At 47.7% G+C, this 60,948-nt stretch overlaps 1 protein-coding gene across 2 annotated transcripts; it reads right to left on the minus strand.

The window, feature by feature from the left end:
• Positions 1–24,384: 24,384 nt before the first annotated feature.
• On the minus strand, positions 24,385–47,229 carry WNT5A (Wnt family member 5A). 2 transcript variants are annotated; one of them, XM_043587664.1, is made up of 5 exons: positions 45,805–47,229; positions 39,681–39,814; positions 38,206–38,456; positions 33,518–33,810; positions 24,385–29,263 (listed from the first exon to the last, which is right to left on the minus strand). In XM_043587664.1, exons 1-5 carry the CDS (start codon positions 45,808–45,810, stop codon positions 28,805–28,807), a joined length of 1,143 nt encoding a protein of 380 aa, XP_043443599.1. In that variant the 5' UTR covers positions 45,811–47,229; the 3' UTR covers positions 24,385–28,804. The 2 variants fall into 2 exon arrangements, with proteins under 2 accessions (XP_043443599.1, XP_043443598.1); XM_043587663.1 differs by lacking the exon at positions 45,805–47,229 and adding an exon at positions 40,226–40,539.
• Between the last annotated feature and the right edge of the window lie 13,719 nt (positions 47,230–60,948).

Below are 60,948 nucleotides of genomic sequence, written 5' to 3' on the forward strand. Positions count from 1 at the left end.
GGAGGCTAGTGGGAAGAGGGGAGGGTGGGGTGGAATCACTCCGATCACACAGAAACAGGGCTAGAAGCAGAGGGGGCCTGACTCCCCCAGGTGCCCAGGAAAGGAATGAAAGTGGCTCAGACCAGAGTGGTGGAGTAGAAATGCCGGTTCTGGAGAGAGTCAAAGCACATGTTGGAGGTGGAGCCCACAAACCTTAGCGATGGACCGGATGTAGGCAAAGGGCAAGGGCAAGGGCAAGGGCAAGGGCAGGGCTGGACATCCTGCTTACACTGGGCAGCAGGGGGCACCATTGCTAAGATGGGCCAGGGAGTTACAGCGAGCATAGGAGTTGGAGGGGAAACTGAGGACTTGTCTTTAAAATGCTTGAGGAAAGATGTCAAATGGAGGCTGGATCTAAGGATCTGGAGCTCCGGGAAGAGGCTGGCGATGGGGACGGGAAATCTGACAAACCCATCCTCTGAGGCTGTGTGTTTATTAAAAAGACTCACCCTGGAGATCCTACTCATGAATTGGCCACTTCCCTGCCCACAGGCCATGGGGTTTCTGTGGCTACCAGCAGCCAGATGCTCTAAGTACGCCCTCCCTTCCAACCAGAGGAATGCTCCATGTACATCCATTTCACCATCTGACAAACATTTATGAGCATCTTTTTAGTCCCATTACCTCCTCAAGTCACACATATCAGTCACTGCCTACAGTCCCCTGGCATGAAGCGGGATTCCTGGAAGCAGGGTGAGTCTTCTTTACAAGAGGCCACCACACCTCATTGTACAGGGCTCATGAAAAATGTATCCTGCTCAACTTGAAGCAACTCTAGGCCTGTGAAAACTTACCTCCTGTTTTCAGCAGAAGAGCTCAGCTTGGAAATGCCTGGGCAGTTAGGTAGACAGGCTCTGGACTTCTGTGAGCATGTGGACTTGTTTGGGTCACTGAAAAAACTATTAGCAAGGTCACCTCTCAAGCAACACTGGCACTGGTTCCCCATCTCCTTGGCAAGCCCCATCTTGTAAGTATGCAAGCATAAAATTACCCAATTTGTACCCTAGAGATCCCCTCTGCATTCTTTCAGGCTGTGAGGACCTCCCCAACTCAGTTTTATAGAAGTGTTTACCAGCTCCCAAGGTCCAGGGCAGATCGAAAGCATTAAATCCCCACCCCCAACTCCACAGCATTCAGTGAAGACATTCCAAGTACCAGTAAAACCTTCAAGTGGTGGTCCTGACAAAATTCAAGGTTCTATTGACTGCCGTGGAAACACCAACTGGCTCAAAATGAGAAGCTGGGGTTCTTGTCTTGCTTCTTCTATCAGCTGGCCATTTGGGTACAGAGTGGCCTTTCTCAGGCACCTCACTCATGTGTAACAGAAAGGAACGTATTCCCTACTTCAGAGACACTTGATGAGCATCTGGACCTGGGGATACAGACATCAGCAGGCAGGTGTCTGCCCTCAAGGAGACTAGAGCTTAAGTCGCATCCTTGCTCAAGGTGGCATGGGCACAAAAATCACAGCCATGGACAGCAGTTTGCATGGCACGCTTGGTACTCTCGGTGCTAAGTATTACACGACTGACCTCGTTTCACTCAGCAATCCTATGAAGGAGGCATTCCACCACCCCGTTTTAACAGATGGGAATCTGTGGGCTGGAGAGTGAACGACTTGTTGACCAAGGTCACATACACAGCAAGTAAGAGGTAAAGCCGGGACTCAGTCCCAAGCAGGCAAATTCCGGTGAGCTTGCCCTTTGACACCTGAAAGTCTCCTTGGTCAGGTACAGCTTCCCAGAGGGGGTTCACCCTGGTATTCTGGCGCCTACCCCAGAGGGTAGGATAGGATGAGCATCCCCTCTGGTGGGTGAAGAATTTGCCCATAACAACAGTTAAGCCCTGTAACTGCATCTATAACTCACCGGATCCCTACAATAATCATATCAGGCAGATACTAGTATTGCTTCTGTTACAGGAATGATTGAACTAAGTCACAGAGAGGTCGAGTAACCGATCCCAGGTCCCACAGGTAGTTTGGGGCCCAGGCCAACAGGCTCCAAGCAGTGCAGCCTAAGGTAGTCCAAAAAGATAAACTGACCGACCCACAAGATACAGAACCACGGCTCAGGACCCAGCCTGTGATGTTAACAACACAGCACGCTGGGTTTAGTGCTCAGAGTCAACTGATCTGATGGACACACTGTACCGGAGGGTAAACGCTTTCCCAATCTCCCCAGCTTTTCCTACAGCACCCTTCTCATTCCCACTAAAGTGCCTCTTGCCTCCAGACCTGTGAGCCTCCCTGTCCTTAAGCCTGGTACACACATACCTTCCCCTGTGCCCGGATCACCCCTACTTACCCTGAGACTGAACTGAACCTTCCCTGAACGCTTGACTTTCCACATCTGACTTTCATGCACACATATCAAGCCCAACTCCTTCCCCCATCTCTGAAAGTATCCCAGTAATGTAGGTGGGGATAGGCATATGCTGTCCCCTTCCAGACTGCCAGCTACAAGAGGGAAGAGATAACTCAGCACTCGGCATGTCACAGCACTTCAGTTGTCAGTGACAAGGATTTAAGAGGGAGTTGGAACTTGTCGCTGTCCCACTATACCCTAGGCAGGGGATTCATGCAGTCTTCTTTCATCTCCTCTAGGGTACCATGCTCTCCCTCACCACCGGACCTTTGCACATGCTTTGCCTAGGTCTCAAATATTCTCTGATGTCCTCCTTTTTTTATCCAGTCTCCTGTCCCTTATCTTAGGTCAGGTTGACTTGTTTTAAGCTCCCCTAGCCCCATGTACATTTCCTTTCAAGAAGTACTTCCCCAATTGTGATCACTGGACCCCTGGGAGGTCCCCAAGACCCTTTCAGGGAGTCTGTGAGATCAAAGCTATTTTTGTAAATCACTAATCATTAAGAAACACAGTACCACTGAAACTATTATGCTACATGTCAATTATATCTTAATTAGAAAAGCAAATACAAAGCAAATCACAGCAGGTGCTCAATAAATATTCAGAAAATGAGCAAACCAAAGCCCTACTAAAGGGTCCGAGCGTCAAAGTGCGTGCCTGAGACAAAACCCACCATGCCAACGACAGTTCTAAAGGCCACATTTGGGAAGCGGCTGTGGAAGGCCCTTCTGGAGGGAGATAGGAGAGGACAAGGAATACAGGCGGCCCCTCCCCTGGAACAGGGGGCCCAATGGTCAAAATCTTCAGGCACAACACGATGCTATAAATGTGTAACCTCCCACTTGGCTCTGCGTTTTTCCCATCTTTTGCAAATGCATCTGGAACATATTAGAAAGGGGTCAGACTGGTTTGGAAAATGTTTGGGTAACTCTGGACATGGGAGGGGGGGCTGGAACCTGTAGGGAAGAACATGACCCCTAGACAGAGTTTACGGTTATGGCCACAGAGCTGCTAGCCTGCCAGTCCAGGACAAGCGCCCTGGGCCTCCCCGACTCTTGCCCTGCCCTTCTAGAGGCCTCTGGCTCCACCCCCTCAAAGACCCCATTTCCTACTTGCTTTGGTAAGGAGACATCCCTCCACACCCCCTACCACTATCCTTCTCCTCTTGCCTCTCCTGACCCAAACCACAAACTCAACCCAGGCCCTGCTCCATGAATAATAATGGCAATGACAGTAACAGTAACCCACAAATTATTTCCAATCTACTGAGCCCTCGTGTCCCAGGTAAAGAGCTTTACACACATTCTTTCATTTTATCCTTTGAAGAAACTCTCAAATCATATGTATTCCCATTCCTACTTCACAGATGAACTGAGGGGCAGAAAGGTGACCCAACTCTCCCGTGGTCATAAAGCTTAAAATCAAACCCAGAATTATCCAGCACCAAAGCTTGTTTTGTAACACACACAACATCCACAGCACAGCGAAATTCCAGGAGCATAAGGGAATAGTGTAGAAGCCGATTCCTTTTCTTCCAAATCAAGGAGATGCAGAGCAGCTAAGAGAAGGAGCCGGAAAGCACAGGCGAAGTTCCCATCCTTGGCACCTGCCACCTGTACCAACGAGCTCCTGCCTTAAATTCACTCTCCTCTACCCTCAGCTGTAGCTCCCAAATCAATCTACTGGCCGAATTAAATGCCCAGCACTGTCCTCACGAGCTAGCACAACGTGAGCAGCTACAATCGACTCAGAAACCCCCTTGCTCAGCAATGCCCCGCCCACCTTCACTCCTCGGAAGACAGGATTATTCAGAACAGAGAGAAGTTAATTTCTTTTTTTTTTTATTTTCAACATATTTTTATATTAAATATAATTTATTGTCAAATTGGTTTCCATACAACACCCAGCGCTCATCCCAACAGGTGCCTCCTCCATGCCATCACCGACTTTTCCCTCTCCCCTACCCCCATCAATCCTGTTTGTTCTCAGTATTAAAGTCTCTTGTGGTCTTATGGGAGTCTCTGTAACTCCCTCCCCCCTTCCCCTCCACCATGGTCTTCTGTTAAGTTTCTCAGGATCCACATAAGTGAAAACATATGGTAACTGTCTTTCTCTGCCTGACTTACTTCACTTTAGCCTAATACCCTCCAGTTCCATCCGCATTGCTACAAATGGCCACATTTCATCCTTTCTCGTTGCCAAGTAGTATTCCATTGTATATATAAACCACATCTTCTTGATGCACAGGGGCACTTGCACCCCAATGTTTATAGCAGCACTTTCAACAATAGCCAAATTATGGAAAAAGCCTAAACGTCCATCAACTGACAAATGGATAGAGAAGTTAATTTCCTAAAACACTTCTTTCATTCGCTCGGGCTATCCCTGAGAAATCCAGGGTTAATGTTTAATTCCGGGCTTGCAGTGGAGACCAGCCCCCAGGCTCAGCAGAGCATAGAGGAAGGAGGCCAGCCAGGGCACTTCCCCTGCCCACGGCTCACCGTCAAAGGACCCCACTGCCCTCCAGTTGGTGGCCACCCCTCCAGTGGCAGTTGAAAAGGGAACAGAATGGAAACCTGGGGAAAAGACACAACTGCAATCAACTTCACACAAACCTGTTCCAGGTCCAGAGTTTCACTGTCCCATAGAAGCCACCTGACAAGGAAATCAAGACTTCCTGCGTGGGATACACTCTGGACTTAGCACAAACGCAAACTGTCTCAACAATGTTCATAATGACTTCGCGTGAAAATGACCAATAGTTTTGATATATTGGGTTAAATATATTATCAGAATTAATTCCATTTCCTTCCTTCTGTTTTTATCAGGCTATTAGTCAATCTTAAATGACACAGGTGGTTGGCATTACATTCTGTTTGACAGCAATGCCCTGGACAGAGGCCCTGGATACAACTGTTCCTGCTGCTTCTTCCTCTCCCTCCCACCATGATGGCTCAGTCACCAGCTGGACCTTCCTCCCCTTTAAGCCTGCCCCTCCCTTGCTTCAGCGCTCCCCAGGGCTCCCCATTACAGGTCACATCAACCCTCAGCCACTCTCCCCAGCCCTCCAAGCAGCCCTGGTGCATTCACTGGCCCTGTGCTGACCTTAGCTAGTGACCCTGGAAGCCATCTCCACCCTCCTTCATCTCTTCTGCCCTCCTGGCATGCTGTCTGAGCAGGGTAAAGAACAACCCCCTCCTGCCCCCACTCCTCACGGTCTTTTACCTTCAGAAGTTTGCACATAATTACTCCTTCCCCTCCTCTTTAATGAGCTCCTGGCTCCCGGGGTGCAGGAACATGGGCCCAGACTTGCCCTTCTTCTGGGGCTGGTTGCTGCCTGGCCACACCCACCTCACCCTATTGCTAATGCCCAGCAGGTGGGGGCCCCTGGAGCTCAGCCTCTCTCGCCTGAGCTGCACACCTGTCAGGCACTGACACCCAGGCGGGATGACCCTGCTCCCACAGCTTCTCCTCAGGAGCTCCTTTACTGGCGACCATCTCCCCACCTGCCATTCCTTCAAGTGTTCAGGCTCTTACTCTGCCAGGAGCCCTCTCCCCAGGCTTTCAGCTCAGCAACGCCCACACTTCCACTCTCAGCAACTCCTAAAGCACCCACCCCTGGAGCAGAAAGAAACCCCCACTGTCTTCCCTCAGATATTCACCAAGCACCCTCACCTATAGCATTTAATCCTTGCTGCTATCCCATGTGACAACAATCATGCCCATTTAATAGACGAGTAAATTGAGGCTTGGAGTGACAATTTGCTCAGGATCAGGCTGAGCCACACTCTGAAGGAAATTGCTCAGGATCAGGCTGAGCCACACTATGAAGACAAGTCAGTCTGTAAACTTCAGCGCTCACTAGTGTTGTCAGGAGAGCACAGGTGGACCAAGGTTTGAACCCCAACAATATCACTTTTCAGGGCTGCAGTTTTATGCAAGCTTCTTAGTCCCTCTCTGCCTCTGTTTCCTCGAGCAGGGATTGCATTTAAAACAATACCTAGATGGGGCACCTGGGTGGCTCAGTCAGTTAAGCATCTGACTCTTTGTTTAGGCTCAGGTCATGATCTCATGGTTTGTGAGTTCGAGCCCCACATAGGGCTCTGTGCTGACAGCGAGGAGCCTGCTTGGGATTCTCTGTCTCCCTCTCTATCTGCCCCTCCCCGACTCATGCTGTCTCTGTCTCTCTCAAAAGCAAAATAAATGAAGTTTAAAAATAAATAAATAAAACAGAACAATGCCTAGAAAAGGGTCAGCGGCAGTGCAAGCAAGGTCAAAGTGACATCCTTGCCGAAAGAGGAGGTGAGCCAAGGAACACAGACTACCCGTAGAAGTGGAAGGAGAAGGAAGGGATTCTCCCCGAGAGCCCCAGAAGGGATGCAACCCTACCACCTTCGACTTGAGCCCATGAGACCCACTGACAGAATTCTGTTCTGCAGAACTGTAAGAGAATACAGTTCGAGTTGTTTTAAAACAGTGCCTACAAGTGCCATGTAGTAAGGGCTCAATAAGCTTCAGCTGTTGGTCCTAGCGAGCCTCCAGTCTTGTTCTGCACTCGGCTGGGAGCTCCGGGTGTATGTGAGATGTGCCCTGGGCCACTCTTGGCCTCCCTGCCCTAGTCTACAGTGAGGGTCTTGAGGGTACCATGATGATGAGGGTGAGACGGAGGGGGCCAGGGGAACACAGGTGTTGTGGACTGAATGTTTGTTCCCTCCATCCTTATGTTGAAACCTTAACCCCCAACGTGATTGGATTAGATGGGGGCATGCAGCTGGGGCCCTCTTGATGGGATTAGTGGGTCTCCAGTTCCCTTCCCCCTCCCCCTCCACCCTGTCAGGTGAGGACACAGTGAGAAGGTGGCCCTCTGCAAGTCAGGAAGAGAGCCCTCACCAGAACCTGACCGTCCGACACCCTGATCTCACACTTCCAGCCTCCAGAATGATGAGAAAATAAACTTCTGTGGTTCAAGCCACCAGTCTCTGGTATTTCACTGTGGCAGCCTGAGCAGGCTGAGACAGGAGGTCAGTCTTGTCTAGAAAAGCCCAGAAAACAAGGAATGAACGGCACAGCCCAACCTCACAGGAATCTCCAGACCTCAGTGCTCCTTGGCACAGAGGCCCTAATAGCTAGCACAGGAAGACAGTCTCCACACCTCACGGACCTTGTAACCAACATAATAATCGAGTTGGAGCAGGCTGTGTGTGAAAAACAAGCCCAGGGGCCCTCATCTAGACACCAACCCGGTGGGACTTCACATCCTGGGGTCCAGACCACACTTTAAAAATCCACCACCACCACACTATTCCTTTTCCTGATTCCAAAAGGAGGAGGGCACACTGAAGAAATGTTTTTAAGAATAAAAAAGAAAATGCATGTCAATCCTACCATCCAGAGAAAACATGCTGTTAATATTTTGTGCATTTCCCTCAGTTTTTTAAAAATATTTTGTAATGTTTTTATTTATTTTTGAGAGAGAGAAAGTGTGAGCGAGGGAGGGGCAGAGAGAGAAGGAGACACAGAATCTGAAGTGGGATCCAGGCTCTGAGCTGTCAGCACAGAGCCCAACGCAGGTCTTGAACCCAGGAACCGTGAGATCATGACCTGTCCTGAAGGTGGACTCTTAACTGACGGAGCCACTCAGGCGCCCCTCCCCCATCTTTTTAGAAATAGAAAGACTTCTAAGATTCTTCCATAGCTGAGCTCAGGCTAGATACTCCTCCATTGCCTGCCTTTCCCCTTCAAGATTCTATCACAACAACTTTTCCCTGTCACTAACGTTTCTTTGTAAACCACATTTTAAGAGTAAAATAACATTTCATCATCTGGTTGTCCCATAATTTAACCATTTCCCTTATTGTTAAACATTAAGGTGGTTTCTAATAGCACACTGCCATAAATAATGCCACGAGGAATGTGATGCTACATAAATTTTTATTCACCTACCTACCCCTGATCATCTCCTTATGATGGATTGCTGGATTCAGGATTACTGTGATTGCCTACATGCTGTTTTATGACTCATGACCCTCACAGAGCGGCACAGGTATGACAGCATCTGTCTCACGACATCCTCACCAGCATTGACTATTATTTCTTTTCAGTATTTTGATAATGTATTATAATATTTGTTTGCATATTTCTTTAAATGTTTATGAGAAAGAATTGGCACAGGTTTTGATAATTTGGCTCTGGAAAAAAAAAACAGGTCAGAGAAATATTCCACTGAATTTGACACCAGCTGAAATTAGACATTTGTTTTCAAGAAATGCAGTATTATTATATTTAAGTCAGCTGAACTTTGTGATTCTAACTTGTGGGCAGCAAAATAAATAATGCAGAGGTTTGAACAGCTTAGCTTTGGGAACAAACACATAAGCAAAAGAGGAGGCAAGTATCAATATTTATTGAGTGGTTCCCAGTAACCTGTTCTTAACAGGCAAAGCCATATTAAATCTTAAATTCTGTAAGATAAAGTTATTTCTAGCTCTATGGAGAGGGAGAGACTGAGATCCAGAGAGCATCTGTAAGGGACCCAGATGACTCGAGCAGGAGCTGTGCACTGGGATTCCAGCACAAGTCTGTCTGCCCCAGAGAGCACGTTCTTTCTACTCCCTAACTCAGGCTGCAGTGCAACCAGTGGGTGGAAATAAAGGTGGCCTAGTCTGAAGGTGGGCTCTCGTATAGGATGAAATACCCCATGCCATCTGCTATGTTCCTAGATTCTTCAGCAAACTGTGTCCCATAGACTAGAAGGGAAAACCTCATCCATCAGTCACCTAATTTATCATCTACTGAAAACAGCAATGAATCACAAACAACCTTATACATTTGCACGTGTCGCATTCCTCAAAATGTATATGAAAGTTAAATGTTAAAAAAAAAAGGTTCCACAAAGAAGGAATATGTCTTACCAAGGAATTATATTCACACAGAGCTAAAAACAAAACAAAACCCCGTAGTTTCGGGTTGTTAGTGGCTTATGAAATCTCTGGTTGCTCTAGGACACGGGCGTGATTATTTATAAGACACCAACACATACGAAACACTAGCTCACAGGAAATAAAAATTCATTTCTCTGAAATAATTAGGTACTGCACGTCTGAGTTCGCTCGAGCGTTTCGCAGTTGCACTCAGAGATGGAAAGCTGTGATTCTAGCATCAGGAAGAGGGGCTTGTTGGTAGTTTCCTACGAGGGGCCAGTGCAGACCCCAGTGAAGACCGGAACGGAGTCTGCTGGCACTAATTTAATGCTTTTTACCCACTCTTTTGAAAAGAATTGGTTATCCATCTTTCTCCCCTTGATAAAGTGAGCTTTCTCAAGCTATGTCCCTTTTAAGAATACCAGTCAGGGAGCTTAGATATATTCCTGGCTGCAAACTGTTAGCTGGGGCAGGGAGACTTTGAAAGCACGTACCTTGTGTTTCAGGCTGGGTCTTGCCTTTTCCTTGTGAACCAGGCCTGTTTGTCTATCTGACTTTTCTCCTTCCTTCCTTCTCTCCTCCCTTCAACTTCTCTACTATAAATTACAAAGAGAAATTCAGCATTTTGGTAGAAAGGTCCAAATCTTCAACACAATATACAAATTCTTCATGAGCCTCCAACTGACCTTCCCAGCTCAGCTGGCCACCATCGATCACCTCATTTGTGGCCATGTAGTCATATGGGCCATCTTTGAGGTTCTCAGAGATGCTATTGTACCACAGGGCTTTTGCATGTGCATTTTCTTGTTCCTGGAATGCTCTCCCCTGACTCCACTCCTCTCATCCCTGCCTTTGCCAAGGTACCTCCTACTTACCAAGCCTCAGTTGAGCCTTAAGCTCAATTTCCATTTCTTTGAAGGAAACCTTCTCTTGTTCCCCAGATTGGGTTGAGCTCGATGTTATAAACTCTCAGAGAGGCATGAGTGTGCTGTGTGTCAGTCACCAACTGCACTTCCACATTTGTGTGATGGTTTGATGGTCTGTTTTCCCAATTATCTGGTTAACCCCACAAGACAGAGTCTACACTGGCTCATCCCTGATTCCTCCGTATCTAGCTCTGAGCTTGGCTATGTAAATTTTGCGAGTACAAGGAATGGATAAATAATTGTAACTTTATATTCAGGAAAACCTCCATTCAAGATTGATGGTCAAAATGAAGACATTTTCAATAAAACAAAAACTGAGGCAATTCTCAGCAACTCACTTAAGGAACTTCTAAAGGCTGTACTTGAGTCAGTGAGGAAAATGAGTTCAGATCACAGAAGGTCTAAGTGACAAGATGTTAGCAAATATGTTAGAAAATACACACACACATTTACTGTGTAAAATAATAACTTTGACGTCTACTTTCGGGTACTAAACAACCAATATACTGGTCAAATAAGAGCATATACATTGGGAGAAAGGCAAGTGGAAATAAAATAATCCAAGAACCTCTTACTTTTTTGAGAAGAGGATGGATGTACTGATTAATATTAGGCTCTACTAAGTATAAATGTTTAGGTATCTAGGGTATCCACATTGAAAAATCAGATGGAAAATAGAGCTTCTAAAACAAAAAGGAGGAAAAATGGAACGAGGAAAAGGAAGCAAAAATCGTCCAAAAGAACAGAAAGGAAGATAAAAGAAACAAAAAGTAGGGCAAACACAAAGTTCAAAACATATCAACGATCAGAAGCAATATAATGAATGAAACTTTCCAGTTAAAAGATCAAGATTTAAAAAGATTAAAACAATTGGGGCGCCTGGGTGGCGCAGTCGGTTAAGCGTCCGACTTCAGCCAGGTCACCATCTCGCGGTCCCTGAGTTCGAGCCCCGCGTCGGGCTCTGGGCTGATGGCTCAGAGCCTGGAGCCTGTTTCCGATTCTGTGTCTCCCTCTCTCTCTGCCCCTCCCCCATTCATGCTCTGTCTCTCTCTGTCCCAAAAATAAATAAACGTTGAAAAAAAAAAATTTTTTTTAAAACAATTAAAGACGAGGGGTGCCTGGGTGGCTCAGTTGGTTAAACGTCCTACTCTCGATTTCTGCTCAGGTCATGATCTCACTGTTCACGGGTTCAAGCCCTGTGTTGGGTTTGTGTGGACAGTGCAGAGCCTGTTTGGGATTCTCTCTCCTTCTCTCTCTCCTCCTCCCTCACTCTTGCAAGCTGTCCCTTTCTCAAAATAAATCAATAAACTTAAAAAAAGTAAAGACAAAAAAATCCAACTCTGGATATTTAAAAGAAACTCTTATGACCTAAAGACAGAGTAGTTGCATAGAAGCACTGAAAGAGACAAATACCAACCGAAAAAAGACAACAGCAACCATATTAGTGCCCAACCAATAGACATGAGGTGCAAAGCATTGCTAGCTTTAAAGTTACTGTATAATAGTAGAAGCTTCCTTTAAGCCAGAAAGATATCAAGTGAAGAAATGGGTATGAGGCCACCAACTCATTTACATCTTCAAGTCATTAGGAAAACATACTCATAGAAAGGGAGCACCCTGTCAAAACCAAGGGAGAACTCACCCATCGGCTGAGCATGCATCACCTTGCTGGGGACATGCGAAGGCCCTCTACCACCTGCCTCAAGCAGAGACACCTCCCCAAGCTCAGCATGGCTTTATCTCCCTCCACTGCTGGCCACATAGTCTGACTTCTGCTACCGTCTGGCACAGTTCCTCGAGTGCCCCGCTCAATGCCACATAACTTGCTTACATGTCAGTGGTCCCTTGTTCTTCCGGACCCAGGTCAGACACTCAACAGGACTTAAATGCTCTGTGTCATATAACTCCCCTCTTCCCCAAACCTTACTGCATAAGTCCAAGTTAAATTCTTTCTTCTTTCATTCACTCATCCGACACTTTTGCAGAGGTACCAGGTGCCGGGCACCATCTGGGGTACACAGGAAAAACTCCTTGAGAGTCCCCAGTCTGACTCAGTAGCTAGCCTGGAAAATCCTGCTCCTGTCACCTCCTGGGGAGGGTGGTACGTGATACCAACTGCGAAACTGCGGGGCAGCGTTCCCTCGGAAACCACAACCCTCCCAGCTTCAAGCGCATGTTACCCCCCGCCCCCCGCCCCGCGCCGATATCCTTTGCCACAGTTCACTAGAGGTCATTCCAAACATGTTGCCCATCCTTGCTTCACTTACCCATTTTTATATTTAAAAGCGACGTCAATTATTGCCAAAAATTAATGTTCATCACAGAAAAATTAGAACCTAAAGATTAATACATTTTAAATCCCGATTCTGCCACTTAGAGATAATGACTATGAATTATCTTTCGTGTACTCTATTCACACTGTTTTCACACACACACACACACACACACACACGCACACACACACAAATATTTTTGCCCACTTATTTCCATTTTGAAGGAATATTTTGTCTGAGGGCAAAAAGGGGGTGAAGCCCCTTGCGGGTCAGCAAGCCAGGCACTTGGAGCACTGCTCACAAATCACACATCCCCAGGATCGAGTACAAGTTTTCCAGTGACAATTTGCAAAACCAACAGCACACCAAACAGTAAGAGAAATACCTTTAAGTAGTCTCCCCCACAAAAAGAAAATCTAGTCCTTTGTATTAGTTTTCTATAAACCCATGACAGTGAGCTTACCGCCCGCTAGGCACCACAAGATAAAGCACTGAAAATGGCATTGCCCTTGTAGCACGTGTGTCTGTGCTCTCCGAACACCTCATCAAAATTCTCTCCTCTCTTTTTGAAAACTGTGGAAAGAACACTTAACGTGAGATTTGCCCTCTTAACAATTTTTTGAGTGCACGGTGCGGTATTGTTAACTACGGGCACAACGTTCTACAACAGAGCTCTAGAATGTATTCCTCCTGCACGACTGAAACTTTACACTGGTTGAACAGCCCCCCACCTCCCCCTCCCTCCATCCTCTGGCAACCACTCTTCAACTCTTTGTTCCTATGAATCTGACCATTCTGGATACCGCGTGTAAGTAAAATCGCACGGTATCCGTCCTTCTGTGACTGGCTTATTCCACTTAGTATAATACCCTCCATTTTCACCCTTATTTGTCACAAATGGCAAGATTTCCTTTTTTAAAGGCTGAATAATATTCCATTATAGGTATTTGCCACATTTTCCTTATCCATTCTTCTGTGGATGGACACTTAGGTTGTTTCCCTGTCTTGGCTCTTATGAATAAAAGCCGTAAACAGGGGAGTGCAGATATCTCTTGAGATCTCAATTGTGTTAGATACACACCCAGAAATAGGTTTGCTGGATCATACGGCAATTCTAGGAACCCTGCGAGTCAGGCTTGCGTGAGGCAGTCGAACAACGGGCTGACAGGTGGGCCGATCAGATCTTTTGGCTCCAAACCCAGCATCCAATCTGACAGCCGGGTTACTAGCAAGACAGATCTGGAGAGCTGGTTTCCAGCTGGCTTCTCAGTGTCACTTGAGGCACCTAGAAAAATACAGCTTCCCAGGACTCACCCCAAGCATAATGAATCTGATATCCAAGGGCGGACCCTAGAACCTGTTATGAATATCCTAGCTGATGCTGGAGCTATGTCACATTTGAAAAGCATAGCAGAAAGCAAATTCACAACTCTTTGATCACCCTGATGGCTCAACTCTTTCTTAAGATAGCAGGAGACACCACAACACCTTCCAACAAGTTTCTGTTGTGGTGTTGGATTCTGCGATTACACTATTCTAACTGACACAGTCCGGAAGCCTTGGCACTCTTAGCACCTGCCACATTACAGCCCTCCATCCTGCCTTTTGCATCTACGTCTCTATGGCGTATGTACCCACAGGGGCGCATCGACCCATTTGGGCATTATACATACAAGAATAAAGGTCCACAGAACAAGGTGGCTGACCTGTGAGTTACAAACTCTAAATTCTAGGGAAACTGTTCTCTGTAGGGTAATTTGTCTGATTTAAATCAATTCCCTGTTGGCCGCAGGTGCCTGTGCTATAGTGAAAGACTGTGGAGGCCACTCTGTCTCCTGTAGGGCCATCCTGAGCCTCTGGTGGGTACAGGCATGGTTCTGGGCCAGTGCTTCTAGAAGAACTTTCCTCCATAGGGGGAGGGGAAGGGAAGTCCCACAGCTGCACTGTCATCTTGGGTATGTGGCTACTGAGCACTTCAAATGTGGCTAGTGCAACTGAGGAACTGGATAATTTTACTTGAATTAATTTAAACTTAAATAGCCATAGGCAGCTAACAGCTCCTGTATTATTGGGCAGTGAGTGCACATCATGCAAGGCAGGAAACACCAGCTTAGTTTTACAGATTGATATTCAGAGAAGGAAAATGACATGCCTGAGGTCACCGAGTGAGGCAGGGCAAGGATTCAAACCCAAATTCACTCCATGATACGTTAACTGCTTCACACACACACACACACACACACACACACACACCAGATTCACTCCACGATACGTTAACTGCTTGCCACACACACGATGTGTGTAAAACGTTGATAGGGGATCAAATAAAACTGAACATCCCATTTCTGAGATATCAACTCTGTTTTAGTTACAAAGCCAAAACAGAAAGGAAAGCCATGAAGCAGGACACGCACTATCAATTCTGCCTCACCATGTAGACAGCCCGGCCAAGGGACTTGGCTTCCTCCTCCGACAGTCCTGGCTCGAGAGGGGCCTTGTGGTCGAGCGTGTTTTATTGCATGCCCAAAACTCCAAGATAGCTCGGCCTCCGAGAACAAAAGTGATTGCGGGGTGAAGAGGGAAGGGGGCCAAGAGGCTGTCCCCGCATCTCCCAGGGTGGACATGACGTCTGGCCAGTCACATTCGGGCCACCGCACTGATGGGGACAGGGCCCCAGCGCCCTGGGAAGCGTCCCCGGCTGCCTCCTCGGCTCACCGCGTCCCGGGAAAACTCGGTTCTAGCAGTTACGGTCAGCCATTTAAATCGCATTACCCTGTAAGTGGATATACAAATTGTCAGCCCTAATGAAATTTAGGAGGAAGCGGTGGGAGAGGTGAAAACACTCAGAACTGGTTTCTTGGTTTTCGGGCCCCGGATTCAAGTGGTTTACCCTGCTCGCTGAGAACGTGCTTGAAGTGTGGTTTTTCTGCCAGCTCTTGCAGGCTCCCCGGGGAAGGCACGGTCGAGGCTTCTTCCCGCCGCTCACCCTGAGACTGGCCCGTGGCGCAGACCCCGGGGCAGACAGGGCGCTGCTCCGGCAAGACAGGGTCGTTTCTGCACCCCACCAAAGGCCTGGCGCTCGGAGGCATCCGGGAAATGCGGGATGAAAGAGTCAAAGCAGACAGCCCCCATGCACGGGTGAGTCGCGAAAGTCTGAGAGGCCCTAGGACAGGAAATCCACGGGCGACGCCAGAAATCCCTCCGCAGAGACTGCGGGGGCGGGAGGGTGGGGAGGTGGCCCCCTCTCCGGGTCTTTGCTCGGAAAACTCCGACTCCTGAGACCCCGCGCTGATGGCGCGGCGGATTAACTATCGCGTCATTTGCCACTAAATAATTGATCAGGCTTCTCTCTCTCTCTCCAGGGCACACGGAAGGGCTTGCGGATTAAGTTAATAATCTAATGGCTTCCGTTTATTGAGTGGTCACCATTGCCTGTCACCGTGCCCTTTGCCCCGTAGCCCTCCTCCCCAACCCCCCCCCCCCCCCCAGTGGATATGGTTTGCCCCTTTACAGACAAGGAAATGAAAGCTCTAGAGGTCAAGAAACCTGCCTCCGACTGTGCAGGTGTTTCTGATTCCAAAGCTCAGGGTTTTCTTAGCCTCGCAGCACGCCATGCAGGGTGAGGCGCCCACCTGGTGGTGGTGGATGTGTGGGTGTGTGGCGGAGGAGGAAGTGCCAAAGAGATGCTTTCCCTACATCACAGTACGGCTGGGCCCAGCAGCCAAGGCCAGCTTTCATTTGCATTCCCTTTAGTCCCAAATTATCAAGCCTTGAAGTGCTGCTCTCCGTCTTGGTAAAGCATCCACTTCCTGGGACATGCTACTGCTCCGCAGGAACACGAACTCACTCACGTGACCCCAGCCAAAGCACTGTGCACCTGCCAGGGAGTGAGGCCCAGAGGCGGAAAGGAATGTGCCCAAAGTCACATAGCAAAGTGGTGGCTAGGGTGGGACTGGAGCCCAGACCATGAAAAGTCCTGTTGGGACCCTTCATAAAGCTGGGGTCCAGGATGCTCCCAGCCCTGGTTCACGTGCAGAGGGAAACTTTGCCTAACACACACTGGGGCAGTCTGAGAGCACAAGAATGAGAACTTCGAGGTGGCCTCAACTTGAAAACTAGCACAAGTGACTCTGGGTCAGGAATGACATGTTGGGTATCTAGCATTAGGAGCTTTCCATCTTTTTGTGCCCAGCAACCCCGAGACCCTACCGTCTAGTGGATAAAGACGAGGGCTGTATAGTCAGAGGGACCTGGCTCTGCTTCCTACCGGCTCTGTAGTTTAGGAAACATACTTAATCTTCTGAGGCTTCTCTTGCTTCTGTAAAATAGAGACAGTAACTCTTCTTCTTGTCAGATGCTGTGAGATCAGACAAAATAATATAAGTAAAAATACCTTTAAAAAACCATATGTGTGCTTAATAAATGGGAGCAGTTGCTAGTAAATCTGTGCCATGAATTACACAAATCTTATTTCCACTTTGTGGACAAGAAGACCGAGGCGCGGAGGAACCTTAGTGGCTTTTTCAAGGGGGTACAGTTTGCTACCCCCAGGAAGCAAAGTGGGGCACGGGAAGGGTGTGCCTAGGATTCAGGAGTCCGGGCTGGTCTTCCCAGCCTCAGAATCTTGCTCCGTAAAGACGAGGTAAGTCCCCACCCTGATCATGTCATGGGTCTCTCCTCAGACATGGGAACGCATTCTGCAGAGTTTCCCATGGATGGGGGAGGACTCGGCATGTCTGAGCTGAGGCTGAGCCCATCCTCTGTCTCCCCACCCTCCGCTTCCCCAGCCCGAACCTGATCAAGAACCTTCAGGAGCCCCCTCCCAGTGCCTTGAAGGGAGCGCCCTGCAATTTGCTGAATCAGGGAGCTCATGAGTCATGGAAAGCCAGCGATGGAATGCAGGTGGTTTCTCCCCATGCCAGTGAGCACCACGTCTGCCGTCATCATCCCTACCACTGCTTGAGTGCCTTCTTGGGGCCAGGCTCTTTACTTACATGGTTGGCTATTTTGGCCAACACTGTGTAACATCACCATACCTTCATGTTACACATATGAATCCTGACTGAAGCTCAGGGAGGTAAGTAGTGGCTAAAGGGCACGCAGTTAATAAAAGCAAACCTTGGGGCCAGGCTTTCTTAACTCTACCTTCTTTGTCCTCTCCTCTGCACCATGCTGCTGCTGGGTTTCTAGGGCTGAGAGAAGGGTACCTGTCCCACTGCAGGTGCTGTCACAGGAGAGAGGGGAGGTAGACCCACACTCAGACACTCTGGAATCTTGACCCGTGGAAGAGATTGTTTGCAAAGCTGCTGTAGCAACTTCTCCCACCCTGTATGGATCCCCTTTGCAGGGTGACCTTGCCACTGCTCTCATCCAGGGCGGGAGTCTGTTTCTCTACCTCGTTGAATCTGGGCTGTCCTTGGGATGCTCTGACAGATAGAATGAAGCAGAAGTGATGCAGTGTAACTTCTGAATTCAGGCCTCAAGGAGACTAGAAGCTTCTAAGTTTCACCTTCATGGAATGTGGTACCACAATGTGAGGAAGCCCAGGCTGGCCTCCCTGAAGCTAAGAGACCACATCGAGAGAAAAGCCCAGGCAGTAGCCAGTATCAACCGCTGACTTGTGAGTGAGGCCATGTAGGATCATTCAGCCCCTAGCCGACCTGCCAGGCCCCACATAAGAGCAGCAGAACCCCAGCTCACCCAGTCCAAACTGTTGACCCACAAGATCATAAGCAAATACAATCGGTATTGTTTTAAGCCACTAAGTTTTGGTATGATCGCTGTGTGTCATTCAACAATAAACTGATAAAGGGAGTGACTTAATTTCTCCCGGCCTCAGTTTTCTCATCTGTAAAATGGGGATAACGGTCATATCCACATTTGACGAGCTTGTCATGAAGAGTGAACGAACTGAAGCCTGTGAATCAAATCATGCACTGAGTCCAGTCTGCACGGAGTTGGCAGCATCACTGTCGAGGGGTCACGACTGGTGCGTGCAGCTCTGGTTCTGGCATCTGAGGCAAGCGACTTGAGGAGAGCCCTTCGGGGGGCGGGGGGGGAGTGGGTATGCAGAGGGCAGCCCTGGGACAAGAGAGCAAGGTCACACAAGTGGAACAAAAGTGGGCAAGCATGTGGCTAGAATCTTCTCAGGTGCAGGGACTTAAGGCCATACCAAGTTGGGCCAGAAGCCAAGGATTGCAGGTTTTGAGCCAAGGCAATGTGACGCCAAAATATCCCCACAATCACGAAATCCTTCAGGGTCCAAGATCTAAGGGGCTGAGGAGGCAGATGTCTCCACAGGGTCATTAAACGTCAGTCGGAACACGCCCCACCCATGCCGGAGACCTTCCCATGGTTTCCCATCCTCCTAAAGAAGATGTGAGCTGCAGAGCACCCCACCCCCACCCCCACCCCCACCACTCCCCTTCCTCTTCACAAGCTGCCGTACCTCTCCATGCATACATAGTTCTTGGATGGACCACATCTTCTCCTACCTCCCGGCCTTTGCACAAGCAGTGCCCTATTTCTTGAATGCTGTTAACCCACCTTTCTCCCACTCAACCTAGATAGCGTCTACTTGTCTTTAAAAAGCCCAGCTAATGGCAAAGATGTGGAGAAACGGGAACCCTCTTGCACTGTTGGTGGGAATGCAAACTGGTGCAGCCGCTCTGGAAAACAGTGTGGAGGTTCCTCAAAAAATTAAAAATAGATCTACCCTATGACCCAGCAACAGCACTGCTAGGAATTTACCCAGGGGATACAGGAGTGCTGATGCATAGGGGCACTTGGACCCCAATGTTTATAGCAGCACTTTCAACAATAGCCAAATTATGGAAAGACCCTAAATGTCCATCAACTGATGAATGGATAAAGAAATTGTGGTTCATATACACAATGGAATACTACGTGGCCATGAGAAAGAATGAAATATGGCTTCTTGTCGCAACGTGGATGGAACTGGAGAGTGTTATGCTAAGTGAAATAAGTCATACAGAGAAAAACAGATACCATATGTGTTCACTCTTATGTGGATCCTGAGAAACTTAAGACCATGGGGGAGGGGAAGAAAAACAAAAAAAAAAGAGGTTAGCGAGGGAGGGAGCCAAAACATAAGAGACTCTTAAAAACTGAGAATAAACTGAGGGTTGATGGGGGGTGGGAGGGAGGGGAAAGTGGGTGATGGGCATTGAGGAGGGCACCTGTTGGGGTGAGCACTGGGTGTTGTTTGGAAACCAATTTGACAATAAATTTCATATTTACAAAAAATAAAAAAGTAGAAAATAAAAATAAAAAGCCCAGCTAAAATGTCACTTTCTCTAGGGAGCACCCTTGATATCCAAGTCTGGGATTGGCTCTCTGGGCCCCCTATTGCAGCCCATCCTTCCTTGGTCTCCTATCACTGTGACTGCTGGTTACTCAGGGAGGGCTGGACCACACTTGCTTTGCTCACCGCTGTAAATGCATCGCCTACATCAGTGCCCAGCATACAGTAAGTGTTCATTAAATACCCCTTCCTACTGAGTAAATGATGAGACAACGCACAAGTTGGAAGTGTCCTGAGAGGAAAAAGCAACAGCAAAAGGGAAATCAGAGGCTCCACAAGGGGAAGAGATTTGCCCCAAATCACACTGGAGCTATGTCAGAAGCAGGAAGAGGCTCCGCCTTTACTGAACGAGGCCTATTTTCTTAGATGGCTGGGAGGGACCCCAGTTGATGGAGGGAGGAGCCCTCTTTGATAATGAATGTGGATGAGTCAGGACATGTCTGAAATGGAGTCCCCCAGGTGAAACTGCTTGCTTCTCTGGGCCAGCGTCCACCTGGGTCGGGGGGGTGGGGGTGGGGGGGGATAGGAAGACTTGCAAGGGATCTTCTGAATCTGTGACTGTTCCACCGAGGGACCCCCACTGTGTCCAGGGACTCAGTGACAGACCTGGGTCCCGACTACAGGAGCATGACAGGTGGACCGAAACCCCAGTAGTGTGCTGGGTAGAATAACTACTTATATCAAACTCCAAAATGTCTGTCACTTGATAGAAGTTTATGATTCATCCCATGACCATCTAAGGAGGGAATTTCTGGTCAGTGCATGGCTTTCCTCCATGTGGGGGGTCAAGGACCCGGATTTCTTTCATGCCATGGCTCCCTCAGCCCCTAGAACTTCAGAGCCCTCTGCTCCCAACTGGTGGAAAGAAAAGAAGCCAGGGAGAACTGATACCAGTTTCTCAAAGACTCCGAGCTCCAAAATCGACACATGCCACCTCTGTTCACTGTCCATTGTTCAAAACTAGCCTCTGGGCCATATCTAGTTGCAAAGGGGATTGGGAAATGTAGTCTTTGGTTAGGCAGCCCTCTTGGAGGACCAATTCCACATCGATAAAGGAGGAGCATGAATTTTTGGTGGACATATTGACTCTTGGGTCAGCTTTAAGTTCTCCATACTTTCATTTCTTCATCTATAAAATGAAGGTAACGGCATTATCTCAGAATATTCTTGAAAATCCTACTTAAATGAATGAAAGATAAAGCCCTTAGCAAGTACCAGGTACAGAATAAATGCTTGTCAAATATTCCTTTCCTACACCACTTTTTAATTATTAGAAATGAAATTTGTCAGGGCGCCTGGGTGGCTCCATCGGTTAAGCGTCCGACTTCGGCTCAGGTCACGATCTCATGGTCCGTGAGTTCGAGCCCCGCATCAGGCTCTGGGCTGATGGCTCAGAGCCTGGAGCCTGCTTCCCATTTTGTGTCTCCCTCTCTCTCTGACCCTCCCCGTTCATGCTCTGTCTCTCTCTGTCTCAAAAATAAATAAACGTTAAAAAATTTTTTTTTAAAAGAAATGAAATTTGTCCAAATAAACATTTAAAAAGAAGGGGGGGCACGTGGGTGGCTCAGTCGGTTAAGTTTCCGACTTCGGCTCAGGTCACGATCTCACTGCTCGGGAGTTCGAGCCCCACATCGGGCTCTGTGCTAACAGCTCAGAGCCTGGAGCCTGCTTCGGATTCTGTGTGTCCCTCTCTCTGCCCCTCACCCACTCACACTCTGTCTCTGTCTCTCAAAAATAAATAAATGCTGAACAAAAAAAGAAATGAGATTTGTCCAAAGGTAATGGTCAGAGGACATCTGGATCCCCTCTTGGCTTCCTTCACCTCCTCTGCTTTTTACACCTTCCTCTTTCCCTCTTTCTGCTCTTTTCTGTTTCCTTTCCTTTCTTCCTCTTCCTCACCTTTGCGGTCTCTCGGTGTCCCTGGACTTCCCTCGTCTCCTGAGCAGATTCTTCCCCTCCTAGTGAACCAGGCTGCAGAAATAGATGAGCTGCCCCTCGGAGCCAGCCTCCACTGGCCAGAGGAACAGATAACAGCTCTCCAGACATGACACAAGGTAGCACGCCCTCCCCTGGGCAGCCACGGACAGCAAGCCAGGCAGCTCTGGATTCAATGGAAGGAGTCCTCGCAGCACCTGCCAGAGACAGGGGCACTCAATCCCAGTGCTTCCCAGCTTGCCCACAGGATAAGCACAGGTGCTAAATGAGCAGAGTCCAAATCTCCGACCAGCTCTGAGTCAGGCAGCAAGTTTCTTTCCTGCTGTTTGGTTTTCACACAGCCAATACGCCAATGAACATCATACATCTCTCAGTGGGCAGAAATCCATCATCTGTCACTTCCCAAACTTGTTTGGTTGTGGCATGCCTTCTGTTGAGCATCTCCTGGGCCTATGAGTGATAGAAACCTCTTTAGAAATTACAGCTCAATATCAAAAATCAAAGGGCAGAGTACACATCTGTTAAGCTCCTGGGGGCAGGCTGGTTAGGAAAATTTAGCTGATAATTTATTGTCTTTGTTTTTGATACTAATCTCCCCTCTTCAGTTGCAACTATTTTTTAGGCTTTAGCGGTGGCTTTTTGCAGGTTATATCATGTAATTTAAGTATCAAACCTAATTGCTCTTGTCCCTGTGTTTCAGGTGAGGACACTAAGATCAGAGAGATTCAAGAATAGTGGGTAGAGCTGAAACCTGAAAATGGATGTGGTTTTAACTCATTAAATATTTGGAGTTCCTGTGATGTGCCAGACATTTCTTTACACCAAGAGATTAATCCTTTTTTATTTCTGTTTTAACCTCATTGGCTAACTCATAAATACAGATCTTTTTGGTTTAGACCAATGAGTTTTAATGAGGGTGATTTTACCCATCTCCACGCCCCCTCCATTCCACAACATTCAACAATATCTGGAGACATATTTCGTTGTCGCCAATAGGAAGGTGCTATTGGCATCTCATGGAGAGAGGCCTTGGGATGCCACTAATCATCCTATAATGCATAAGACAGTCCCTCACAACCAAGAATTATCTGACCCCAAATGTCATAATGATAAGGTTGAGAAACTCTGATTTAGAGGGAAAACACTTTTAAAAGCCATCACAAGTGCAAGAACCTACAGGGGTCAGGTAGGTCACATAAATGGCTGGCGAATTGGACATGCCCAACCCCAGCTCAAAGGGGCAGTGGCTGCTCAGATATAGTTGACTGTCGCTGCAGGGGGCCTGTGAGATCATGTGTCCAGGTGGCCAGCTCTTCCCATTTTTCAAGCCAGAAATCCTAGTCTGAATATGCAACGACTCATCTTTAAATGGTGGCAACTAATTTGAGCATTTTTTAATGCTTTGCTAGTCAAACAAAGCACATCTGAAAACGTGATGTAGACAGTGGGCCCCAAGTTTGCAACCTCTTCAAACAACAAGGGTGACTTCCTAGCATCGAGCAGACCATGACTGGGAATATTAAACAGGACTGGCTTCCACATCTTGGGTTTAGTCAGACTTATTCTATCCTTCCTAGCAAATGTTTAGTGAGCACTTGCTATGTACTAGAACCTGCTCTAAGGCCCCCAAACATGTTAACTCATTTCATCTTTAGAACAACTCTAAGAGGTAGGTATAATGCTGTCTCTCATTTTTAAGACAAGGGTTCAGGGGCACAGAGAGGTTTAGAACTTTCCCAATGTAACACAGCAAATGTCAGTTCTGGGATTTGAATCCAAACAATCTATGTTCTGAATTGCTAAGCCAAGCTGCCCTATGGAAGCTGCCGCATCTCCATTTTCTACACAGGAACACTGACAAAGGACTTTTCTAGCTCATTAGCCAACTTAGGCAAATAACAGTCCCCCCCCTTGTACTTAGCCTGTATTCCTCAAGTGCTCAATCCCTCAGTCCCTCCACTGGAAGCTGTGGTTCTCAACTGGGGGTGATTTTGCTCCCCAGGGCACATTCTGCAATGTCTTGGGAGACATTTTTGTTGTCACGAAGGGGGGGGGGGGTACCGCTGGTATCTAGTGGTTAGAGGCCAGGGGTGCTGCCAAACCTCAAACACACGGGAGAAACTCCCACAATAAAGAATTATCCAGACCCAAAAGCCAACCTTGCTGAGGCTCAGAAACCCGGTTTTAAACACCTGGCTGGCAGCCGTGCGACATGCAAAAAGCAACCAGCAGAATATTTCGGATGATCCAGTCTGTTTATCTTGAACATTTTCTCTCTCTCCTCAAATCCTTCTCTTTCCTCTCTTGCCCTGGAATTTTATCATAATCCCATGTCACTGTGCTAAATTCCTACACTGAATAATAATCTCCTACTATGACTCTTAATACATTAGCAGCAGCGGAACAGATAAGAAATAAAGATGAACATCAGGCATAAAATACAAAGGAAACACTCAAAATTGGACCAAAGTCTCACACACCTGCCTGAAGTGTAGTTTTCTTTCTTCTGGTTGCCCTAAGCCATCATCACGCTCTGCACCCCCATCAAACTTTGACGGCCATGAACGCCACCTCCGCTAAACACACACACGACTGCACCAATTTCATAAAATGATTTTAATAGAAAAGTACAAGGTCTGAACAAAAATAAATAATCTTTATCTCATTTCTAGCCCAGCAAATTGTACACTGCATATAAAACTGATCTAGGAGGCAATGTTCCTCATTTCCGTTTGCTTCTGAAATACTGAGACATTAAATCTTTGAAATTCAAACTGATACACTTTTGCTTTAAAAAAAAATCACACCAACCTTTAATCATTCCATATCCATTGTCTCAAGTTGACTAACAAGATGATGCTTCGCTAAAATAAAGTATTATCCAAACATTAGGTTGAAGCGTAAAGTTTGTGCGAACAGGTAGACGATCCGCTTCCTAGGTTTTTATTCCTAACATTGCCAAATGTGTCCTATGTTATTAAAAACTCATTTCTTCGACTTACTTTCAAAACATGGCATCTAGTTTTCCCCATTCCAAAGAGAGAGGAGAGACTAAAAAATACCTTTTTTAAAAAAATAAATATTTTAAAAGTATACTTTACAGAGATAATGCAGTACTCTAGACCAATGCCTTGGTGAGTATTTGCATTACGTATATTCTTCAAGTTGTAAGTACCTTTTCTATCTGTCTCTGTTTCTATAATACACCACTCAGTCTTTGGGGACTGCTTTTGCCAAGGATCTCTTGGACTCAGCCAGTACCAGTTTCTTATTCGGAGTACGTATAGAACGTCATATTTGATAACTCCACCGGCTTGAATAATGTTTTGCAAAAACAAAGTGAAAACTGGTATTGGCAACATTGTCTGAGAAAAGGGTTTGGGTCGGCTACTAAAACATACACACGGTGTCAGTCCCAGGAGTTCAAGCTTGAAGAACTGAACAGATAAACTGGACCAAAACTTAAAACGGTCTTCCTTCTACTTTAGCCCATAATTACTATTTTGAACATGACTCTGTTTGCCACTGCCTACATACAAATTTTTTGTTAATTTTCCTATATTGGGAAGATCTTGAATGCACTCCAGGATGAAAAGAAAAAAATATGCTGACAGTCCTAAATGGAGTATATGTTTTTGCAATAAAGAACACTGGTCAATATACAACTGAGGAAAAACTGAAACAGATGTGAGTCCTAGAACCACAAGCGTTTGAATTTGCCCAGAAATGCTATTTTAAACACTCTATATGTTGGTCTACTGTTTTTTTGTGGAATAATGCATTCTTGGCATCCTTAAAAGGTTTCAATATGTTACAAGGTTATCCGGCAAGAAAAAAAAAAGCAAAGGGCTAACGTATCAATCTGTGTGGCGCTGGCCAGATTTCGGTGTAAGTTTTCAGAAAGCACAAGAACTCATATTAATTGCACTTAACACAACGAACCTTCAGTTTCCAATGAGTTTCATTCTCTGCAGACTGAGGTTTGCTTTTCGTAGAACTACTTCCAGAGGGTTATAAGAGACCATCCGTCCATGGTAACTTCCAACAGAGAGGTACGACAGATGCAGTGGTAAACACAAATATACTTTTGGACAAAAATACTGGTCATGGATAAAAGCATGTGCCTTTTCAGTTCTTCTCCTAGATGTTACAACAGCAACACGCTCTAAAACAATTAAGTTACATGCATAATGCTAAAAGAATGTGAGCAATCCTACAACCAGCTTTAAGCCATCTGCTTGATTTCTTTTCTTTCTTTCTTTCTTTTTTTTTTTTTTTTTTGAGGAACATATAGAGGAAAAGAGAATTCCCCTTTTGTTCCATTACATATAGAAATCTTTTGAAGCTTCCAAAGTTTGGTTTTGGTAAAAGTCTCCACTCTTCTATTATTCTGACGCGTAGTCACCCTAAACTATCCCTCATGGTTTCTCAAAAAAAAAAAAAAAAACCTCCACATGAAGTATCTGAAGGACACTTGAAACCACTTACCAATATACAAGTAACGTTTTATTTTATATTCTATCTTCCATTTGGCATAAGCCTTTCAATGTTTGTTTTTTAAACCAGTGAAATATACAAATCACGCAAGACAGAAATATGTACATTAAAAGTACAGAATAAAGGCCATAGAAGATATACATAATATCTGAATGACAAGTAGAATATTTTACATTAAATAGTTTCTTTTAAAAACTAGGATTGTTAAACTCAACTCTCTTCATAAACATGAATCACTAAAAAGGAACAAAATCTGGTTTAGCAAATAAAAAAAATTACTTCATGGTTTTTGTATAATAAAAACCAAAAAAGTGACATTTTAAACTAATTAGTGCTTTTTAATTTCAAGATCTTTTGCTTGCAATTCACTGCAACTGAGGGGAAGTGAATATCCTTGTGCAATAAATTAAGAGCCACAGGTGGTGGAGGTGATTATGAAGACCACCAAGCCTAGGACGGTTGTAGGAGATGTGTATCTTTCCAAACTTTTAGAACAGCGTTAAGTCTGAGATAAGAACACATTTGATGGCATTTTTAGGAAAAAGGTGTCCTTGCTTTAAAAAAAAAAAATCTCTCTAACTAGCTATGTATGTCGTAAGCTCAGTTTTCCTTGGACTCAAACAGGTACCTCCAGGTCTAACAGGCACCGGTTTTCACTCTGCAAAATGAACCAAGGGAACAGACGCATTGACAAAGCTTCCGAGTTTTGAAACTCTCTTCATTTCCACCTCTATGACAAAGGAGTAATGCCCTTTCTGGAAAGTGTACAGAAATGGAGGTTGGAGAAAGGGGGTGGCACAGGGATGATAAAAGAAGTCTTCGAACCAACATGCATATCAGGTAAGACCTTCCAGATTCCTCAGAAACCAGGCTGCTTCGTGATGCTTAAGATGTGATCACATCAGGGCCACAGCCCAGGCTCAACCCAGAAACCTTTTGGAAAAATCCCAATTGGATTGCAATGAAGGATAACAATGCTCTAGACCGAGAAATAACCCCAGAGTAAACTAGAAATCACTGGCTGCACTGAGATATAATTATATTTATATTTATATATAGATGTGTGTGTGTGTGTGTGTGTGTATATATATATATGTTATTTACAAAAGACTTTGAGATATGAGGCACCATTAAACCGTATCCCCCCCTTATAAATGCAACTGTTCAAGTACACTAGAACAGTCTTGGGGCACACCTGCAGTATAATAGGAAAAGCTTGAGTGGAAAGTCTCTACACAGGATCACAACAGTGAACGCAGCAGCACCTCTGGGAACTCCATTAGCCATGTTAACGTCATTAAAACATACAAAAACTGGTGCTCCTCCAAATAAAAGTTTTAGGGAAAAAAAAATCCCTAAGTAGTGGACTGTTTCCCAAGTGGAGCTTGTAATACTTCATTTCCTGTCCCACAATCAAAGGGGACCCAGTTGAACTGCTGCCTTTCGCAACGTGGCCAGCATCATCACATCGCAGCAAAGCAAGGAGGAATCAGAGAGGTCCTGGGGTCAAGTAGGAGGACCGATTTCACTCTTTCCCCTCAAACAGGTTTTCTGCTCTGGTGCAACGCTGACCTGCACACCTTGTCGTCTGGGCTGAGGATCTGTGAATGGATTCATTTACTATTTTTCATTAATGTTATTTATTAACCAAGTATCCCTAAGAAAATTACAGTATATTTTTCTTCATATTCAAGCCAACCTCCCACCTCTCTCCAAACAAAAAGTCTAGTACCCAGAACCACATGGGAATCCTTTTCCAATCTGATAACCTAATTCCTGTTAACAGCTTCAAGTCAGTATCTTGATACCTGTGTTTCTCAGGTCTTCAACTACCGGGATTTTCCTCCCTGCTCCCCAAGTTTCAGTAGCTACTAGTGTAAGACCATCTGCAGATAGAATGTTTGAGAAAACAGACACAAATAATGTACCTTCTTCCTTTGAAGGATAGGAGATTCTGGCTGTTACCTCTTAAATTACCATTTTGAAACTGTTTCAGGTTGGCAGTCCCTAGGGAAGGGGGGTGGGGGGGACCTCATTTTTTGTTGGTTTCTCAAGACCTCTCCACCCTCCCCAGAGCATTCGCAATTCACTTTGATCACAGAAGCTGGGTCCTGCATAGATCTGTACCACCCCCTTCCAGTTGGATGCTACCTGTTCCATATCTGACCCCTTAGTTGAGAAAAAGAAAACATTTTTCCCTTCTAGATGTGCACAACTAAGGGTACATGTAATTCCCCCTCATCCTGTACCGTCAAAAGAAGTTTTGTCTTACCTTTTCAAAGATGCACAAAATAAATATTTTTTTCTTGGTTCCCACCCCCCATTATTGCCAAATAATAATTAAAATATTAATAATAAACCACAGAGTTTTTAGATGGGAACAGAAAAAAATGGTTCCGGTTGTAATTCTCAGGGGAAAATAAAACAATATTAAAAAAAAAAAAAACAACAGAATCACTGTACTTTCTATAAATAAGTGGGTCCTGGGAGCGGGGCAGGGTGACAGGCAGGCGTCGAGCGCCCGCTATTTGCACACGAACTGGTCCACGATCTCCGTGCACTTCTTGCACTTGACGTAGCAGCACCAGTGGAACTTGCAGTGGCAACGCTCCGTCTGCACGGTCTTGAACTGGTCGTAGCCGCGGCCACAGCACATGAGCTCGCAGCCGTCCATGCCCTCGGACGTCTTGTTGCACAGGCGGCCCTGCGTGCCCAGCGAGCCCGTGCTCTCGTTGCGCACGCAGTAGTCGGGGCTGGGGTCGATGTAGACCAGGTCCTGTGTGGTGGGCGAGTTGAAGCGGCTGTTGACCTGCACCAGCTTGCCCCGGCTGTTGAGCCGCATGGCGGCCGCGCTGTCGTACTTCTCCTTCAGGGCGTCGCCCACCTTGCGGAAGTCAGCCAGCTGCAGCCAGCAGGTCTTGAGGCTACAGGAGCCCGACACCCCGTGGCACTTGCAGGCCACATCAGCCAGGTTGTACACCGTCTGTGAGGAGACAGCACAGTCAGTGTATGCACTCCCGGACGAGCCCCGGACAGCCGGTGGACGGGATGTTAGCAAAGCTCCCGTCCACCTTCTACATGGAGCCATGGTCACCGGCTAAACCCGGGCCTGGGCGCTTTCCTCCTCATCCTGCGCCACCAGAAGTCTTGCGCTGCCGTCTTCAAAATAAACATGCTCTTAGCTCCTCATCACCATATTCTCACACATCACTGTAACAAACAGCCAGCTTTGAACTGAGAACAGGGAGAGACCACTCAAGTTGCTTCCTTTTTTTACAGGAAAACATTACAGCAACTACTACATCTTGAACGCTCATCCCAGAGCTTATTTACCATTCCTCGCCCTCATTACCTGGATTAATCCCCACAGCCAGCCTATAAGGGAAGTGCTAGTATCGTGCCCATTTCACAGAGAAGGAAAGTGAGGCCCATACAGTTGAGTTACTTGCCCGGCCACTGGGAGGTAAGGGTGCCAGGATTTCAACTCAGCCAGTTGGGCTCTCAGCTTGTGCTCAGTGACTTGCTCATGGGCAACCCAGCTGGTAAGTAGGAGGGTTGGGAGGGGTCTAGCTCAGGTGGGATCAGGGTTCAAATCTTCATCACTATTATTATTGCTGTGTGCCAGGCACTGTAATAAGAGCCTTTATGCTGTTTATCTCATTTAATCCTCCCAAACAACATTATAACACAGGGCGGGTTAAACGATGGCACAGTGACGCAGAGAGGGAAAGTGGTCTGCACAGGCCACACAGCTAGAATGCGGAGGAACAGGGCCTGGACCTCAGGTTGTCACTCCCGCTTCCGGCACAGCCCCTAACCCTACTCCACAATGCCTAAGCTAAGAGCACCCACGCCAGACCTAGGCAGATGGGAGTTTTGTCCTAACTGTGCCCCTGAATTCAGGCAACTGGATTCACCTCTCAGAGCCTCCTTTTTCTATCTGTAAAGGGGAACTGTAATGGTACCAACCTCAAAACATTGTTGTAAGGATAAAATTAGGACATGCAAGGAAAGTGGTCAGCATACATTCTGATGCAATCAGTAAATCTGGTCTTTCCCAGGGTGATGAGTGCACGGCATGCAGGCGGGTGCCAGTCCTACGCTCTCGCCTGGTCACCTTGGCCTCCGGGCAGCAGCGCCCACTGGCCTGGCCTCGCAGCACTGTGCCCAGCGGTCCGGGAGGTGGCGGGTGCCTATTTCCGGTTCCTACTACCCACAGTTCCTCTGCCAGTCACCCACCCGCCTGCTCCCCACCCCAGAGTCAGAGTGGTGCTGGCAAGCTGCAGAGAACCTGTCAGGAACCTGGAGGCTGGAGTGAGCTAGAAGGCTCCTTCCACCCAGAACAGCTCCCTTCTTCCTATAAAGACTCATAAGGGGCGCTATTTTTGTAAAAGGGGTGGGGTGGGGGGGTAGCAGAATGTACTTCCTTGGCATAAAGGGTTTCAGGCACTCAGCTAATGTGCAGAAGGGTTTTGCAGATGTATTTAACCTTTGCTCCCCTTTGACTAAAATAAAAAGCTAATGCCCCGAGGAGATTCTAGTATGATTTCCTGGCACAGTGTTCACAGATTTCCTCCTCCCTTCCCCCACTGTCCTGGAGAAAAACTGTCTTCCGTGTAACCTCATCTGCCAGAATTCAATTTAGCTCACAGCTCAAATTATAAAACTTACAAGAAGAATTCACTCACTATTTAAAAATGTGGATGTTATGGATGTCTGGGTGGCTCAGTCAGTTAAGCTTCCGACTTTGGCTCAGGTCATGATCTCACAGTTTGTGGGTTCGAGCCCCATGTCAGGCTCTCTGCTGACAGCTCAGAGCCTGGAGCCTGCTTCAGATTCTGTGTCTCCCTCTCTCTCTGCCCCTCCCCTGCTCACAGTCTTTCTCGCTCTCCCTCTCTCTCCTTCTCTCTCTCTCTCAAAAATAAACAAACGTTAAAAAATGTAGATGTTAAATGAAATTCTAATATTAAAGGTGCTTTTTCCAACTCTCCAAAACCCCCTCTCTCTACTTGGAAATTCCTTGACCTTCTCTCCTTGGTTGCTAAGCCCCTGATAATTTCTCTTCATGAGAGAAGTCAAAGAAATCCCCTAAATAGATGAAAGTACCAAATATGGGCACAATGAGGCCCAGAGAGTCAACCACATCTCTGTCCTGAAGGCACTTTGGTCTGAGGCACCGGGCACACTGTATGCACAGGGTAATGTGATGTGTCCCCTGTGAGGACAGGGGCAAGCTTTATGGGCTCCCACAGAGAGTGGGGCTGACATGCCCATTCTGTGGCCTTGGTCGGCTGCAGTGGGGGAGACAGAGTCCACCACAGCAACAGGAGGCTTAAGAAAGGAGAGGCCACAACTGCCCCCGCCCCGCCCCGAGCAATAATCTGACCCCTCAGGGCACCACAGGTAAAAATCTACAGTTTAGTCCTTCCCCAACACCTCCAAATGTATAACATCAATTAAAAAAAACCAAAAAAACCAAAAAAAACCAACTTTTTTTTTAATCTTTTTTTTTTTTTTTTTTTCCGAGAGAGACAGAGTATGAGCAGGGGAGGGGCAGAGAGAGAGGGAGACACAGAATCTGAAGCAGGCTCCAGGCTCTGAGCTGTCAGCACAGAGCCCGACGTGGGGCTCGAACCCATGAAAGTTCATGACCCATGAGTTCATGACCTGAGCCGAAGTCGGACGCTTAACCAACTGAGCCACCCAGGCTCCCTTAACATCAATTTAAGAGAAGCTAGGTTAGCTGGAACTATCTAGATCATCTTTGACTTCTCTGCTCTCAGCTTATGTCCAACAATTATGATTTATCAAGCACTTACACTGACGTTAAGCTCAGCCCTTGGATTGAACCACGAGAAACCGTTATTTAATTGGTCAGAGGTAGTCAAGTATTGGTAACTTCATCTGGATCCACCTACTATATGATCCTGGTTAGTCCTCACATAACGCTAAGTGATAGTTCGTGCCATGGCCATCCAACAGATGTAGAAATGTAGAAACTGAGGCTCATACACAGAAAGGAACAGAACTGGAATTTAGCCTATAGCCCTTTACCCTGAGCTGTGACGCAGGCGTTTAATAAAAACACGCCTGGGCTTGTATTGCAATCCATCAATTTTCCTCCATGGCCATGAAGTAGTTCTCTAGGGCCTCAGTTTCCCGAGCTTTAAAAATGAGGGTGTGCGGTTAGAGGGCTCTAAGGCTCCTCCCAGTCTTCTGTATTTTACTCTGTGATTATCTTCCCTTTTCCTCACCCCAAAATACAGAAGAGTGAAATCTCTGACCAGAAAGTTCCTGGCACCTACCTTGGGTTCTGTGAAAAAATAATGGCCCTGGTTTTCAATGCTGCCAAAGTTAAGAAAAGTTTCACCCCTTCATTTTAAAGCAGCCATAAAGTGCCATGTGTTTAACCACAGGAAAAAAGGGTCTTTTTAACTATTGTGGAGAAGCTTCCCACCAGGAGAAGGGAAGAGTGGACCCAGAAGGCTGGTGAGGGCTTGCAAAGCTGGTCTCCCTGGGCACTTCTGAGTGGCTCCCCCTTCTATCCAGAGCCACCCTCGATTGGCCTGATGGTCAGACCTATAAAATTCCACACTGCTAAAAATGCTGTAGTTTTCCTAGAAGAACTCTTAAAACAAAACAAAACCCTCAATCCCTCAGGCCTGCTATCTAAGGACACAAGGGGAGGCAAGCAGAAAGCAAGTAAGGGAAAAGGTAAGTTCTGGAAGCTGAGGTGAGGGCTTTCTCCACTGGGCACCTACTGGGATAAATAGCTCCCTCTCCCAAATTTAAGCCCAACCACAAACATGTTCCAGGGGGGAGGGCGAACGTTATTCACATTTTTACTTCTGAGCTGAGCTGGGCTGGCCAATTGCACCGGGGACTAATTAAAAAAGGCAGAAAAAGCTCTTTCTCAGGCAACTGCAGGAGCACCTTTGCTGGAGGGGGCCCGGGAGGGATGATTCACCTTCAGGAGGCCTTTCTGGGGCGTGCACCCCCCTTCAGAGAGGCCCATGTGTAGGTGGGGCGGGGAGGAAGGGAAGCAGAGAGAGGAGGAGAGAGCTAGACGGGGAGGCAGAGAGAGGGGGAAAGCGACCGGAGACAGAGCCAGAGTCAGACAGGGAAGGAAGTAGACGCAGAGACGGAGGGACAGGTACACACGGAGGGGCGGCACAGGGCAGGACCAAGCTAAGGAGCCGGGGCACCCGAGAAGGGCGCGGAGAGGGGCGGGACTCACCCTGCGGCCGGCCTCGTTGTTGTGCAAGTTCATGAGGATACGCGCGCTCTCGTACGAGCCCTTGGCGTGGATGCGCTCCCGCTCGCGCGCGTCCACGAACTCCTTGGCGAAGCGGTAGCCGTAGTCGATGTTGTCGCCGCAGCCGCCCCACAGCCAGTCCCGCGGCAGGTCCTTGGGGCGCGCGGCGCGGCTGCAGCCGCACGTGGACAGCTCACCCTCGCGGCACGCGCGGCTCATGGCGTTCACCACCCCCGCGGCGCTCACCGCGTACGTGAAGGCCGTCTCGCGGCTGCCTGTGGGCGGGACGCGGGGGTCACCGGGCGCCTGCCCGCTGCCCCGCGGGGAGCGCATCGGGAGCCCCCCAGCGGCCCCGGGCGGGGGCAGGGGCGCCCCAGCCCTAGCACCCCTCCGACCCGGGCCAGACCCCCGCCCCGGGCCAGACCCCCGCCCCCACCGGCCCCGGGGAAGCCAGGGGAGCCGCCCCGACACGCAGCAGCAGCAAGTGACGCGAGCGGCAGCCCCCTGACGTCTTTGCTCTCACCCTGAAGGGCCCGACAGCGGACTCTTCCGCTGTTGTGGTTTTCCCTACAACTCCTGAAAATCCTGGAGACTGACTTCCCAAAAGGCACACGAAACAAGTCATGGAGGGCGAAGAGAATGTGGGGAGACTTCCTTACACTTAATTTTAACGTTTGGTATCTTCTGAAAATCTCAGGCCCTAGAACGCGAAGGCTGCAGCAGCCACACGCTTGTGGCCCGGCTCCCCTTCCTCCATCATGCAGCCTGGTGCCTGTCTCAGGCCAGGACTTCCCCAGAGGACATTTCTAAACCTGTTCCTACAGTACTGTAGTGAACCGTGCCTCTTCTTAAATCCCAAACCGGGTTAGCCTGGTAACTTCTCCTTCAGGAAGATGGAGGTCTACTTTCACAACAGCCTGCTGTCTCTGATGCTACTTCCGCAACCCCCTTCCCTACCCCATAGCCTCTGCCTCAAAGCGTTGGAATAACAGCAAGAAGAGAAAAGGCACAATCTCAGGGGAGAAAAAACAAAAAAAAAAAAGGTCTTCTCTTTCCCCCTCTTTCTTGTAAAGAATACTTCCCTGTAAGACACTGATAGAGGAGCCCTGCCAGGAGGAAAATGGAGGCAATCACAGACTACCTTAATTTTCACTTGTACATGGAGACATTTCTGTAACAAGAAGCCACTGAAAAGAAAAACGTCGTGCTATGAGAAAGGGTTAACACCCTGCCAGCCCCAGCTGGGCCTGAGGGGTATACTAGGGGTGGGGGGGGGGGGTCATTTCCCTCAACTATAAAATAGGGGTATTGAACTAGGTGCCTAGGTTAAAAAAAAAAAAAAAAAAAAAAGCCCCTTCTGGCCCTGAAATCCCTGTACATGAATAAGTTGTTCCTACACTAAAAAAGCTTGCTAACCATTTTTTTTTTTTTTTTGGTGGGGGGGATGCAGCAGCAGAACAGCTAACAGGACTCAGCCCCAACCAGTCTGAGGAGGAGGGCTGTACCAATTCCAGGGCCCATGGGCTGCCCTTCTCTTGCACTTCAGCTCTACATTTCAATCCACAGCCATTTGTGATTCCTCCTTCCAGGAATGGTGAAGATTCCCTTTTACCACAGACCTTCCCTCCCACGATTTTAAAATATGAATAACCTGAGGAGTGTGCTGGTGGTTGACAGGAGGATCCAGAAAGTTCCTCAGGGGTGTTACATCTATCTAGCTCAAATCAGAGAGCCAGAGAACATCAGGGGATGGAGTGAAATGAGGTGGGCAGGCGGATTCTAGGGAGTTATTTGAAGATTAACACTGATAGCACAGAAAATATTGTGGCCCTGGATGGGACACTTGTAGAATAAGGCAGCAGCTAGCCAAAGACATAAAAAAAATCCTCTGGAGACAGAAGAAAATAAGACACTGTCCTATGAGTAGATAGAGCATAAAAGGGCTTTTATACAAAAGACAATAATGCCGCTTTTTTTCATGAGTCTACCTTGAGCATTTCCTTTCTTGCCCTGGAACACAAACTGGTAGAAATCTCCAAGCTAATTGGTCACTGCAGGGAAAACGTCAGTTTGAAAAGTGCTCTTTGGCTAATAGCCTGTGGACACAGTCCTCCTGGATGGAATACTACTGGTTCAGTTAGGCTTCCTGCCCTGTGAAATCTACATCTATTCGGACCCTCAGGCCCCTTCAAAATGGAGCCTTTCTTACATATCTTTTCACAGTGTGGAGACAAAGAAGAGACGGAGACAAAAGCTGGAGGAAAGCGTAGGGTGATGAAAAATGAGAAAGTTTCCAAAATGAAGAGTGGGCCCTTCACGGAGGCAATTGTATACAGAGCCTCCCAGGCAACTGGCACCCTAGAAAAATGAGTTGAAGAGGGATGGAAATGGCAGCCTGAGTTTCTCAGACAAGGGCCCCATCACAGGGTCAGATTCTCATGGACAGGAATTGCTCTTCACATCCCTGGTGTACTGAGTGCTTTGGAGGGGGTGATGCACGCGTGCACACACACACCTTTCAGCATCAAAGTTGTTTTAAATTTTCCCTTAGCTCATTCTCTTCAAACAGACTCATAAATAGAAAAGTGAAAGCCAAGTAAATTTCCCACTATTGGGGTTGGGTCCATGTTCCTCTTCCACAAAAATCTATTCTGTTTTTTCTTCTCTCCATCTCTTTAAATAAATAGAAGAGAAGGCCCCATCAGCCTTTCCACTGCGAACCACCCAGCAGCAGCTTCCTGTGCTGTGAGACCCCAGGCACCTGGGGGACTTTTGGCAAAGGAGAATGTGTTCTCAGATGCCCAGGACATCAGCTAACTTGACAGTGGTATCTAGCAAGGCTCCCTTGGAGGCTGCCAGGAGGGACCTGGGACCCACTTACTACCAACCCAGATGGGAATACCACACAGCTGAGGACCAGAGAGAGTATCTGCAAGGGACAATTAAATATAAGCCTTTGTACCAAAGGTTCTGCTTGTTCCCTGAGGAAGCAGGCCCTTTGAATCTTGGACCACATTTTAAATAAATCTTCAGCAGAACTCAAATCCACTTAGCAAATGATAGCTTATTCTGAACATTTTGGCCCAAAACAGGCTACATATGAAGACAAGAAGAGATTCTTAAATCAAAGCTGTGTTCGAGGGACTACACAGAGAACCTTTCCAATTGCTGTCTTGCTTCCTGGTTACCATTAAAAATGTATTGATTTTTGCTAACTCATATACCTGTGAAAACATGCCCCCATTATTTTGAGAGGAAGGCAGTTTAGGGGGAAGGCAAAGGTGAGAATAGAAACCTGACAACTTACCATTCTGATACAGCTAAAAAAAAAAAAAAAAAAGAGGTTTTGAACTTACTCACAATTTCAAAATGCAGAATGGAATCTCCACCACATCCCCAATTAACTACACAGGGCACCCCATATTCAGGGAAAGCTCCTGTGTTCCTGACGCTGAACTCCTAGATTCAGATCCCAGTATATACATTAGCACTTTTTAATCATTAACAGGAAGGACAAAGCCCTATGAAACTGCAGGCTGAGGCTGCAGACCATTTTCCCATTCAATTAAAGGAATGGCTTCCAGTCCTGTATTATTTTAGTATATGAAGTCGCTTGGCTCAAACATCCACTGACAACTCTTTTTTGTTCTCAATGAATGCACTTTTCAGGGTTTTTAAAAAAGCATTTTATCCACCCGTGACGGATATTAAGCCAACTTTTTTTTTTTTATCTTCAGTCAGTCTAAACAGTTAATTGCTTTGATAAATGGCTTCTTATTTTAGGAATCACTGCAGTCATATTAATTATAAGGGCTTGTTTGCATAAAACTAAATGGACCTAAAATACTCACACTAGAAAACACACATAGGATCACATCTGTCAGATAGCATCCTATGCTATTAAAGCAAACCAGAGGCAAACTGATTTTCTAAATGCTTCGCCTTTAGCCCAATTTTAAGGCCACCTCCTCCCTGCAGGGAATAAGTTCAATGATACATTTAATATACAGAATCTGAATGTGAGCAATACATTTAAGATTTTTTTTAAGTTTCTAGGTTGAGATCTGAAGCATGTGCTTTTACATCAATTGCCAAAATCACAATGTAAATTGGATCACTTCTAATTAAAATTCTTTTTGGTACTAAAAATAAAGCTTTTTAACATATATATCTCTATAGCCTCAGGAAATATCTATATTAGGAAAATTAAAACCTTATTCACTTCCAACATATCCAGCATCTGAAAGAGGACAGTATTTAGTTTGATGCTTGGGCCATTTGAATTGTGGCTTACGAGACTTCTAACAGTTACAAGAGTTTTGAAGTTTAAAAGGATATAAATGACTCAGCTTTCCTCATCCACTTTTGAGAAACCAAAATAAGTGTTCTGCTTCTATTTTAAACAAAATGCTTTTTAGAAAAAATCAAGTGTTCAGAAAACACGGAGGCGTCTTTGATGCTTCCCTTCTGATTTGGTTTAAAAAAAGCCCAAAACTTATAATCAGGTGTGGGGACAGCAATGAAGGCAAGCAGAAATAAAGACAAAACTTCCCCAGCCAGCACCCTGCTGGAAAGATTCCCCTCCTTATCAAGCCGGTCAGTAAACCCTAAAGCCTTTTTCCAGGAGAATAATTGACCTATATTTGAAAATATGTGAAATGGTTTCCTACCTATCTGCATAACCCTGCCAAAAACAGAGGTGTTATCCACGGTACTGCAATTCCACCTTCGATGTCGGAATTGATACTGGCATTCTTTGATGCCTGTCTTCGCGCCTTCTCCGATGTACTGCATGTGGTCCTGATACAAGTGGCACAGTTTCTTCTGTCCTTGAGAAAGTCCTGCCAGTTGGCTGCAGAGAGGCTGTGCTCCTATGATATATACTTCTGACATCTGAACAGGGTTATTCATACCTAGCGACCTAAAAAGGGGGGGGGGGGAGATGTGCATTCAAGATTTACGTGAACTCTCGAGGTAGGCCCCCTGAAAGCATGTCAGCAATACATGGTTTTAAGCACACAGATGCTTTTTCTCTCCTGCTTGTCCTCATGACAAAGTATGAGAAGGGCTTCATAAAACTTCTCTGTTTAAACTGCACTCAGAAAACGGAGGTATTGTAGTCCCCACCCCGCCATCTGGCTCCTCAGCTAGGTTTTCACTCCCTTCCTTGCCCTCCTTGCCATATACCTGAACCAATATTTCCGAAATGCGCTCAGAAAAGGGGGAAATGGCGGTTTTGGGGATGGGCCTCTGACATTAGAGAAAGTGACTCACTTTGCCCCACAAATTGGACCGATCTGCCTTTGCAAATGTATGAATGCCGAAAGTAGACACAATTAGACACGGGGAGGAGATAGAGGTTCCTTCTGACTGATGGAAGGATGCTGAGGCAAATATAGAGACTGGAGAAAATTCACCGTGTTCTGGACATTTTAAAAGGGCTCCTTATGTGATTGTGAAAGACCCAAGACAGGGTATCCAGTGAGTACAAGTCATGTTTGACAGTCAGAAAAACGCTGTTCATTTACAGGGAAAAAATATCCAGAAGGCCGTCAGAAATAATCCCCTGGATATACTGCAGTCGATCTACAAGGCCCCTAACCAGAAAGAAACCCTCATTTAGGGACATTTGACTACTTCAAGTTAACTTCCTTTTGATCAAATTTCCAGCGCAAATACTTCCCCACTTGGAGTTTAGCTGTCTTCCTACAACTCTGCCTGCTTCAGACCCTGAAGGTTAATAACCTCAAGTGACAGAAAATAAAAGCTGGAACTCACTTTTACTACCCAGAGGTGGCAAAAAGTAAATTTTATAGATGGGCTTACAATTATTAGAGAAGTGAATTTTGGTTCCCTTTTATTACGTGATGTACTACAAGCATACATCTGAACAAGGGCCTCATAGAGAAAAGCGAAGATTTATAGGTTCCCATTCCCTATGGAGCTAAAGATAAGCTTGACAATATTAACAAGTTAAAAGAAAATTCTGATTTCCAGATATATAAGGTAAAATATATTATATACATATGCAATAGATAAATGGACTCAAATTCACGATTCAGCTCTGAAAACTGCAGCATCATACAAATGAATCTTTTTAAAAAATTAAAATAAAATAAAGAATATGTACTTAAAAGGAACTTACCACCAAGAATTGGCTTCTATTACAACCTGGGCGAAGGAGAAAAATATGGCCAAAGCCATTAGGAAGAACTTGGAAGACATTGCACTTCCAGCCATCCCCAAAGCAACTCCTGGGCTTAATATTCCAATCGCCTTCTGGAGAGGGAAGAAAGGAGCAGATGTTTATTGCCTCTCAGATAATTTTCAAGCATACAAGTTTAAACAACGGAAGCATCCGGGGTCTCTTAAGTTTACTGTTGATTGACTGCGCGTCTCCTCCGTGAGTTTTTTGATGGCAAGATATAGGCAGTTTCTTTTTCCAAATTAATCCACCCACGCAACCTCACCAGGAAATCTGATTTCGCTGGGATCCTGCGCGCGGGGCACGCCAGCGATTACAAACATGTCTCAATGCTGTTGAGTCAAAGCCCCGGTGCCAAGCGCTGCCTCTTTCCTGCTTGTTCGCTTCCCGCACCCCCTCGCTCCCCTCTAGTCCGCGCTGTGCTGGGTCCTTCCTCGGAAGGAATTCACTCGGGAACCCGCCGCCACCCTCGTCCGCTCCCCAACCTGGGCCGAGCAACAAGTGGAGCCGGAATTAATTCCATGGGCGAGAGCAGCGCGAAGGCGAGTGGAGCGCGCCACCGGCGGCTGCGGAGGAGGCGGGGTGGCCGGCTCAGGGGTGGGGGAGTGGGGGTTGGACGCGGGAGGGAAGGGCAGGGGGTGGGGGGCGAGGCCCTGGGGAGCTGCGTGCGCGAGAGTGCCCAGCTGGGAAATGCAGCTCGGAATTAACAGCGTATGTTTCATAATCAGTTTACAGGCCGCTTTGGGGGAAGCCACTTCCAGAGGGGGAAGGGCAACCGGGGTTTCCTTAGGATACTCTTCAGCCAGACTGGAGTGGGGAGAAGGCGATGGGGGGGGGGGCACTAGGGATAACGGGGAGAGAGATCGGCTCTCTCAACCAAGGAAACCGGAAAACAGTGCCCCCTCCCTTGCCTGCGGGCTCCTCCTCGGACTCAGTGTACCCCAGAGAAGGGATAGCACCCCCGAGGAAAGAAGGGGGTCCGGGTCCCACTGTCCTAGGTGAGGAGCCCTTCTTGCCTTCCCACAAGTTCTGATTTTTCATTTCACTCTCCCTCCCGCTCCCCTCCCCCTTCTGTCCCCACTCCTGACAGCTGCCACGGAGAAAGAGGAAAGGAAGCCAAGGGCGACTCCAGTTTCCTCCGGTTATGGTCTGGTGTTGTCGGCCACTTCGCCATCGCGCCACAGTGAGCCTGCCCTTAGAACACCCCCACCCCACCTTCCAGCCCAATTCAGACTCGGTTCGGTAAGTCCCGGACGTTGAGGGTGCAGGGCGAGGCCAGAGCCGGTTCGAGTGAGCCCTAGGCGGGGCCAGAGATGCGCCGGCTTCCGCGGCGGCTGAGCCCCTGGATTGCAGGGCCCAGAGGGCCCAGACGGTGAAGGTTCCCGTCGTGAAGCATTTCGGGGGCGGGGGGCGGCCTTGAAAGATTTCGCTGCCGTTCCTCCCCACTGGTGACTTCTCCACCTGTAGGCGGCGGCGGCGCGAGACAGTGGCGGGTGCGGGTGGGAGGAGCGGGTTTCCAAAATCCCCTTGTACATTTCTGATTAGGGTAGCTCGCTGCACCGCCCGCAGCCCCCAGGGAGCCCTTTCCTCGGGAAAGGAAAGGTGAGCCGCCTTGGGCAGCAGAAGATCCTGGAACGTGCGCCGTCAAAGGGGCAGAGAGGACCTAGGCGGCCTTAGAAACGCTTAGGGGCCCAGGAGCGTGCCAAGGCTTTTCCCAGCCCGCCGTCCTTTAGACCAGGACAGCTCGGGGCTTCTCCGAGAGGAAATGTTTATGTGGTCCCCAGTGCCCGCTAGCCAGCGCTCTGACCCCTTGGCCCACTTGTTCTCCAAACACCGCAAAGCGAGGGGCGCATCCCGGAGACTAGAAACCTGGGATTTCCCCAGCCTAGGAGAGAGAAGGCTCGGTCTCCCTCCCCACCCCCGCCCGAAGTGTCAAGTTTCTTCTAGGGGAGGGGGTGGGCTGCGAGGTCTGCCTTCGCGCGCGGCCCAGGCTGCAAAATCGACTCTCCCCCCTCGGCGGACAAGGCCGCGCGCGCACACACACACAACACACTCATGCACATTCACACAAACACATGCACAGACACACGCACCGGCGTGCTTCCGAGACACCGGCGGAGAAGACTGCTGGCCGCGCGCACTTTCCGAGCTTCCCGACGGGCGGGGCGCGCGGGGCGGGGCGCGCGGGCAGCGGAGAAATTGATAACAGATTCGGCGGATTACAGCGGATCTCTTTGTTAGAGGCGAAGCCACACAAACCGAACCGACTTTGGGCCGGAAGACCCCGGGGAGAGTCCGCCCGTTCCCAGCTAGGAGTGGGCCATTGGGTCTACGAGACTCGGTCTCCCCAGCTCCATACTGGGGATAGGCCAGCTGTGTCCCAAAGGGGATCGGGCAGGAGAGCCCCGCGAGTCGCGTCTCCACTTAACCCCGCGCGCTTGCCCGGAAACACCTTGGCCTTCCTCCCGCTCCAATCCCCATGCAACCCCCCAAAAAGGCCCCACAAGTTTGAAGCACTGAAAGAACCCACAGCGAAGTAATAAATACATCGACTTTGTAGGGTAAACACCCCTGCCTGTTTACCAAGATATCTGATCCGAAAAGACCGTACGAAAGGAGACCTCTCTGGACACTGTCACACCAGGGCTAAAACAAAAGTTCTGCGCAGAGACTGAGTTTACCAAAGAACGGGCTGACTGTTTTCGGACACTTCCATGGCCCGGCGAAACTCACTAATGTACGGATCCTCAGAATCTGTTCCTAGCGTGTGATGAGGAGGAGGATTTCGGGTGCTTGAGAGGTTCTAGCGCAAGGGAGGGGTGAGGTGGGGGTAGGGCGTTCCTGCGCCCTTGTTTCCAAAGTCAGAGCAGCTCAACGCAGTGGTGCTTACTCGATATCTCCTCCAAAGCCTTAGCATTGGATTGGGGTGTGCCTAAACCTTCTTTAGCAACTGGGTGCAGGCTTGGGGGGGCGGACAGGGGTGAAGAGGGGTGAGAGAGGGGAAACCATCACTCTGGTTAGAAGAGGTTCCTGGGTCACAGAAAGCTTGCCTACCACGCGAAGCACCCAAATCCTCGGCCCCACCGCCCCTAAAGAGAAATTCCGCAAAGGCAGGGAGAAGATTCTCGACCCTTGGCCACTGGTGCTACCTGACTCGGTCTGGGCATGCCCTTCCACTAGGCTTTTTGCGTCCAGAGTGCCCCCCCCCCGCCGCCCCCGCCCGCCCAAGTCTGTGAAAATGGAAATGATGAGGGAGACCAGCGAGGAGTCTGAAATGTATGACCTGGGCTCACGGTGGCTAAAAGGATAGGACACTCCAAGAATGCCAGCTCTTGGTGGGAAATAAACTTTGTCTTCCCCACTGTGATCTCTCCTTGAAGGAGAGAAACAGAAAATTGCGGAAGATAAAAGGCATCAACCACAGCATTGGGATGCCCTGCTCCAGGAAATGCAGAGAGAAGCGGAGCGGATAAGGATGAGCAAGCCCAGGCGGACAGGAGATCTGCTTTGGGGGAGCAGGCAGGGAGGGAGCAATCCCTCACTCCCCTAGCCTGGGCGCCGGGTGTCCCAGGCCGCCCCTCGCCGCTGCCAAAGAACGGTGTCTACTGCGCTCCAAGTGTGTGGTGTGTGTAGGGGATGGGGGGGGGTGTAGGGAAGCCACACAGAGAAGGTGGTGGGAGCTCCTTGCGCCCAAATCAGTGCAAGGATTGCCCAGGCTCAGGACTGAACTGCAGGTCCCGTAACAAGGACTCTCCAGAGGCAGAATTGTGGCCAAGCCCGGCTCTGTTCCCTGTCTCCCCACTTCCATCCCCTGGACACGTCTCTCCAGATTTCAAGACTTTCTCTTTCTCCTCGCACACACGTATCACTTCCACCTTCTCACACAGGTTGTCTAACTCCTAGTACAGGTTCTCAACTCTATCCAGAAGAACATAGTGTCCAGTGGAAGGAGAAAAAACTAAAGATCAGTTCAACCCCTATCCTTCAGAGGCAGTTTGAACTCCACTTTTTAATAGACGAAGAAATTGAGGCCGAGAAAGAGAAAGCAACACTTGTCACCTCCCACTGACGGCACTGGTGAGAGCGCAGAAGCCGGACCCTAGGCCTCCTAGGGCGACGCTCCCGTTCCTTCACCCTGGTGAGGAGGTAAACCCTTCCTCCACACTCCCCAGCCCGGTTTGCTGGATCGGACCTCTGGCCCCTTCCGTACGGCGGCGGCCGCGCATTGCAGCTTGTCCTCTGGGAGTCTCGGAGAGGCCCTACTGGGAGGGGAGAACCTGGTGGTCGGGAAGGACCAACGGAGCCAGAGGTGGGAGGGAGAGGAGAGCGGCTGCCTGCCGGCCCCAAAGAACAGACTCCCAGGTGTCCTACCTCAAGGCAGCCAACAGGGGGCAGTCGGCACCGCACGGCGAGGATGAAAAGGCAGCGGGACAAGCAGAACTCCGCGCGCACGGTGCTAATAACCCCTTGTGCACCGAGGCGCTCCGGTGAGGGAAGGGAAAGAACTAGGGACTCTCGGGCCAGTCCTCCTGGGGAGGGTCCTCCTTTGTGGGGCCGGGCGGGACTAAGCTAGTAAGCCCAAGACCCGAGAACAACTGACCCTTTACTCCCCTCACACGCAGGGCACGGATCTACACACTCGGGACAGAATTTCCGCGGCCTCTCCATCGCTTGCGCGCACTCAGCATTGCCCCCTCGGAACTCCCCTGGCAGAGGCTTTCTAGAAACGAAATCTCCATTATCAGGTTGGAGCAGCCTGAATATTGGCGGGAGGGCAGGGTCTGTAGGTGTGATCCCAACCCAGCCTCCAACTGACTTCCCAAACATCGAGTTGTCCATTTAAAGACGCAAGAGGAGAAGGCGCCCCGATGCCAAACTGGAATTGTAAAGTAAAACAAGGCCGCGGGGTCTCCAGGTTTCGGGTGCTTTTTAAACTTTTTTTTTGGTGGGGGATGGAGGAGGGATTTGTTTGTTTTCGAAAATATCTTCTAATTCCAACCTTATTTTCAAGAAAAGTAAAACAGATCAAGAAAAGTGGAAATAAGGATCGAAGCTTGGAGGACAGGGATAGGAGAAGTTGTTTGCAAAATAGCAAGTTATATTGCAGGAAGAAATGTTAACTTTTCGCAAAAGTGAACTCCCGGTGACCCTCAGAGTGTGTGACTCGGCTTTAACATACAACTGACAATTAAAACAAACAAGAGTTCACAAACTGCCTCCCGCCCGCTCTCCCAACGCGGAGGCCCAAATGTTTCCAAAGGACAGGGCAGATTCCGCGCAGGGGGCCGGGTGCGCTCTCCCAGCGGACGGGATTAGAGCCACCACTGCCAGCACTCCCCGCCCCCATCACCGCGGCAAAGTGCCTGAGCTCACCCAGTGGCGGCTAATAATGCTAATAACGCGACCCAGCTCCCGCGCCGGGGTGCGCGCTGGCCCCCCACCAGGCACTCTTAAAGGCACACGGCCTGCAGCTCTAGGATTCCCTGGCCGCGACGAGGCTGCAACCTGGCCTCCGGCAGCAGAGGACGAGAGAAGAGGGGGCGGTGCACGGCTCTGGGGTGTCGGCTCCTAGTCCTGCTGCCTAGTCTCCCGACCAAGGAGTCCTCCTCCCCTTTCCGAGCCCCGGCCACACACCCTCTCCGTGCCCGCGCAGTGGGCGCTCCGTAAATATTTGTTGAATTGAATCATTATCCTGTTACTGAAATATACATAGTAAATTACACTGGTGTTTCTCAGGGCAAAAGGAAAGTCATCTGTGAACCGCTTTTTTCTGTCCTGGCTCATCCTCACTTTTTTTCCCCCCAAAGTCTAAAAGGTTTGCAGAACTTTTGGTGGGACAAGAAGTCTCCTGGGAGATAGGCAGTGCGCGAAGGGGTTGGGGCGTGGGCGAAGGGGTAGAGGTCCCTGCCAGCTACGCAGGAGTTCCAGCTTCTAGAGGCAGCAGGAGAAATGGAGGGATAAGGAAGAGGTGGGGGGGGGGGGGAAGGGGGGTCAGTTAACTTCCAAAAGAAAAAAAGTAAAGAAAAAAAAAGTAGCGAGCGTCGGCAGCGCACAGAACACCTACCTTCATGGCGAGGGGGAGGGGACGCGGCTGCGGGGAGGAAGTCGCCACTAGAGCGAGGGCAGCCGAGGAATCCGAGCGGAGCGGCCGGGTTAAGCCTGGGGGGACGATCCCGCGCAGAGCTTCGGGCTCCTCCTGGGCGCGTCCGGCAGGCGCAGGAAATCACAGGCGAAGCGGTCACTGGCGCCCAAGTCTGGGGGCCCGAGCCGGAGCAGCGCCGAGATGCGCCAGGGAACCGAGGGGGCGCCGAAGCCCGTCGGCCGGTAGCAAAGGCAAAGCCGGGCCGGCGCGCAACAAGGGAGCCGCGGGTCCGGCGAGGGCGTGCAGGCGACTGTTCCGCGGCGAGGCGCTCCCTCTCCAACGTCCATCAGCGACGGCGGTAATTAGGGCTTTCCAACCCCAAATGTGGGCGTGATTGTGCAAAAGACTTTACAACAAATAATAAAAAAAAAAATTCTTCACAAGAGGGTGAAAAAAAATGCCCCCACTACTCAACTCTGGCCCGAGGCGGGGGCGGGGGCGATCCGCGCGCCCAGGTGCCCCCAGTTCATTCACACCACGGATTCTGCAAACTCCTGGCGGCTCACGCCTCCCGATCTCCAGCTCCTCCTCTCCAAGTCTGTGGCCGAAACGTCTGCTTCCAGGCGCTGATCCTGCGGTCGCGAGTGAGTGTGTGGACGTCTGTGTACACACACAGACACACACCCACACACCCCCACACCCCCACACGCACACACTGAATCTTTGGGGCCACAGAACAATCAGGCGCGCAGGGCTTTTTCTCCAGGAGATGCCGCTGAAAATGCACAAGTCGCCATCGGAGCTACAAGAGTCAGCGCCAACTTTTGTCCTTTCATTTTACGGTTTGGCAAAAAGGGGGCGCAAAATGGGTAAAAGTCGTCCCCCGAAAGTTCTGCGCGCGGTGGGATCGGGGGGCGATGGGCGATTGCCCCAGGGGAGATACTGGCTCCCCCCCCTCCCCACTCCCTTCTTTCTTCGGGTTAATCCCCGTCTTTTCCCCGCCTTTCCCGGGCGAAGGGCGAAGAGGGGCGAGGGCACCGCGGGCGTGGGGCTGGGGAGGGGCGAGGGCCAGGGGCTCCGCGGCGGCTGTTCAGTTCTGGCGGTCCATGGCCGGCGCGGCTGCCCACCTCGTTTGGCGCCGGGGCCCCAGGGGCGGGCGAGCTTGCAAGCGGGCGGCGGGCGGTCGGGGGCACGGCGCGGCGGCGGCGGCGGCGGCGGCGGGAGGAGCTCGCTCGGCGGCGGCCGCACCGAACCGGACTCTGGGCGGCGGAGGCGGCGCCTTGGAGCTTGCAGCAGCCTTCCACGCGATCCTGTGCCCCGCAGACTGACTGACCGCAGGGACCGTGTCCCCCCCGCCCCCCCACCCCCTGGCCCTCCTCGCCAACTGCCTCACGCTCTCTCTCCCTCTCTCCGGACTCCTCTTTCCCCTGCAGTTTTCAGAGGGGGGAAAAAAAGAATTTTTTTTTTTTTTTTTTTTTTTTTTTTTAAGTTGCAGAACCAAAGGCGGCTGGAAAGAGAGAGGGAAGGGGGGAGAAAAGAAAGAAAAAAAAAAACTCAACTTCGCCTTTGCGCATGCGTGGTGAGACCGGCCTATGACAAACTCCGCAGGATTTTAAAGCCGTACCAAGGCTGGGGTGCAGGGGGGGCGGAATACGCTCCCTGATCGAGCCCCCTTCCCTGGGCTCCCCATCCCCCAGGCATCTGCCGAAAGAGAGAGATTCATTCCGCAGCCGCTGCCTGCCCGCCTCCTGGCCGTCTGCTCTCTTCCAAAGCCTCCGACCCTTGGGAGGCTGAACCCCAACTTCCCGGTCTGGACCCCTTGGCTCGCCTGTCCCAGGCCGCTCCCACTGGGGCTGCAGGGGGCCTGCTGCCCCGGCACAGAACCTCTGGGAGGACCTCCTCCCCATTCTTATCCCTGGGGGAGGGTCCCCTAAGCCCCGGGGCTGGAGACTAGAGTAGACACACACATCCTGCGTCGCTCCAGTGTAGTAGATTTGGGCACTGGGGTGTTCGATTGGGCCTCTGGCTGAGACCCAGGGCACCCAGACGCGGGGTGTAGTGCTGCCTGGTGAATCTAGGTGGGTGCCCTCAGGTGAGAAGCCGCCGAAGTTCCGCAAAACAGAGTTCCAAGCACTGGAGCTTCTAGACACTTGCAGACACCTGTGGGTGTCCCCCCCACCCCGGACAGGGTTGGTGGATGTGTGCCCCCCACGTCCAGCATGCCAGGAGCGCCACCACCAAACCATGCCTCACAGTGGAGCACAATTCTTATTCTGAGTCCTCCCCATCCTCTAGACACCCGAGGAGGTAGACGATACACCACACACACACACACACACACACACACACACACACACACACACGGATTCAATTTCTGACAACCAGCAGCATGCACTTGACCTTAAAGCAAAAACTCCATAGCCTGGGTACTTCTGGGTGGTGACTGTTTTGTTTCTTCCATCCCCCATTCCCACCCTTGGCTGAGCACCCCAGGTCGCGCTGGGAGAGGGTCCAGAGACGCTGTCCCACCCTTCCTGGTCCCTTCCTGGTCCCTTCCTGAACCTTACTCCTCTCAGCTGATGGGACTCCTTCCCAGCGCTGGCCTCCTTTTGCTAGGCAGCAGAATGGCAGTATGGGCTTCCCACAAACTGAAAGAGATGCCCTCTCTCCCTCTGGGCTTGCTTTCTTTAGCCAAGGGTGCAGGAAGCCTTGATGAGGGGGAGCCCAAGGTCATCAAAGCTCCTCTTGAGACACCTCCCATTCATCTCCTGGGTCCCCTTTCCCCTCACTTTTAGGCCTTGACCACATAACAATGACCTATGGGTGGTTTCCAGTTTTCCATCTGTTCTGAGATGTGCCAGTTCCAGGGGAGAGTCTAAACAAGAGGGATCTGTGCCTGGAAAACCTCCCCTGGGCAGCTCCCCTCCCCATTTCCCCCTCTCCCTTCTGGGTTTTAACCAGTAACTGCAGTTTGGGAGTCTCCTGGCCAAAGGAGGCAGGCAACCCAGCCATGCCCAGAGGCACCAGTTCAGGGACCCAGTTCACATGTGGAGGCACTGGGAAGTGGCAGGAAGTGACTTGTTGAAGAAGGAAGCTCTCCTGGGATGCTGAAGCCACTCCATGCCTGAGTGTCCCTGAGTCCACATAGATGAACTTACTGCTACAAGAGAAAGGCTACTAACTTGTTCTACCCCTACAGCCTGTCCAGAAACTCTGGCTATCTAACACAGACCTTTTTCTAAAATTTGCTATATTCTCAATTATCTGGATTATTGCTTTTCTCCAGTTGCCTTTGCTTGTGTAGACACAGCCCCGGTAGTTTTCACTGCCTGCTTTGCTGTCTTTCCTCTAGAGGACAGTAGTGTTAGGCAGTGGTTGAGTGCAGACTCTGAAGTTGCAACCCTCCTAGGCTACTTTCTAGCTGTCAAGTCTCACACAAACTATTTAGCCTTTCAGTGCCTCAAAATCCCCTTAAACACACATATAAACACACAAACAAAACACAGAGAAATATAAGGACCTGTGGCAGGGGTGCAGTGAAAAGGAAATGGATGACCTTGAAAATCAGGGACATGGCAAGAATGGACGGTGAGGGTCATGGAGTACCCCGCATGGGTCACTTACCAGACGCTCCATACCTGCTCTTCAGAAAGCAGAACTGGACCTCATTTGACAAGACCGTTTATAATCTTGATTTATTCCAGTTACAGTGAATGGCCACACTTTTCACTGAAGAAATGGGAACAGCATTGAGTTATTGGGTACTTCCCCAGATTTCACTGGGGCCTTCCGCAAATTAAATAATTATATGCCCCCATTTTATCATTCAAAAAAATTCCAAAATTTTCTGACACACCGATCTGGCCTCAAGACTTCAGATACAGGATTGTGAGTTTCATCTGAAGATACTAATGATGTGTGTGCTGAGACTACACCCCACAAGGGTGCTGGAAGCTCTGTAACAGTATCTTCCATGGCTAGAACGGTGGTGCTCAGAACAGTGCCTGGCACCTAGTAGGTGCCCAAAAATATTTGTTGAATGACCAAACGAATGCATGAATGGATGAAAGTGTTATTTCCAGAGAACGATGTCAAAGGGAACCAACTGGAAATCCATTTTAAGCCTTCAGTCCACAGGGTGCTTCTCTGGAAAACCAGGCTCGGTTCTAAGAGCCAGTCCATTTCTGGGTGTTGGTGGACTTGCCTAGGGGGTGAGCAGACGGTTGAAAGAAGGGAAACCAATGTCTCTCCATCCCCACCTTCAAAGGTTCTTGTTCAATCCACCTCCAATTTGTGGAACTCCCTGTTTCCCCTTGCAAACCCCATGTGCATTTGGGTGTGCGCACTCAGATTGAGTCATCTGCAGGCACAATAGCAAGGCATCACCATGCTCCACTCATTAAAAATGCTTTTGAGTCTGTGGAACAAATAAATCAGTAGTTTTGGCTGCTCTCCCAACAGGGTTATTTCACCAAAACGGAGCGCAAGATAAGGAATTTACGAACGATCGCATCCCCTGTGCTGCCTTCCCCAGAGTGGGAGAAAGCAGCGCCTGGGTTGTCATTCTGGGAAAATCGACCCCCCTTTTATGCCCAGCAAATAATATTTTATGGCCCTGGGTTTATGGTGGTGTTTTAATGATCCACTGTAGAAAGGGGTTTTCTCTCCAGTCACTAGAATTTGTTAAGAAGGGCTGGAGGCCATAAAAGAGGGGTGGGCCCCAGGGACAAACAGACTCCATCTTCTGAAATAAACTAATAAAGCACCCCAAGATGTTTACTCCTTCGCCTCAGAGTCAAGACCAGCCGGGCTGCCTGCGAGGGGCCCACAGATGGAGCACTAAACAGAACAAAGAGGCCGGAAGGGGGTCGGGGCTTCCTCACCACCACATGGCCACAGTCAAAGTAATACCGTCGCATTGTGATGCCACCAGCCCCTGGGCTGCGGAGGACAGGGACCGCCTTGAGGTTGGAGGACAGTTTTGGACACCGGCCTGACTCAAGCTCTCCTTGTACTGTGTTCCCCTCACTGAGAGCCCTCTTTATTTTTATCATCAATGGTGCTTTACAGGAGGGCGGTGGGAGGAGGGGGGGTCTGAATGGATATTTTCGGCTTTTTTTTTTTTTCTTTTAATTTTAAGGGGCATCAGGGCCAAACAAACCTGAGTCTGAATCCCAGCTCTGCCTCTCGCTGAGTGGTCACTTCCCCTTCTGCGCCTCAATTTCCTCCCCTGTAGAATGGGATATATTAGAGATGTTCTAACAATTGATGTTCCAAAGGCCCCTGTAGATAGCTGTTGTGATTATTTCAACACTAGGAATGTCTGTCCCGGGGGCCCTGGGTAAAATCCGGAGACAAAAAAAGTTGCCTCAGGAGGGGTGGGGGAGGGGTCCCGGAAAAGAGGAGAAATGTGAGAGGCAGTTATAGGATTATCTGCAGTGTCTGCATGATAGAATCCAATAAGTATGAGGCTGATAAGATAATAATGACTAATGAATAATGGTAACAATTGCTGGGGACATTGTTTGAGCTCTTACTATGCACCAGATGCCGCCTGTTTGAGCTCTTTATATTCATTGATGTGTTTTATCCTTATTACTTCATGAGATAAATCCTATTATTATCTGCATGATATGGAGAAAAGGAAAGGTTTAAAGAGGTCACAATTTCTATAAACTCAAGCTGTTTTAGTGTCCAAAGCCCAGGGTATGAACCCTGGCAATCTGACTCTAAATAACAGAGACTTAACGACCACACTTCATCTACCTATAGAGACAAAACTCGTTTTTAAAAGGCGTCTTCCTGGTTCCCCAAGTATGCCCACACTTTCTCCTTGGGCCTCTCCCATATAAAGCTTACTTTCAGTGGAAAGAGTCTCTCCTGAAAGCTTCTGATTCACTCCCATAAGCACTAAACAAGAATACCGGCAGAATCAGCCACACCAACCGGCCTGTGGAAGATTTGTCCTCTCTTCGTTAATCAGCTTACTATGAAGTCCTGACTTTCCACCCTCATTCTACCACTACCATCAGGAACCACAGCATCCATACTGGGCAATCCGCCTTAAATTCTGACCTCATGTGGAGCAGCGTCCCGTGAATTCCCCATTATCTGGAACGAGTTTGGTCTGGTGTTCCTCCTGTGTTATCCCTGAAGCATGGGTGAGGACGTGAGGTCTCTCTCACCAGGGCAGCTCAGAGTATATCATTCCCCTGTTTAAAGTCCTTCAAGGACTCGCCAGTTTATCGGATAAAGTCAAAACCAGTCCCCACCTGCCTGCAAGGCTCATCAGAATGCATCTTCTGCATTTGCTGTTCCCTCTGCCTGAAAAGCTGTTCCTTTGATCTGGGTACTTCACACTATTCAGGTCGCCACCTCAGCGTGCATATTAACTTAACGTAGCCCCTGCTCCCCCTGCCGATGATCCTCTGTATGATTTTCTTCTTTCATCCTGACCTAAAATTCTCTGACTTCTTTTGCATGAATGTTTATTTATTTTCTGTCTCCCCTCACTAGAACGTCAGCTCCAGGAGAGCAGGGATCTTGTCTGTCTTGTTCAAACCTATAACCTCTAGTAATTGGCACAGAGAAAGTGCTCAGAATAAATGAATAAATGAATGAATGAATGATCATACCCATAGCCCTCTAACTGCTAAGCAAGAGCTTGAAGCCTGGTAATCTGACTCTAAATAGCAGGGGCTTAAGCACCATAATGTATTTACCTATAAAGAAAGGAAAACTGTTTTTTGAAAGGTGTCTCCCTAGTTCCCTAAATGTGCCCACACTTTTTCCTCTGGCCTCCTCCACACAAGGCTTACCTTAAGTGGAAGGAGTCTGATAAGAGAAATAGTTTTCCTCTGAAGAAAGACAGTATTCTATTACTCTCCCTTCTTGTCATACTGTTTCTTTTGAAAAGTTTTCTCTTAACTGGCATTTTCTCATAAAAGACAACTGAGATGCTCAATCTTGTTATCCATCCCGTGTTCTATGTGGGCCAGTGGGCATCTAGATACTGGGTTTAGAACGCACATTAACCATTTCTGGGGGGACACAAGTCCATTTAGTAACATAGAAAGAAGTTGACTTTCTCATCTGAGAGATAGGAGAAAATGCTGGAATTTTTATTTTGCCTTATTTTATTTATTTATTGTCCACAATTTTCAATATTGCGTGCCTAAATCTGTGTGTTGGGATTTGGAAATCTGATTTAGTAGTTTCATTATTACTTTTGCTCCCAAACAACGCATTATCCAGCCACACTCCTGGGTATAAGCTCTTCAGCCAAGTTCCTTTCTCTGGAAGAGGAATCTAGAGAAGTATAATATTTTTCAAATTTCTCAGACTTAGACATGCTGTGAAGCTGACTGGCAGAAAAATAAAATCTCATTAGACAGCATCTAGATAATGAGCAGATTTGGTTCTAACTAGAGTCTAATATAGATCAAACCTATCCTTTCTAGATAAGAAGCAATGAAGAGTCTTTCTTTTTTTTTTTTTTAAGAGTCTTCCTTTCATGACCACCTACTAGGAGGGCACATTTGGATGAGTGTTAAAATAAATTTTTCCCAAAGAAGAAAAGTATATCAGGGCATCTCAAAACTACTTAAGAATATGAAAATCTAGGGGCACCTGTGTAGCTCATTCGGTTAAGGGTTCAACTCCAGCTCAGGTCATGATCTTGTGTTTTGTGAGTTCAAGCCCTGCATCAGGCTCTGTGCTGACATCTCAGAACCTGGACCCTGCTTCAGATTCTGTGTCTTCCTCTCTCTCTCTCTCTCTCTCTCTGTTCCTCCCCAACTTGTGCTCTCTCCCTCTCTCTCTCTCTCTCTCTCTCTGTCTCAAAAATAAATAAAAAGAATATGAACATCTTTGTTAATTTCAGCTATGTAATAATTTTTTATATCAAACTAATGATGGAGAAAAATTTTAAGACATACATAATAGCAAAATATCGAAATAAAAAAAGACAAGAGTTTCACCATTTGGTCAATTACTTGGTCTTCCTGACATCAAGCTGTGCACAAACCATCTAGGAAGCTGAGGGCATTTTTTTACTTTTCAAGAATGTTCTGACTGATCATAGCACTTACACATCTTACTGAATTTTAACTGGAGCGACTCTAATATGATTTTTTTTCTTCTGTGCAAATATTCTCAACCTCCTTAAAAGAGACTGCAAATAATTCTAAATAGCCGAATTAAATCCCAAGTCCTTTTAATTTTGTATACTTTGCTGTTATAATCTTCAATGCTTAATAAAGTGACACTGTTATGACTTCCCAAATCTGTCTCAATAAATCAGCGAATTTCAGATAAAAGCTTCTTACTCAGTTTAATCCTTAATTCAGTGATCTATAAGTGTCCATTAAGGTCAAGTGACAATTCATTGACTTTGAAAAACATGAGAAACACTCCCAGGGCATAAAAGATCCCAATGTCGCTGAATGTATTTAAAGTAAGTGGTTTTGACTTAAGCAAAGATTTCTACTTAACCCAGAAGAAAAGCAGTCACTCCTTGGAAATACCACAGAATTCAGGGACATGAAATGAATAATGGCAAAGGATTAAATTTACCTATTCCAGCCTGTACATATATCTACTGAGTATATACAGGAACATGATGGCTCCACTCACGTGTTGCTCATGGACAACCCTGTTCTTCTCAGCTCAGGAGCAAAATCCTCTCAGTCATGTAGATATGTCATAACAGAGATTAGTGGGTACACAAGCACCATCCCTCCCTGGTTCTGCGTGTTCAATTTGAGGATGTTTTCAAACATCTCTTTGCTATTTGAAAACAGCATTCAATCCATAGTGATAGCAGTATCTATTTCAAAATTCAACAACAGAAAATTAAAAAAAAATCATACATTTAGGGTCAGTTTGTCAGGAGTAAATAACAGCTACAGAAAATAAATCAAAGAGCAGTTTAACACATACGGAAAGTAATAGCCATAGGCATGACTGATAAGGTATTCATTCATTCATTCATTCATTCACTCTATTGGTTTCTCATTCAAATGTATGCATGGATTGTCTACTGTGGGTCATCAATTATTCATTCAACAAGCATTTATGGCATACCCATTCATTCATATCAAATTGGTATTGTATGTGCCAGATTATGTTGCTTTGTCCAGTACAGCCAACAGATAATTATTGAGCACTTACTAAGTGCTAGACCTTAACAGGTTCTAGAACAAAGGCTCCAATGAATGGGTGAGATGCAAACCCCCAAAATGTGTTTGTAAACATATCCTGGATGTTATTGCTACTTAGGTGACGTCATTGGGCCTGTGGCTTCTGAGTGTGTTTGGAACAGGGCTTAAAAGGCTTAAGAACCAAGTTCAACATTAGGAATTCTTCTTTGTGCTAGTTGGCCACCCTGGAAGTCCCAAGGGGGTCCAGCAGGAGAGAGGGGTTGATTCTGATCCAGTGGGTCACCCTTTGGAGACACCCCCTGTAGCCATGTCATTGCTGGGGCTCCCAAACATTGTCATCTGATAGGAAGCCTAGCAGAGGCACTTTGGCCTTTTGAAGAGGCTGGTTTGAAACTGGGTGAACTTGTAGCCAAAAGTCTCTTTTCCACACTCTTGACTACCTCACAGAAATGGAATCTGCCCCCACTTCCCTCCTGAAGCAGTCACTCTAGTTTGTGCTGAGCATTTTACAATACCTAATATCATCGGACTTGACCTGAAGAGTAAGGGCTGTTATCCTGATGTCACAGATGGGGAAGTAAGCTTGCAGAGGTGACATCACTTGCCTTGGGATGCATAGCCAGGATTTAAACTCAAGCCCTGATTCCTAAGGGCAAAAGCGGAAGGTAGAGCTAGGAAAAGAAGAGGCAAGAAGGAGGGAGGAAAGCAGAGGAGAGGGATGGAAGGAAAGAAGAGGGGGAAGAGGGAGGTGGGAAGGATGAAAGACGGGGATAGAGAAGGAAATGAGGCAAAAAAGGTGCTGAGACCATTCTCCCAGGAGAGCAGTGAGAAAAGATTGTATCTGCTCTCTCCTCTTTGTCTAGAGAGGGTTAGCCTACAGGATATCCCACACCCATGTTTAAATCAAAATTGTAATCAATGCATGTTGCCAGAGACCCGATGAAGTTTTCACAAGGCCAAAATTAGATTGCTTCTTTTTCTGAGCAACCTCATAATGGTACATTCTTCAGTTTGCTTCCAAAGGTCACCGTCCATGGTAGAGAGTTTTTGCTCAGGCCGTGAACCAATGTCTGTATCTTTGAACAGTGTCCCCCAACCAGGGATTTGATTCCCAGGTTGTTCATCTTTCTCTTCCTTTTTTGGTGAACTTTCCCCAATTATCTACTGTGTGCCAGGAATTATGCTAACCATTGGCTATGCAGAAATGAATGAGCCGTGGTCTCTGCCCTCAAGAGCTCACAACGAAGCAGGATATCCAGGCACATGCAATAATGATGAGGAGTGTAATGCTTATTCACGCTACACAATAAGGTATGTGGGAGACAGAGCAAGGGAAAAAAGCAGGCTCAATACTAAAGAAAGGAGACAAAGGATTATGTCCAGAGATAGGGCATCAGTCTGGCTGTTCAGAGCTTTTGCCTGTCCAGCATTGATTCCTCCTTCCCTGGGTAAGAACACCTAATTCTCCCTTGAAGACTCACCTATATTCTTCTTCCGGGTCAGATGACTCCACCCTCTTATTCAAGGTGTGGACCTGTGACCCACGCATGGAGTCACATGACTTTTCTCTGATTAGACCAATGAGAGATGGTGTTGGGATCGTGTCTTGGCGGCAGTGCAGTGGGGGAACCCACCTCCCCCGGAGGTTGCTAACCTGGTTGGCTGTAAGTGTAGTCTCTGGGTGAGGGGTTGGGAAGTACCATGTGACCTAAGTGGCATGGAAAATGAAGACAGCCTAGAAGTAAGCAGAGCCCAGAAATGGAGGAAGAAGTAAGACATTAGCCTGACCGTGTTGGAGCCCTTGGATCCAGCTGTGTCTGAGGTCCACTTTACCCTCCTCACCTATCCTTCATGAAATCAGTTTGAGTTGGGTTTTATCACTTGCAATTCAAAAGGTTCTGACAATACAATACTATTTGGTTGTTTTAGGGAAATTCACATTTAACCACAAAAGGCAAGGTCAGCTTTACAACTTAAACAGCAAATACCTGTTCCATTCCCTGCTGGGTTTGGATCAGCCCTCCAGAGTCTAAAGGAGATTTGACCTGACACCATCCTCAGGCTCCCTGGAGACAGAGCCCCTTGTCAGCTAAGAAAAACCACGGGGAATCACCATTAACGTATGGGTGGCGTGGAGTACGAGGTGAACCGATATATAAGCCAGGTGGGAATCTTGGGAGCGCTTTGAAGATAAGCCAGTGAGGTCCAAGCCAGGAAGAGAGTACGTGAGGGGCTTTTCTTAGAGACAAAACGCTCTGTGGCTAAGTGATGGATGCTGCAGCCTGTGACCTATACCTACATCTATAGGACATCTGGCTTTGACATACTTGGGACAATGAATGGGAAAATCAGCAACTGTCTTTTAAAGTTGACTCTTGATTTCTCTGGTCTCTCTGATCCTACTTCATTTGGAAACATAAATTAACTGGTTTAAGTAAGCTAAATCCATTGGGGTTTGATTTTGGGTCTTAAAATCCAAATGTGCGGGTGTAGAAAGGAATTTAGATTCCCTATGTTCATTAGGAATAATATTTTAAATACCTACTTTCTCTACGTGGATTCATTAATATATTCCACACAAAAATGCTTTCTGCAAGCCTCCTGTGTACCTGCCACTGTGCTACAGGCAGGACTACTGAGGTGGGCAAAATTTAGATAAAGTTCTAACCCTCAGAGAGCCTATATATCTTCCCTGCGTAAGAGACCATCTTCTAAGTGAATATATTCAGTCAGTCAGTCACTTACTGGTTTCTTCCTTGTACCAGCTTGTATAATTATGCATATTATATATGATGAAAATAAAGGTCAGATAGCAGGGTGTTCCAGAAAAGAGCTATTCTTTGAGGGTGAATTAACTGATGAACAGAGAATACAAAAAGTAGCATGTTAAACTCCTGCTACATTTCTAAACCTCCCCCCCGCCTTTTTTTTTTTTTTTTTACCTTTGTTCAAACTGGAAAATCTATGATTTTCTTCCTCAGTTAATATAGTTGGGTAAATCTGGTTAATACAGTCTCCTAAGACTCAGGCATGGTGGTCCAGTGGTTAGAGCTATACTGTCCGGTACAGTGATCACGAGTCGGATGTGACCATTGAACACCTGAAATGTGGCTCATCCAAATAAAGACAGGCTGTAAGTGCAAAATATAAACTGACTTTGAAAGCCTTAGTATGAAAACAGAGAAAGATGGTAAAGTCTTTAATTAATAATCTCTATATTGACTAGGTGGAAATGGTAGTATTTTTGGATATTTTGGATTAAACACATATTTCTAAGATTAATTTCTCCTACTTCTTTTTCCTTTTTTAAAAAATATGGCTACTAGCAAATTTAAAATTAGGTACATGGCTCACATTATTTTCTGCCAGACATCACTGAGTTAAAACAGGACTCAGGAGTGAGAGTGAAGATTGAAATCTGGCTTCTCTATTTAATAGCTGTGTGCCACTGGATAACCTAGCCTCACTGAGCCTCACTTTCCCCCTCTGTAAAACGGATCATTAACAGTCCCTACCTTTTTGGGCTGTTGTGGCTATTACATGAGAAAGTCTATTCATAGTGTTAGCACAATGCCTGGCATGTAGTTCCTTTTTAGTAAATGTTGGTTATCCAGTGTTGCCCCTGGAAAGTCAAGAGACTGAGCTAGAGCGGGTAACAACAGAAAAATATGCTATGGGAATTTACAATAATCTCTGACACAGAGTTGTTTCCTTTTGATTTGCCATTTTCCTAAATCTGAAGTGCTCCCAACATGAGTATACTGTTAATGGATAGCCATGGCCAACCAGTCTCTTGTTTGGGCTAGGTGAGGACTGTATCTTGTCGTCATTCTTTGTGGAATGTTTTGGAAAGTACACGCAGTTACTATTACACATACTATGAATGTAGGTAGTGTTTCCTGAAAGTTGCCCATGTGTCAGACCTTGTGCTAAGCATTTTATCTACAGGTTGGGCACCCAATGGCCCAGAATCACAGGAGGGCCAAGAGATTTGCTTAGGGTCCCCCGGCCAGAAATCGGCAGAGACAGGACTCAACCCAAGTCTGTCTGACCCCAAAAGTCAATCTATGTATTGATTGAAGCAGAAATATTCTGGGTAATTCCCTGTGATCATGAAATCCTAGTGCCTTCCTCAGAGTTCCATGGACTGTTTAGACAGAGGAGGAAATCTGGCTTACCACAGGAGTTCCACATTGTTGCACCAACAAAATAGAATCAGAGATTTTACAGTAATGAAAAGTTCTGCTTTCAAAAGGTGCCCGTTCTTTAGTTAGAAGGAAGCAGAGACCCCATTCGATGTAATCCTTCCCATCTATGGCTCTAAAATACTACCAGCCAGAAACAAAAAGAGTGGCAGAACTTTCTCTCTGGAGAATTTTCCAGGACCTTACAAATATGACCCCATTAATCCACTCAATACCCGGATGAGATAGGTAGCTGCAAGTTATTATTATTCTCGTTTTCGAGATAGAAAACCCGAAGCCAAGAGAGATTAAGCAATTAGTCCAAGGTCAAGTGGTGAGCTAGACCGACCTGGAAATGAAACAATTATCTTCTGAAATTCCACTCAAATACACAAACTGATTGGCTTGTTACCACCATGTGCTGATACCCACTTCGATGCCCTCCACACGAAATGACTGGCTTTTAAATGAGATTTCCGCAGCTGCCTTTGACTGAATTTGTATGGATTGGTTTAATATCACTGTCCAAACTGACATCAGATTTTTTCCAAAATATCGGCTGAAGGAAAATACAGTTCTTTGCTCCAAATGTGGTATCCATTTTACCTAGCTCTGTTACATTTAATCATACCTACACCGTTCTTGGAGCATAAAGGGAGAATTGTTCCACAAAGAAAACCCTGCTTGTGTTTTCTTTTTCTTTAGAGATAATCTGTAGCCCATAAAAAGGTTCAGGGGCATCTGCAATTTTTCTGTGATGTTTAGATTGAGAAACGATGAGCATAAATTGTCTCAGAATTGTACAAAACCCAGAATCTAATTGCTCACCTTTGAGCTTACTATCACTCTTCAGTCAAATACCCTTTACTCTTTTCAGCTGCACTCCTTTGACAGTAGGTGAAGTTATGTGAACCGAAGTCATAGGCTGGGAAAAGAGAAGACTTCCAGGCAAGCCAGGAAGAATCTTTGCTTTGAGCTGACAGTTGCAAAGGCATATGCACAGAAAATTGGTCCACTGGAGAAAGTGCTGCTAGTGGTCCCTCTTTGCCAAAGGCTCTGCCCCTCTGAATGTAATTTAAAATCAACTATTCTGTTATCAGTTTTGACTGGCTTGGGGCAACATGAGATATCAATGAAACCGTTGTTGTCAGAAGGAAAATAAGGTTCCGTTTCATTAACTTGGGAGGAGGGCATCTACTCTTTTAGAAATGGCCACGTGCCACGCTCTGAGCTTGTTGTTTAAGAATTCACAGTGGTCACTTTTGGATTTGTTGAATATCAGTTTCTTTGACAAATCAAATGAGGCTCTTGGAGAAATTCTTCTTCCACGCCTCCATAATTTCTCGAAGTCAAGGAAACGTGGGACTGGTCATCCTAAGAGATTCCAATTCTGTTCCCTCTCACTGTTCAACTTGCTCAGCCTTTCACGACCCCTTTGGTCCTGTGCTGATGTGGACAGCTCCTTCCAGAAGCACAAACTCAACCTAAGCCTACTTGCTATCTTGCTAATAATGCACAGACTTGGGGGGGGGGGGGGGAGGGGAGGGGGCGGGGCGCGAAAAGAGTAAGCTTACTCATATTCTTCTTTCCAGAAATCAAGCACTGGGGGAATGCAATGGCAAGGCAATCCTTTCCCTGAAACCCACATCCACCTCCTCATGGACTGAAAACATGACACTCAGAAATGAAAGCATCTTTAACTAGTGTTGGGGGCCCAAGTCCAACATCTCCCAAAGGATTATCTTGAGCATTTCCAAAAGGAGTTATGATGTCTTAGGATT

This window comes from Prionailurus bengalensis, chromosome A2, assembly GCF_016509475.1.
Source record: "Prionailurus bengalensis isolate Pbe53 chromosome A2, Fcat_Pben_1.1_paternal_pri, whole genome shotgun sequence".
NCBI classification, from domain to species: domain Eukaryota; kingdom Metazoa; phylum Chordata; class Mammalia; order Carnivora; family Felidae; genus Prionailurus; species Prionailurus bengalensis.

Coding starts and splice junctions, on each gene's coding strand:
- WNT5A (XM_043587663.1), bottom strand. CDS start 40,462: ATGAAACATACGCTGTTAATTCCGAGCTGCATTTCCCAGCTGGGCACT. Junction 33,811..38,205: donor TGGCAGGGTTATGCAGATAG/GTAGGAAACCAT, acceptor TCCCGCCCACAG/GCAGCCGCGAGACGGCCTTC. Junction 29,264..33,517: donor ACAACGAGGCCGGCCGCAGG/GTGAGTCCCGCC, acceptor GTCTCCTCACAG/ACGGTGTACAACCTGGCTGA.